This window comes from Salvelinus alpinus, chromosome 10, assembly GCF_045679555.1.
Source record: "Salvelinus alpinus chromosome 10, SLU_Salpinus.1, whole genome shotgun sequence".
NCBI lineage: Eukaryota > Metazoa > Chordata > Actinopteri > Salmoniformes > Salmonidae > Salvelinus > Salvelinus alpinus.
This window is the reverse complement of record NC_092095.1, coordinates 37,153,443-37,217,795: the sequence shown is the minus strand read 5'-3', so window position 1 is coordinate 37,217,795 and position 64,353 is coordinate 37,153,443. Positions and strand designations below refer to the sequence as shown.

Sequence of the window (64,353 nt, the reverse complement as noted above, 5' to 3'; positions counted from 1 at the left end):
ATAGAGTGTGTGCATGAATGGCACCCTCTGGTGGGTAGATAGTGAACAAATAACTAAAGTAGGAAAATGATGCTGTTGCTTTTCTGGTTGCTTGAACCAACAAGGTGTATGGTTTTCGCCCTTTTCTTTAACGAAGGTTATGGCATACACCCACATACACCCGCAATTAGATCCTATACAGCCTATGGCAGCCTTAGCCTATAGGCTATTAAAGTTTGGTAATCTTGTATAAGACATGTTCTTATAACCAATAAAGGGATTGTGTTTCTTACCTCAAGATGAGTTATGCTGCTGTTATAAAATGCTAGTCATTTTAACCAAGTGACAAAGTAGTTATTTAAAGATAGACTAAGCGTTCTAACGTTGGCACAAGGAGCACCTCTTTCCCGCCTAAAATGCTTTTGTTCGTAGCGCAGCATTGCTCCTTGTCAGTCTAGCCTGGTCTCATAGACTAGACGTAGCATAATATGATTACTCAAATTAGAAGGATTTTATTGCTTTTAGTATGGTTACATAAGACAGATGGTTACTTAGGTTACTTATAACATGAACTTCTAGCAACCCAAGGGTGGTGAGTTTGAGTCTCATTGCGGACAACTTTAGTATTTTAGCAACTTTTCAACTACTTACTACTTTTTAGCTACTTTGCAAATACTTAGCATGTTAGCTAACCCATAACATATAAGTTTAGCGAATTCGTAACATATTGTACGTTTAGCAAATTTGTAACATATAGTACATTTTGCAAATTCATAACATATAATATGAATTGTAATTTGTAACATACACTATATATACAAAGGTATGTGAACACCCCTTCAAATTAGTGGATTCACCTATTTCAGCCACACCTGTTGCTAACAGCTGTATAAAATCAGGCACACAACCATGCAATCGCCATAGACAAACATTGGCAGTAGAATCGCCTTACTGAAGAGCTCAGTAACTTTCAACATGGCACCATCATGGGATACCACCTTTCCAACAAGTAAGTTTGTCAAATTTCTGCCCTGCTAGAGCTGCCCCGGTCAACTGTAAATTCTGTTATTGTGAAGTGGAAACGTCTAGGAGCAACAATGGCTCAGCCACGAAGTGGTAGACCACACAAGCTCACCGAACGGGACCACCGAGTACTGAAGCACATAGTGCATAAAAAGTGTCTGTCTTCGGTTGTAACACTCACTACTGAGTTCCAAACTGCCTCTGGAAGCAACATCAGCACAATAATGGTTTGTCGGGAGCTTCATGAGCCTAAGATCACCATGTGCAATGCCAAGCGTTGGCTGGAGTGGTGTAAAGCTTGCCGCCATGGGATTCTGGAGCAGTGGAAACGCGATCTCTGGAGTGATGAATCACGCTTCACCATCTGGCAGTCCGACAGACGAATCTGGGTTTGGCGGATGCCAGGAGAATGCTACTTGCCCCCAGTTTGGTGGAGGAGGAATAATGGCTGGGGCTGTTTTTCATGGTTCGAGCTAGGCCCCTTAGTTCCAATGAAGGGAAATCTTAACGCTACAGCATACAATGACATTCTAGACGATTCTGTGCTTCCAACTTTGTGGCAACAGTTTCCTGTTTCAGCATGACAATGCCCAGTGCACAAAGCGAGGTCCATACAGAAATGGTTTGTTGAGATAAGTGTGGAAGAACTTGACTGACTTGCATTCTATTTTTCTGGTTGCTTGCTTCAGGGCTCAGGTATTTTCTGTATACTAGGGAGCTAATCTCTTGTGAAAAATGTTTTTAGTTTTTAGAGGTGTGACTGCATCTAGGGTATTAAGCAAGGTTACATTTAGATCCTTGGTTAGGTGGATAACTGATTTTTTACTCTGACATCCTTGGGTAGAAGGAGGGAGTCTGGAAGGGAATTTATAGTGCAGCATTTGATAATCCTTGGTTGGGGTCTGAGCAGATAGGTTACTTTTCTTATTGGTATGTATTAGTTTGTGGATGTCCATCACCCATTTCATATGATACACGACATGACCAAAAATATGTGGACACCTGCCGTCAAACATCTTATTCCAAAATCATGGGTATTAATATGGAGTTGTTCCCCCCTTTTGCTGCTATAACAGCCTCCACTCTTCTGGGATGGCTTTCCACTAGATGTTGGAACTTCTGCGGGGACTTGCTTCCATTCAGCCACAGGAGTATAAGTGAGGTCGGGCACTGATGTTGGGCAATTAGGCCTGGCTCGCAGTCGATGTTCCAATTCAACCCAAAGGTATTCGATGGGGTTGAGGTCAGGGTTTTATGCAAATGGCGCTCCACCAAACTGGAAGTGTTAGCTTGGAAAGACAGTACCGTGCAATATCGATGAGCCCTCACTGCTGCTCGATCAACCTTCTTTTCTAACCTAATTGAGGAGAATAAAAACAATCCAAAATGTGTTTTTGATACATTCACAAAAATAACTAAAAAGCAGCATTCCTCTTCACTTCAGCAGTGATGAATTCACAAACTTCTTAAATGAAAAGATCATGACCATTAGAAAGCAAATTACGGACTCCTCTTTGAATCTGCATATTTCTCCAAAACTCAGTTGTCCTGAGTTGGCACAGAACTGCCAGGACCTAGTCCCCTATTCGAAGGAAACAACTGAAAGAGCTATTTCCTGTGCTTGGCCCTCTTATGTTGAACATAATAAATGGCTCCCTGTCCTCCGGATATGTACCAAACTCACTAAAAGGGGCAATCATAAAGCCTCTCCTGAAAAAGCCAAACCTTGCCCCGGAAAATTCTAAAAACACTGTTGGCCTATATCGAATCTCCCATTCCTGAAAGAAAACATTAAAAAGCTGTTGTGCAGCAACTCACTGCCTTCCTGAAGACAAATAATGTATACAAAATGCTCCAGTCTGGTTTTAGACCCCATCATAGTACTGAGGCTGCATTCGTGAAGGTGGTAAGGGACCTTTTAATGGCATCAGACCAGACTGTCCTCGTGCTCCCAAACCTTCGTGCCGCTTTGACACCATCGATCACCACATTCTTTTGGAGAGATTGGAAAGCCTAATTGGTCTACACGGACAGGTTCTTGCCTGGTTTAGATCTTATCTGTCAGAAAGATATCAGTTTGTCTCTGTGGATGGTTTGTCCACTGACACATCAATTGTACGTTTTGGTGTTTAGTTTTAGGACCACTGTTGTTGTCACTATATATTTTACCTCTTGGCGATGTCATTTGGAAACACAATCTAAACTTTCACTGGTATGCGGACGACACACAGCTGTAGATTTTGATGAAACATGGTGAAGCCCTAAAATTGCCTAACCTGGAAGCCTGTGTTTAAGACATAAGGAAGTTGATTTTTTTAAATTTTAAACTCAGACAAAACAGAGATAATAGTTCTAGGTCCCAAGAAACAAAGACATCTGCTGTTTGATCTGACAACTAATCTTGATGGCTGTACAGCCATCTCAAATAAAACAGTGAAGGACGTCTGCGTTACTTTTTTTCTAACAAACATATCAAGAATATTTCAAGGGGAGCTTTTTTACATCTTCATAACATTGCAAAAATTTGAAATGTTTTGTCCAAAAATTATGCAGCAAAGCTAATCCATGCTTTTGTCTGAACCACTAAATAAACTTCAGTTAGTGCTAAACACACTCTCATGGCACTCATGAGGATCACCACAGGAAAGGAAGACCCAGAGATACCTCTGCTGCAGAGGAAAAGTTCATTAGAGTTTATTTATCATTTTTTTATTAATATTTAAAACATACAATATGCTTGCAGTGAAGCCGCTCAACAACTACATCCCATTAGTCATCTAACAGATTCCCATCCAGAGCGACACACAGAAGCAACCAGGGTCAACACTCTGCTCAGGGGCACGTCAACAGATCTCCCATAAGGTCAAAAACTGGGACCTGAACCAGCGATCCATCAGCCACCGGCCCAAGCTCCCAACCGCCAGGCCATCATCAGCCCTCCAAGATCCCCACACAGTTCCCCAAGAGCTGCCCCTCAACCATCCGAGACCCCCCCCCCCCCCCACCGAGAAAATAAGATAATAAAAGAATATTCCATTCCCCACCATAACCAAGAAAATTAACAAAAGAGAAAAAAGAGAAAGACAAAGGAAAACAGAAAACAACAATGCAAAAAATAAAACACATCAAGGACAACAAAAATCACAACAGCAAGGCATGTAGTGCATGTATGGCACTATTTACATGTGTGTCTCCGTGTATGTGCATCTGTGTACATTTGAATGAGTGTGTGTGTATATGCATGTGTACAAACACCTGCACGGCATCAGCCTCAGGCAAACCGGCATTAGCTGTAAAAACACTGCCCCTCAGTGTCATTCAAACATACTTTTTTTGTGTGTTTTATTTTGACATTATTTTTCATTAGAGTTACCAGCCTCAGAAATTGCAGCCCAGATAAATGCTTCACAGAGTTCATGTATCAGACACATCTCTTCATCAACTGTTTAGAGGAGACTGCGTGAATCAGGCCTTCTTGGTTGAATTGCTGCCAAGAAACCATTACTAAAGGACACCATTGGGCCAAGAAACACGAGCAATGGACATTAGACTGGTGGAAATCTGTCCTTTGGTTTGATGAGTCCAAATTTGAGATTTTTGGTTCCAACTGCCGGGTCTTTGTAAGACGCACAGTAGGTGAACGGATGATCTCTGCATGTGTGGATCCCATCGTGAAGCATGGAGGAGGTGGTGTGATGATGTGGGGGTGCTTTGCTGGTGACACTGTTAGAATTCAAGGCACACTTGACCAGCTTTGCTACCACAGCATTCTGCAGCGATAAGCCATCCCATCTGGTTTGCGCTTAGTGGGACTATAATTTGTTTTTCAACAGGACAATGACCCAACACACCTCCAGGCTGTGTAAGGGCTATTTGACTAAGAAGGAGAGTGATGAAGTGCTGCATCAGGTGACCTGGCCTCCACAATCACCCAACCTCAACCCAATTGAAATGGTTTGGAAGGAGTTGGACCGCAGCGTGAAGGACAAGCAGCCAACAAGTGCTCAGCATATGTGGGAAATCCTTCGATACTGTTGGAAAAGCATTCCAGGTGAAGCTGGTTGAGAGAATGCCAAGAGTGTGCAAATCTGTCATCAAGGCAAAGGGTGGCTACTTTGAAGAATCTAAAATATATTTTGATTTGTTAAAATAAATTGGTTACTACATGATACCATATGTGTTATTTCATAGTTTTGATGTCTTCACTATTAATCTACAATGTAGAAAATAGTAAAATAAAGAAAAACCCTTGAATGAGTAGGTGTCCAAACTTTTGACTGGTACTGTATGTACGTTTGAACATCTTGAATAACGATCTGGCCTTAATGTCCATGCACATTTATAATCTCCACCCGGCACAGCCAGAAGAGGACTGGCCACCCCTCAGAGCCTGGTTCTTCTCTAGGTTTCTTCCTAGGTTCCTACCTTTCTAAGGAGTTTTTCCTAGCCATCGTGCTTCTACATCTGCATTGCTTGCTGTTTAAGGCTATGTTTCTGTATAAGCACTTTGTGACATCTGCTGATGTAAAAAGGTCTTTATAAATACATTTGATTTCAGTGTTGAGAATAGGTTGGTCAGCAAAGCACTGAAGAGCTACTACATGTGCGCTCTGTAGCGCACATCCATTCCACCGAGGCAGCTGGGGCACGTTTTGGGGCTATGAACCCAATGTGAACCGGCAGGAACTGGCTCATTGGTTGATGCAATCCAACGCCTGAGAAGAGGAACATGAGCATGGAGATGAGTGCAATGCAAGATTTGAATTCCAGACCAACTAGGTAAAATGCCTGTGCAGTTGGCCCTCCCTGGCATGCTGTCAGCCTCACCTGGGACAACTTTAGAGATCTCTGTTTTTCTACAATCAAAAGACTCCATTACAGCAGTTGTTTAGCAGTCAACCTATTTCCTGTAGTCTCAAAATTATTAAAGTTAAAGATTTCTACTTCAAATGGAGCACACTTTGTTAATAATATGTATTAAATTAAATTAAATAAGGTTATTAAAATAAGTTGAATCACCTGCATAAGTATACCTGGATGCACAGGTATCAACTTTGAAATATTCTTTGTTTTTGGCTAATGGCTAGGCTAATGTTGCTTCTACCACCTAGCATGGCACTTGGTAGTAGCCTGCAATTCACACCTCCCATGTAGATAGCGTTAATTAGCATAACTGTCAGTGCTCCTCTTTCCCGCCCAAAATTACTTTGTTCATTGAGCAACTTTGCTGCTCAAGCCAGTCGGTGGAAACCAACTTCAGCGCTGCAATTCACTGCCATTTTGCCGACGTAGGCGATGACTCTACTTCCGTTGGTGGCAAAAATGTTCTTGACCGCTGGGACACTTTTTGGGGGGCTATGAACCCAGTCTGAACCGGCAGAGTTCTGTCATGGAAGTTCTAAAGAATCAGGAGAGACTTGGATAATTCTTCAAGCAATCGTACTTTAATATCGATTAATTATTACAATAATGGAGCTGGTCAACGAACCACCCATAGGTGATTAGTTGAGAGCCCCACAATACAGGAAATGCTGAGGTCTTATATAGTGGACCTAAAAATGCTTAGTCATGGCTGGTTCCACGTTTCCCGGCAGATCAGGGAATCATAAGCTACCTTGTTTTCTTCTTGTGGCTATGTATATCGGGTCATAGTGTAACCGATGTGAAATGGCTAGCTAGGTAGCGGTGGTACGCGCTAGCAGCCTTTCAGTCGGTGACGTCACTTGCTCTGAAACCTTGAAGTAGTGGTTCCCCTTGCTCTGCAAGGGCCGCGGCTTTTGTGGAGCGATGGGTAACGATGCTTCGCGTGGGTGACTGTTGTTGATATGTGCAGAGGGTCCCTGGTTCGCACCCGGGTCGGGGCGAGGGGACGGACTAAAGTTATACTGTTACATTGATGCTGTTGACCCGGATCACTGGTTGCTGCGGAAAAGGAGGAGGTCGAAAGGGGGGTAAATGTAACCGATGTGAAATAGCTAGCTAGGTAGCGGTTGTGCGCGCTAGCAGCCTTTCAGTCGGTGACGTCACTTGCTCTGAAACCTTGAAGTAGTGGTTCCCCTTGCTCTGCAAGGGCCGCGGCTTTTGTGGAGCGATAGGTAACGATGCTTCGTGGGTGACTGTTGTTGATATGTGCAGACGGTCCCTGGTTCGCGCGAGGGGACGGACTAAAGTTATACTGTTACAATAGCGCACAAACAAGTGATAACGTTAGTTCCGTTACTCCTCTCTGTTCAAGCCAGCCTCTATTCTCTTCATATCTCCATACAGCTGTGCCCCTTGGAAGACCGAAAAAAAACATGATGGACTGAAAAACTGTGGTCACTCTCAAGAGGCTCTTTGTCTTGACCGTGTGACTAAGTTGAACAAAGGCAGAGTGGAAAAATACCAGCTCCTTCTTACAAGACCATCAAACAGACAGTGGAAATGTACAGGTTTAAGGCTCATACAGTGCATGTGCATAACAAAGTTTAGCATTAAGAACTATTAAAGTAATTCTTCATTACATTGTCTCTGCTGTACAAACTTAAAGAGGTTATACAGGATTTTTCCCTCACAGTTCGGCCATTGGTGGTTTTGCATCACCTCACCTTAGCTGAGACCGACGGTGGATTTCATCAACCAATGGACAAATTCCTGTCGGTTCAAGCTGGTTTCATAGCCGTAAAAAGTATCCCAGCAGTCCGAAAAAAATATGCCGCCGACGGAAGTGGAGTCACTTCCTACGTCAGCGAAATGGCAGCAGCGCGGTATATTATTATTTAATTTTTTTAGGGGTTAGATCAGCTTTAATATTGCAGATAGATTGTGGCTAACGTGTTGGGCCAGTAAAATTATATATATATTTTTTATATTTTCCTTCTTTATTATTTTCCCCTAACTCTACCACCCCTCCCCTAATTGGAGTAAACTAACAGACAACAATACTTAGTCTTACACTTCCAGCTTATGCATGCTACATAAATTTGACGGGCAGTATATTTTACATTAGTTCACTTTTGTTTGTTTTTAGACCAAGTCTTCAGTTACCGTTAACCCCTCCCATCTATCCCTGAAGACCATCCAGTTTTGATTTCTAGATGCCATACATTTTCCCACTGTGCTGTGATGTTTCACAAAAGTTATGAACCTTTCCCATTGTTTCTACAGATTGTAAATGAAAGATAAACACATTTGCTAAGAGTATTATTATAGTATTGATCGATTGACTATGACTTTTCAAATCACCCACAAGTGCTATTTGCAGAGTTAGCTCTATGTAAATGTTGCAATTTTTCAGCCATTCCTGAACCTGTGACCAAAAACAAGCTACATATGGGCAGTACCAAAACAAGTCATCTAATTATTCTGTCTCTTCGCAGCAAAATATGCAGAGCTGGGATGGGATGCATTCGGAAGGTATTCCTACCTTCACGTTTCCACATTTTGTTAAGTTACAGCCTTGTTCTAAAATGTATTAATCCAAAATGTGGAAAAAGTGAAGGGGTCGGAATACTTTCTGAATGCACTGTATATATAACATTCTATTGGTTGTAAGAATTTTGATAAAGTATTTTAATTGAAAAACTTTACGTTTTGAATTCGGTATCATTTTGTGTATCAGTTTGTAAACCATGTGGCATGGAATAAGTACATTGAAAATCGCCTCCCAACTATTTTGCAACCTGTATGGTGCAGCTAGCCAATTTTGGTCTTAGTTGCTCTACACTGCCTGGGCCATGCAGCAATGCTGCCCGGTTAACAAACAAATGTTAGGCAGGAAAAAACGGCAGAGCACTGAGTGTTTTGCTTGTTATCGCCATCTACATGATGAGGTGTGAATTGCAGTCAATTACCACATGTCATTTGCTCAGGTAAATGCAATAAGCCATAGCCATTAGCCCAAATAAAGAAAACGATGTTTCAAATTTGATACACCCAGGTATACTTATGTGAGTGAGTCAACTTCTTTGAATTTTATGTAATTTAATACCTTTTATTAACAAAGTGTGCTCCATTTGAAGTAGAAATAAACATAATTAAATTAACACAATTTGTATTAATTTGACACTAAAGGAAATAGGTTGACTGTTATGTTAAATAACTGTAGTCATAGTAGTCTTGTGGCTATTGTAGTTTTTTGACTTTAGAAACACAGCAATCTCTTAAGTTGTCCCAGGTAAGGCATGCATTCAAGGGAGGGGAAATTACTCCTGTGCCTTCCACCATCTGAACAAGACCACAGTCACGACTTCCCAGGTCGAAACACTGAAGTTCCAATAACTCTGACAGCATGTGAACTCCCCCCAGTAGTAACTTAGCCAAAATCTCTGACAACACTGTGCAATTTTAAACTCAGCACTGGACTGAGAGCAAAACATTGAATGAAATATATTAGTCCTATTGTTTTTGTTTACTTTTTTTCAACTCCAAGCAATGAGTAACAATGAGTCACAGGATCTGATGCGGTGTGTATTAATGGATGCCAAGGGAAGCCAGGCGTACCAAAAACGATTTACAAATAAATTAACACAAATTATAAAAAGTGTATCTTTCTTCCCTCTGTGTTTTCATAATTGTCCTTCAATTTGCAATTTGCTGTATCTATCTCACCGGAGAAAGCGCCCCTCTGTCTCAGAATGTGTACCACATGTATCTGATGCTGTCTGGACAAAAATAGTATGACATGTTGCCACCAAAGCGTTTGATTGATTGATGCCAGTGAGCATTTGGCCTCAGTTGATAAACCAATTCTATGCCAATCAGCATTGAGTTGAGCTCAACTCTGGGTGGTCCTGGTGCAGCAAAACACCCCCCAAGGGAGGCCAGTTTGGATGTGGCATCACACCAAAAGCAAAATGTCATTGTCAGAAAGATCTGTTTCTGGTCTGCTTGTTGTCCTAAAGTAGCTAGCTAGCTAAATCGGCCCTTTACTAAGCCATGGAGATGGGAATTTGGACTTGCTGTTTTTACTTAAATCTCCGTACAGGCCAATGACTATAATGGCAATTCTGATCTAACTATAAATTCATACATTGTACTACTGGCCTGAGAATATTTAAGTTCAGTATGTATCCTAGATGTACGTTAACTAGGCTCACGTTAACTAGCTAGCTAGTTTAGCTATGGATATTCAATTTAGCTATGGATATTCAAGTTGATATTTAACATGTCATGAGTCCTTCAGTTTTAATACAATGGAGAAAATGTGTTGAGATGTCCTTTTGCCATTTTGTATTTGTTACAAAGCTTAACAATTCCCAACTCCTCTACGGATTCACATGCAGATCACTTAACAATTCCCAACTCCTCTTCGGATTCACATGCAGATCACCAGCTGGTCTGCTGACTTGCAGAAGGGTCTGGTTTATGTCTGCTTAACCTGCTCAGGGCCATTCAGAGTTGTAAAGGGAGAAGAGCAGTTTATTGGTCTTGTGATTGGTTGAATGGGGGTGCTGTCAATTACAGAACTGTAAATCTTGGCCTGGAGTGTGGTACTCTGTCCACTTGTGGGCTAACATTACAACATTCCCCTCTTGTGGTTTCAGCTTGGAAGGTTTTCCCGAGCTGTGAACCACAATGTAGGACTGTCCACGAGCTGTCATTATGATGCTGAGTTTCCTGACCACGTCGTCCAGTCAGCCGTCTTGGTTGACCTAGGCAGTAACTTAGCTACAATGTTAATGGCACATGACATTCAACCAATACACCATTACATTTCCTTTCCTATTAGTGGATGCTGTGGCACTTCATTTGTGGTTGTATGGAAGACTGTTCATGGCAGTTTAGGCAAAAATAGGTAAATAAACACATTCATTCTGGTTAACACACCGTAACTATCTAAGCCGACATTTTGGAAAGATTTCTCTATTAGAACACCTGTCTAAGATGTCTTACTTAGGGTGTTCCTACTTCAGTGGTGTGTTGCTTAAGGCACTAGTGTACGTGGACTTAGGGGCATCAGCTGTACTGCTTATAGGACTCTCGGGATCACTTGTCAGCCAACCAAAGACTGGTATTGACTCGGACCTGGTACTAGTGATTCTAGTATAGGTCTTTATTACATCCTCCATTGGGAGTGTGCGCCTAAGCATGTAGTAAGAACAGACGCCAAGGGCAATGAAACCAAGGATCATGATAGCGGTCAAAATACTGTCAGGCATTGTCTACGAGTGGGTGACGGACCAGTCTTTGGACTTATCATCAGCAGGGTTGATTACCAGGCCATCATTAAGTAGACTAAGATCAACGACCATCGGTCCCTCATAAAAAATTTGGTCTTGAATGGTACAGTTCAGCCAATTCAAGAGTGCGTTTTGAAAATGAATCAGGAATTGTTATCTCAGTGTCCAGAGATGGTACATAGCTAGGTCGCCTATGTGGACAATTGCTCCCTCTTGCACACTAACAAAGACAGTCTGGTTAGGAATGGTCATTTGAGTGATTGAGTCATGAAAGTCATAAGTCGTGGATGTGAACGGTGTAAACAAGCCACTTGTATTCTACTAACTCCACCTGAGTGGTGGACATATTATCCCTGGTTGTCAGTCTTGCATGGCAGCGCTCATCGCTGGCTAGGGGTTTAAAGATGTTCGGTGTTGTCCCTAACAAATGGTTCGCTAGGGCGAAAGTAATGAACGTCTTTAGTTCTAGTACACTAATAGATATAAGTCTGGCCTTTCCTCCTGGAAAGCTACAACCAGGGATGTGTTGATTTTCACATGTGTGTTGTCTTGCCAGAACCCTATGTTGAGTACGGTTTTTAACCTGTAGATATTCTCTACATCAATGACAGAGTGTGAGCAGCAATCCCACATTCTTACCAGCTGTACATGGGCATAATCATGATTCATGACCTCTACCAATTTTCCTACTGAATGGATAGTTATATTAATGAGAGTAACATGCATGTTACCCAGAATAGTGCCTTGGAGTGTCTTTCCTACATGTTGTAACCTAAGTGACTGGGCTTTCATCTGCTGTTGGATCAGGGGCATCTCATCTGTTAGTTCTCTAACATTTTTGACAGTGGCCAGACTGACGGCATTGACGGTAGTGGTACCTAAAGAGAGTAGTGACCCTACAGCTCTTGCTACTGAGAGTAAGGCTCCAATGAATCGCTTCTGCCGTCTGGGCTCTGGGCTCTGGTAATTCTTGGAGAATTTTGGGAGTTGGGCCAACATGTGAGCAGTGTCTAGCTGGGCGTGCTTAACTGCCTGGCCGATCCAATCAGACCCGGAACCAACTCAGGTGTGCACTGGGGGGAATGTGTTTACGGTATACGTTCTCAGAGTCCAGGCAGACGTACACTCTCTAGAGATTAGTGGACAAGTGTGTACTCTACAGTTGGTCATTAATAGTCCTGGATCGTTGCGCAGGATGATAACCGATGGGGGTCTGCTCGTTAGTACATCTGGTTGGTTTGATTCGACAATGGCACAGAGTGCCAGGATCAACCAGAGCAATCCCATCCTAATCTGGATTGACCTCCCGGGATAAGATACACCATTGCGTTGTAAGGGTTCTTTGTGAAGGTTTGGAAGGTTGGAACTGGCAACAGATTAAGCATCCCTGTATGTGCTGTGTCACATCCTGTTCCATGTGTGGCCAGTGGCCCACTTGTTGCAAGACTTCAGATGTAGCCTTGACCCCATATGGCCTCCACAAGGCTCATCGTGGGCATTGGCTATCATCACCCCCCTTTGTGTCTTTGGGACCACACATCTGTGAGTGGTGTTGGTGGACCGGGACACAAGCCAATAGGTTATGCCCAACTTTGGGGTGGAACGAGTGTGTGAGCAGGGCCCCATGTTCATGGGAATCGTAGTTTTATTGAGGCTGACACCGCCCACCATCTAGGAGCGGTACTCGTCAACTGGCAATAGGTCCAGAGCACACAAGAAAGCCTCCTTTTTGTTCAGGTGCTGGGTGGAGGGCCATGATTTCTCATCTGCAATAAAGGATGCTGGAGTGACTGAGTGGCCAAGAGGGAAGTCCTTTGTGTATGGCTCGGTGTCATTGGGTGGTTGAGTAGCTGAAGTCGGCTCTCCACTGTGGAGTACAGTGTTGCACCAAGTGTCTTGGGAAGGTGGTAAGGCCAGGGGGGCAGCTGTGGTCACTTGTCCACACTTGGTTCATGCTCCAGTCTATCAACAGGACCAAGCAATCTATGAAGTCTGACCCAATTAGCAGTGGCTCGGTTTCAAGGCTGGGAACGTAATCAGGGTGAACAAGGGCTACGTTTTGGAAGGTTAGTTTTAGGAGAATTGTGAGAGGTGAAGTTGTTTGTGTGAACCCTCAAAGTTTAGTGTCACATCGTTCCAATTTTAACTCACGTTTAGCCGGGTTGACGATCCTTTTAAGGTCATCCAGTAATGTCAGAGACATTAGGGAAATGGTAGAACCAGAATTGATCAGAGCTTCACAGGGCAGACAGTCCTCAGGGACTGTCGTAAAGGTAAGGCCTCTTAGAGTTGTTTTTACTTGTCATCTCCCCAACAAAGTGGAGAGGGGGTGTTTCATAGGGTTACGGCTCGTCATTAGTATTTGTTTTGATGGTTAAAACAGATGTGCTTATTTCGGGGTCTGGAAGTCACATGGTTGGATTTTGAGTGGAAGTGGGAGCGGACACATTAATGTTATACTGATGTTTCACGCCTAGTCATAACGATTTGTTTTCCCTGTTTAGTTGTTGACGTCTTTTCCCTGTTTAGCCGTCTTTTCCCTGTTTAGCTGTTGAGCAATTCTTCCGCAGAGGCCGTGCTCAGCATTGCATTCCCATTCCATGTTTTGTTACCTTTTTGGTCTGACCCTTTGTCTGACTGGTTAGCAACATGTGTTTTATTAGGTTTGCTGTCATACGACCTATTTTGCGCGTACCGGTCGTTATTTTTACGCTTACCATGATAGGTGGGGGAGTTGGAATTGTTGCGTTGTGGTTGGTAGTCAGGTTGATAATTTTGAGGGGTGGCTGCATTCCCTGTCTGTCGTGTGGGTGGCTATGGCAGTGGATACAGAGGAGGAGAAGGTAGGTCCTCCGGAAGTTTAGTTTTCCTCCATTTTTGCTCAGCTGCCCGCTTCCCTGTTTTGTAAGCTTGCAATGAGTCACTCGTCCACGGAGCAGGAGTAGAGGGCCGAGCCGGCGGGAGGAAAGGGGACAGTGCGAGTCATAGGATGCGGAAATGGAGGAGAGTAGGGCCGAAGAGGCAGAATCAGGGGACAGGAGGGAAAATGATTTAGCAGAAGGGAGAGATTATAGGAGAGTAGTAGGAGAGAGAGTGAACATTGCGACGGCGCATGGCCATCTGGGTAGGGCTGAGTGGCTGGGGTTGGAGGAAACGGAGACAGAAAAGGAAACAAAGTAGTGATCAGAGTGTATGAATACATTCAATAAAATGTGCAGGTATAATTTTTTTTAATGTCAATTGACGAGTGTGAATATTCTGCTGTGAATCAAAAATACACTTGCAGATTGTCACGACTTCCGCCGAAGTCGGCTCCCCTCCTTGTTCGGGCGGCGTTCGGCGGTCGACGACACCGGCCTTCTAGCCATCGCCGTTCCATTTGTTTTGTCTTGTTCCCCGCACACCTGGTTTACATTCCCTAATCAACTGCATATATATATATTCCTCTGTTCCCCCCCATGTCTTTGTGTGGGATTGTTTTGTTACGTGTTTTGTATTGACGCGCCTAGCTGGTTTTTCCCCGGGTACTATGTTTCAACCCGGAGTATGTTTAATCGTTAAACATTTTTGCTTATTTGTGACTTTGTCGCGCTTTGCACTTTTACCTTTGGCTGGAGGTTTGTTGGACACTGTTGCGTCCGGCTGTTGTTTGCTTCTGCCGAATAAAGTGTGCGCCTGATCACAACTCTCTGCTCTCCTGCACCTGACTTCAACACCAGTAGCGCATACGCTGACACAGATTTAGAATCTACACATGCTCAGAGTTCTGTCACGTTACCAAGAGATTTGTTTGCTTGGAAAAAAGTTTTGTACATTTGTAGAAAGAGATTTGCAAGTAACATTTTTATTTGCGCTCTGGGGCAGGACCTTTTACTCCTGACCAATCAGTTCCCTCTGCCAAAACCACAGCCGCCTAACCATTGGCTGGATTGTTTCATAAATCAAATCTCAGGATCTAGCTACCCACATGTTCAAGAGAGGATGAGGTAAATAAAAACAAAACAAGCATTGTGTCAAGCTTCAGTGCGGCTTGGCGGGGTCGAGTTTCGGAGGACGCACGGCTCTCGACCTTCGCCTCTCCCAAGTCTGTATGGGAGTTGCAGCGATGGGACAAGATCGTAACTACCAATTGGGTATCACGAAATTGGGGAGAGAAAGTGTATATATATATTTCATACTCGTAAATGGAATAGTTCTGAAATTATACCTGCAGATGTTACTGAATTTATTCAAATGTCAAGTGACAAGTTTGAGACTGTTGTTAAAACTTCTTCAGGATTGGTGTGTCCCCTGCGGGACGGTTGAGATAACGTAGGCTAATGCGATTAGCATGAGGTTGTAAGTAACAAGAACATTTCCCAGGACATAGACATATCTGATATTGGTGGAAAGCTTAAATTCTTGTTAATCTAACTGCACTGTCCAATTTACAGTAGCTATTACAGTGAAAGAATACCATGCCATTGTTTGAGGAGAGTGCACAGTTTTTAACATGAAAAGTTATTAATAAACAAATTAGGCACATTTGGGCAGTCTTGATACAACATTTTGAACAGAAATACAATGGTTCATTGGATCACACTAAAACTTTGCACATACACTGTTGCCATCTAGTGGCCAATATCTAAATTGTACCAGGGCTGGAATAATACATTATTTTACTTACTTACTTACTGACTTTATTGTCCCCATGAGAAAATTTTGTTGCAGTGTCATGTACACGTTTAAAGTGGCGTTTAAATGCAAAACAAAATTGACAATACAACTTTCATAACAGTTACATACCAATAAAAAAAAAAAAAATTTAAAGACTAGCCTGCTGGCCTTACTGAGTCGATAGGAACATTAGCCCGAGCCATTTAGGAGGGATATCACACCTGGCACAAATGATTGTCTAGTTCTGTTTTTACTCCTGAGGGGTGCCCTATACCTGCGCCCATAGGGGAGTAGTTCAAAGTCCGGGTACAGGGGGTGGCTTGGGTCTAAAATGATTTTGTGAGCCTTGCAGAGGACCCTGACCTTAAAGATCTTATCCAGGCCTGTCTGTTTGACTCCAAGTACATTGCTTGCTGTGGTGATAATCCTTCTCAGCATATTTCTCTGGCTGACAGTGGCATTGCCAAACCAATAAACAATACAAAAAGTTAAAATATTCTCAATGAAAGATTTGTAAAACAGAGTCAGTATAGTACATTAAAAGATCCCAGCTTTTTGAGAAAGTACAGTCTCTGTTGGCTCTTTTTGTAGATCAGGTCTGTACATTTACTCCACTGAAGCTTATTGTCCAAGAGGACACCCAGGTATTTGTATTCCTCTACAATCTCTATATTCTGACCTCTGATAGATGTTGCAGAGGTAAGTGTTGCACACTTCCTGAAGTCTATGCACATCTCTTTGGTCTTGTTGGTATTGAGGACCAAGTGTGATTCCTCACACCACTCTACAAAGTCATCTAGGACCGGGCCATGATGTTCCTCGTCATCATGCAACAGGCTGATCAAGGCAGTGTCATCAGCGAACTTAACGAGGTGTCTGTCAGGATGGGAACTAGTACAACTATTAGTGTACAAGATGTACAGGAGTGGGGACAAAACACATCCCTGAGGAGAGCCTGTGTTGGTATTGAGTATGTCTGACACGTGGGGACCTATTTTGACTCACTGTGAGCGTTGGCTCAGGAAGTCCAACAGCCACAAAACCAACCCCGCATCTAAGGAGAAGTCCCGAATGAGTCTCTGTGCCAGAATGTAGGGCTGGATTGTGTTGAAGGCAGAAGAAAAGTCAACAAACAGAACCCTAACATGGGATTTGGCACCCTCTGGATGTCTATAGACCATGTTAAGGAGGGTAAGAATGGCATCATCAACTCGTCTGCTAGGCTGATAGGCAAACGGAAATGGGTCGAGAAGCTTCTGGGTGACGCTGAGAATATGACTTTTCACACGTTTCTCAAGGCATTTCATTACTAAGGATGTCAAGGCGACAGGGCGGTAGTGATTCAGCACAGAGGGATTAGATGCTTTAGGAATTGGTATAATTATTGAGTTTTTCCACAATACTGGCATGTGTTGCTGGTTGAGTGAGGATTGGAAAATGTCTGTAAAAACACCAGCCAATTGTTCAGCACAGTGCTTTAACACATGTCCACTTATTTTGTCTGGGCTTTTGTATGTGTTACATCCCCTGATCAACTTTAAAACAGACTGTTTAACAACAACTCTCTCAAACATTTGTAATGATGCTACCATTTGTTCTTACCTCCGACACAAAGTTGTCTGACTCAAATCTTGAGAAGAAAACATTCAGTTGATTAGCCATGTTCTGGCCCTCATATCTCCCAAGGCCAGCACTGGTTTTTCCCCTGCCTATGTGGGGGGCACTAGCCATGGATTTAATCCCTTGCCAGGTCACCCTTGCGTTTCCTGAGGAGAGGGTCCTCTCCACCCTTTGCTTGTATGGCTCCTTGTCCACCAGTATCTGTCTTTTGATCTCACATTGTACATCTCTTAAAGCCTGTCTATCACCCTCAGCATAAACTGCCTTCTTCCTATTAAGCAGTGATTTTAGATGTTTTGATACCCAAGGCTTATTGTTAGGGAAGATTTGACAGGTTTTAGTAGGCACAACTGACTCAACACAGAAGTTTACATAGTCTGAAACAACATCTGTGAATTTCATCGAGATCAGAGCTGCTGTCCTCAAATACCTCCCACATAGTACAGTCAAAACACCCCTGGAGACAAGTGATACTGTTGTCATTCCAGATCTGGACAGTTTTAACTGTGGGTTTCTCCCTCTCCAGGAGCCGACAGTAGGTTGGCCTGAGGTAGACCACATTGTGGTCTGATGTCCCCAGGGGAGGTCTGGTGGTGGCAGAAAACGCATTTGGTATTGTCAAGAGTCCTATTTTTCCTAGTGTGACATTTCACATACTGGTGGTATGTGCGCAGGACTTTGTGCAAGTTACAGTTGTTAAAATCCCCTAAAATAAATTTGGGTGCGTCGGCGGAGATGGATTCCAGTTTCTGTGACAGATTATAAATAATCTCTGATGCCTTTGTTATATTAGCTTTAGGTTGAATGTACACAACGGTAACAAACAATTGGGGCAACTCACGGGGCAGATAGTAGGGTCGCAGTGACACAGAAAGCAGTTCAATGTCGGTGGTACAGAGTCTCTCTCTTACCAGGATCGATTTACACCACTGGTCCCTGACAAGCAGGCAGACGCCCCCGCCATGAAGTTTCCCTGTGACTGTCAGATCACGGTCCGCTCTGACCAGAGTGAAGCCGGCCGGCTCGACTTCTCTGTCCGGGACTCTGTCATCCAGCCAAGTCTCAGTAAATGCCAGCACTTTAATCCTGGTTGATGTGTGAAAAATAATCTGCAATTTATGTGTAGTCAGCCGTTCACACACCAAGTAGGCAACTGGGAAGACAGGCAGCACTTAATGTAGATGGCCCTAGCTAGCAAAAAGACAGTGCTAGACATCAACAGATAAAGACAAAAATTGTACTTGTCACTCCTGGAGATATCAGGAGTCCTCTAGCTATAGAATGAAGCATACCATCACTGAACATAGTCATATATAACATGTAATAGCATAACACAACAGATTAGATCAACTGGATTGACAGTCTCGCTCACGGTTTCACAAAAAAAAGCTGTGAACAAACCACGTCCCCAAATTTTCCTCTGGTTAAATAAAGGTTAAATACATTTATTTTTCTAAATATTGCGCTGACGCCACTACATTTTGAATTATCACAAAAAGTTGAAAGAACCCTTTCTTGAATCGCAAAGAACCATTGACGGGCTCAAAGGGTTCTTTGGGTCAGTATGGTTCCACATAGAACCATCACCTTTCACAAAGAACCCTTGAGGAACCGTAATTTTTTCACCACATCAGGAATTTATGCTTGAAAGATACTTGAATGTTTTATGTTTATCTGATTTTAAAGGTTCACAAAATAGACAGGGTTTAGTCAGATGCACGTGTTAGAGAATGTTACCATGCAATTTTTGGAAAGAGCAAGATATCAAGATCCTAAATGAAGATGTACTGTATGAATGAATACAGGACCTTCTCATGTTAACCTATCATAGTTACATGTACCTGCGATCAGTAGATGGCGCCGTTATACAGCTTTAAGAAGGTGATACACTGTGCTATTAGAATTCAGTAAAAGTCTATGTATACTTATAGTCTTATAATCAAGTGATCAACTTATTCACCAAGATAGCAAGGGGGTACAAGTTCCCAACAAAGAGACTGAATGGTGTGAAAATACAAATTCATAAACGGTGTGTCACTATGATCAAGCATATTCCATACAAACAACGAATTGCCCTGTCAATACATACATTCCTTTACATAACTCAAGATAATGTGAAATCCCTCCCATTGTTACACTTGAGTGTAATTAGATATGTATTTTAGTTTTGACTCTTTCTTTCTTTGATTTTATGAGATTTGTACATTTCAAGGTTAGATGTAAATCGGGTATAACCCCATTTAAAGTATATGCTTATCCAGTGATTTGGGAACGGTGTCTGCCCATTAAAATCAACCGGGCATATCTGATGAGTGGCTAGCATTAATGACTTTGGAGAATACGAGTGTTATTTCATGTGCCAACACTGAGGAGCTACTCAAAGTACACGAGACTGTTTAATTGGCAATCGAAATGACACAATTTCTCACTAAATGTATGAACATACACAGATCTTGGCACGGCTGCCGGTACCTTTTCTGTGAAGTCATTTGAAATTCTGGGCACTTGTGTAACAGGGTTGGTTAGGTTTCGACTTTCCACTGCAGATATGTATTCAATGTTTATGTATTCCGATTGGTTGGTTCGGAATACATAAACATTGAATACATATCTGCAGTGGAAAGTCGAGGCTACCCTTGCAGATAGGGGGAGATCGCGAACGTCAATTCTCCCCAGGATGATGAGTCTATGCAAGTGTGAGGTCACTTTCTAAATTACTGTATTCTATTTTCATTTGAATGTTTACGAGTTCACTATGTACATTTCCTGATGTGTGTGTGTATATATATATATGTGTGTGTGTGTGTGTGTACACAGTGCCTGTTAGATATTGGGGGCTTCCTGTGCTTTTGTATGTATGATTGCTGCATGTATGATAGTTAGCTAGCATGCTCGAGATGTAACGATCACATTAGCCCCTGCTAATACACATAGTCCAGCGGGTAGGATAAATAATTGTTCCATTTTATGATACAAATATCAAACATTGTTCACTAATACTAAATGCCTTAAGCAACATTTTAAAGATTGGAGGCAATCTGGGAAGAGTGTCGGTCAACCAGGTTAAACATCCAGATTTTCTGTTAGAAGAAAATAGGGTAAAATCATTCCAAACAATATAAAAATGACTTTAATTTAATCTACCCATCAAATAAACTCCACAGATAATATAGACAATCATTCGGATCATAAAGTACTCTCAAGACTTTAATAGGGGTCATATTGAGGTAATTTTGACCATAGTCCAGTGCATAAAAAATGGTGGACTTTCAAGTATTTTTGTAAATAGTGCCATCACAGATTTTGTCCATTACCTCCATGGTGGCCATTTCCAATATGGCCAGCAACCAGCTGCATTGGGACAAATTGGACTAGATTCATTTGTCAATATGTCCATAAATAATTTGTACATATAACCCAATGATGGCTTAAAATAATTGAGGGTGTCTGGAAAACACTATTTTTTAAAAACTTTTTTACAAACTTTGTGTTAAGGCTAAAATGTCTTATTATAAAAGTATTTGTTAAAATGGGTTATCTGTCTCTCTGCTGGACATAATACGTTCCTATGTGATTTTACCTAAAGTTATGTGTACAGGCCAGGTTTCCTGTCATTTTTCATAAAATATACACAAAACAGAATATCATAATACATATCATTGCAGTTAGTAGACTTCAGGGAACACACATTTTACTTTTTAGAGTGTGTACTGTACATACATTCCAAACTATTGGAACTAATCGTTTTCACCACTCTTCTACTAAAAGTTTAAATGATACGTATATATGGCATTATTGCGTTCTCCAGACCCCAAATATTTTAAGCCATCGTTGGTGTGTATGCAACAATTATTTATGGAGATATGGCCATGTGAATCAAGTCCAATATGGCCCTGTGCAGCTGGGCCATCGCATGGTCATCATATTTCTAATGTTGATCATTGAAAGAATGTAGCCAGCTACATTTCCTAATGTTTTCCTTTAAGTTAATCTGGCATTTTACTGGAAAAAAGTAGGCTGGCTACAACGAGAAAAGTACAGGAGAAAAGTAGCTACACATCAGTCAGAGCGCTGTCACTTCCCGTTAGTGCATCCAAGTGGAGAAGTGCAACTGAAGCACAACATTTGTCTGATGCCGAGCAGAAATTCCAATAAGAAGTTTACAAAACTCACCAAGATATTTCTATTTGTTTTATCTTTTTTTTTCCTGCGTGAAAAATGCAGAATTCTGTGTTAACGCGACCCCTAAATTTAACTTGCTAGTAATCTAAGTAGCTGAATTAATTTGGTGATGGGGAATCACATTGTGTTAGCTTTTTGCCATGTTTGAGAAGTCAAAGCCCTTTGGATGAGTTATTTGTACAGCTGCCACTCTTGATTTACATTAATTGTTTCTTGGCCGGTCTTCTCCTCCCCCCTCTTGTCCTGAGCAGAGCAGACAGCCCTGTTGCCCTAGCGACTCCAGACTCCACACAGACACAGCATGTACACATTCTGCTCCAGAGCCAGTACTGTTCTTCCTTCAGACAGGCATGCATCAAAATGTTGTTCATTTTCACAAAATTTTGTTAATTTACATAATACCTCTTGTTCACATTCGCTTGTAAATGTCCAAACTCACCAAAAATGACATTCGGTAGCTCCTACCTATATATGTATAACTTTATGAGCTGGATTACCTGTCTGCAATTTGTTTATTTTGTCTGCATTCATTGGCATATTTAGCTAGCAGCCTCCATGGAAATTCCACATTACTTGTGCTAATTTTGTTAGCTTTCTGTTAATAGATGCCCAATTGTATTTTTTTGCGTTTTTTGGAGCCCCCTTGTGTACTATGCCTGTACTAGAGTATATCCCAGGAAGAGATAAGGACGGTATGACGATATGAAAATCTGGATACCGCCCAACCCTAAACGTTACAAAGTCATTTTGATATTGTTTGGAAGGATTTTATCCTATTTTCATCTAACAGGAATTCTGAATGGCAGCCATTTTATAAAAAAGGCCACCCTGGTTGTCTGACACACTTCCCAGACTGCCTCCATCTTTACAATGTTCCTTAAGGTACACTACATGACCAAAAGTATGTGGAAACCTGCTCGTTGAGCATCTCATTCCAAAATCATGGGCATTAATATGGAGTTGGTCCCCCCTTTGCTGCTATAATAGCCTCCACTCTTCTGGGAAGGCTTTCCACTAGATGTTGGAACATTGCTGCAGGGACTTGCTTCCATTCAGCCACAAGAGCATTACTAAGGTCGGGCACTGATGTTGGGTGATTAGGCCTGGCTCGCAGTTGGCGTTCCAATTCATCCCAAAGGTTTTCAATGGGGTTGAGGTCAGGGCTCTGTGTAGGCCAGTCAAGTCCTTCCACACCGATCTCAAAAAACTATTTCTGTATTGACCTCGCTTTGTGCTGAAACAGGAAAGGGCCTTCCCCAAACTGTTTCCACAAAGTTGGAAGCACAGAATAGTCTAGAATGTCATTGTATGCTGTAGCCTGAAGATTTCCTTTCACTGAAACTAAGGGACCTAGCCAGAATCATGAAAAACCGCCCCAGACCATTATTCCTCCTCCACCAAACTTTACAGTTGCACTATGCATTGGGGCAGGTAGCAATCTCCTGGCTTCCGCCAAACCCAGATTCGTCCGTCGGACTGAAAGTTGGTGAAGTGTGATTCATCACTCCAGAAAATGTGTTTCCACTGCATTTCACAAAGCTCCTGAAGAACAGTTATTATGCTGAAGTTGCTTCCAGAGGCAGTTTGAAACTCAGTAGTGAGTGTTGCACCCGAGGACAGACGATTTTCGCGGATGACCCATTGTTGCTCCTAGACATTCCCCCTTCACACAACAGCATGTACAGTTGACCGGGGCAGCTCTAGCTGACAAATGGAGTTTTTGGAAAGGTGGCATCCTATGATGGTGCCACGTTGAAAGTCACTGAGCTCTTCAGTAAGGCCATTATATTGCCAATGTTTGTCTATGGAGATTGCATGGCTGCATGCTCGATTTTATACACCTATCAGCAACAGGTGTCACTTATTTGAAGGGGTGTCTGCATACTTTTTTGTGTATATATTGTATCTATTTAGTATTAGTGTACCAAGTTTGACACTTGTATCACAAAGTGGAACGAGCTCTGGTATATTTGGTTCTTAGCCACTGGACTAAAAGTTGTTTCCATGCTACAGATGACTCTACAGCCATCGACAGACTTCTTTCTGTCCTGCACACTTGTTACTCTTGCTCCGAAGATCGCGTTAAAGATTCCCTGAGATAGAGTGAGAGTAAAAGATTCCCTGAGATACAGTGAGAGTAAAGAGAGAATGAACTGGGAGAGGGAGGGAGAATGGAGCAAGAAATGTCATTTCCAAAATTAGAAAGTTCAATTAGCGTCTCAAACATGATCCTTCCAGTGAACTTTTTGTATTTTCTAAGACTGAGAGTAAAAATAAAACCTTCAGACCAAATCAAATGAAATCAGTTCAAGGCGACTGTATTTCACTTGCCGTATTTCATCAACATTTACAAATAGAGCAATTATCAGCGAGAGTAAGGGGACCTGGTCTGTTTCTACGGTTATGCCTGTTATGTGTGGCACAGGAGAAAGCACAAATATAATCATTAGAATTGGCAGCACACTCGACAGACACAGCAGCACAGGGACTACAGTAAGTCTTGTCCCAGCTGCCGTGGTAACGTTAATTAAAGAAAGAGTGTTGTTCAGACGACCCAAAAGGAGGCGCGTCCACAAGAAGGGGGCGGGAGGCAGAGGAAAGGGGGAAAATGTGGGGTGAGCAAGATAAGAGGGACCGATTGAAAGGGAGACGGGGAAAGAAATAAGGGATAGAGGGGTAGAGATCGGACGGGAGAGGGAAACTGCATGGGAGTCTCTCCAATTTGATAGGAAGAGTGTAGAATAGAAGAGCGGACTGGCGGTGCACGCACTAAGCATAACCTCTCGACCAGAGCACTTGACTGCGCTCATTCAAGAAAAACACACGCATACAAAAACAGACACACACACAGAGGAAGGGGCTGGGAGCCGGGAAGGCAACCCAGGACGAGAAAAACCGAATGGGGCAAAACGCGTGAGTTTGAGAACCAACAGAAGTCGCAAGGGGGAGCGGGGGTATTCCAGAGGGGGGGGCTCCAGACAAGCGCCAGCCAGCCAGCCATGGGAAGCAGAGAGGCGGGAGAGAGAGAGAGGGTAAACCAGAGGAGCGTGTACCCAGCAGGACACAGACCCTCACCAGCAGCCCTGCAGCTTCCCAACACCAGACGGCCACTTATCCCAGAGATGCGAGACAAGCGGGATGAGAGGGGGTCGGCTAGCTAGCTCTCGCTCCTGAGCAGTTTTACCAGGGGTGGGAGGGGGGTTGCAGTCCACAGATGTGGTCGTTGCGGAGGACCATGGGGCCGGGTCCATCACGGGGTGGCTGTTTGCTCAGGTGGCTGGGGTTGAAAATATGCCGCAGGAGCACGCTGGTGTTCGCCTTGCTCTGGTTCGGCACTTGGGTGTTCCTCAATGGCTTGGTGTTTGTGCATCGGACCATCCTCTCCGACTACTGCACGGATGACAAGAGCAAGAGGATACTGCAGAGAGTGGTGAGTAGCCTACGGGGGATGGAGGGCTCACGCTTCTATTTTGATGTTGACACTGAACTTGAGGTTAGTGTGTGTTTGTGTGTGTGTGTGACAAACATGCCACAAACCACATACTAAGCAAAATAATGTAACAGGTTAAGATAATGTAGACTTGGTCTTGGACAAATACCTTTTTAATTCCACCGACCAACACTCACGCAATTAAGCTGAATTGACTTAACTGAATCACAACTCAATTGAAGAGCATTCCTAAGCAGTATTAGACAATAAACCTCCCTTATTCTTAACCTCCTCTGGGCTACTGCACAGCAAATTAGCCAGTGTTCTAAACATTTTATTTAACACGGTGTGTTATATCAACGCTGAAAGTGTCAAGACTGAGGACCTATATAGACACCATAACAGTGTTAAATTAACCCACTGCTCTGTGTAAAGCCTTATTCAAATAGCTTTTTCTAAACTGAGTTCCTTGCCTTCTGAGTAAATTGTAGATTTACCACCCATGACTGTATTTGTTAGTGAGAGAGACATGGTGGTTGTATTTGGATTTCAGCAAGTGATATCCTAAGTGAACATTTCATCATAATGTAATTTTTTTATGAACACAATTTAACACTGGTGTATATATATACATATATATATATATATATATATATATATATATATATACATATATATATATATATATATATATATATATATATATATATATATATATATATATATATATACTGTATTACTGTATATAGACAAAACACTTTGTGTTGATTTAACATGCTGTGTTATTTAAATAAAAAACACTGGAAAATTTGCTGTGTGTATGAAGCCTATCATATTTATGCCTTTTAATACAATTGCTCTATGCGCCCAGAGTCCACAAACAATCCCAATGTTTACTTAGGAGACATAATTATCTCTGCACTGCCATGCTCTCTACCAATTACACCGACTAATGTTTCAACCCCAGCATCTTTATGTAGCCCTAGAGGCGTTTCACGGACTATGCATTTCGTGGACTGCAATTCTGTCTGGGATTACTTCTTGGTTCTAAAGTTTTCACATAAATCTCCCTTTGAACCAGTGGATTACACACAGTATTGTGTGTGCGATGAAATGGTGGAAAGGTGCCAAGTTTGCAGCATTTTTCCTGAAGGGAATTCCACTTACAGGGTAGAATTAAAAGATTAAACAAAAGTGACAAACAAACGTGACGAGCAAATATGAGACATGGCTGTAGAAACAGGTGCCTTATAGTAAATCGACACGGTTCTATGACCACAGTTGCTTTTATACAGTTCAGTTGGTAAAAATCCAATAGGATAAATATTTGATTGTCTATGCCTATTTGTGTACAATCTGCCCAATCAGGTATACAGTGCCTTCAGAAAGTATTCACACTGCTTGACTTTTTCCACATTTGTTATGTTACAGCCTAAATTTAAAATGGATTCAATTGAGATTGTGGGTCACTGGCCTACACACAATACCTCATAATGTCAAAGTGAAATTATGTTTTTCGAAATGTTTACAAATGAATTCAAAATGAAAAGCTGAAATGTCTTGAGTCAATAAGTATTCAAGCCCTTTGTTATGAAAAACCAAAATAAGTTCAGGAGTATAAAAATGTGCTTAACATGTCACATAATAAGTTGCATGGACTCACTCTGTGTGCAATAATAGCGTTTAACATGATTTTGTAATGACTACCTCAACTCTGTCCCACACATGCAATTATCTGTAAGGTCCCTCAGTCGAGCAGTGAATTTCAAACACAGATTCAACCACAAAGACCAGGGAGGTTTTTCCAATGCCTCGCAAAGAAGGGCACCTATTGATAGATGAAAAAGACAGTGGATATCCCTTATCCCCTATCAATACACCCAGTAACTAGAAAGATACAGGTGTCCTTCCTAACTCAGTTGCTGGAGAGGAAGGAAACTACTCAGGGATTTCACCATGAGGCCAATGGTGTCTTAAAATAGTTACAGAGTTTAATGGCTGTGATAGGAGAAAACTGAGGATGGATCAACAACATTGTAGTTACTCTACAATACTAACCTAAATGAAAAGAAGGAAGCCTGTATAGAATAAAAAATATTCCAAAACATGCATCCTGTTTGCAATAAGGCACTAAAGTAAAACTGCAAAAACTGTGGAAGAAATTAACTTTATGTCCTGAATCAACACAATCTCACACTAAATTCGTACAAATATGTACAAAAAGTATTTCAGCAGATTTTGTGTGTTTTTGTGTGGCTTAATTCGTGTGAAAATAAATGTTTTTAGAGCAATGCATGATGGGCAATGGTGTTCTACACTGCCTTTTTTCGTGTCCCACATTTATTTATATATAAACAAACGTGTTAACAACCCACTATTGTTAATCAACCAGGTTGTCACCGAAATCATTATAATATAATAGTAGCCTTTCATTTTTTATTAATGCCAATACGGTTTTCTATGCTTGGGATACTGGTGCACTTGTAGTCAGAAAGGCTGTTTTTTCGTGTAGGCAACAGTGGCCTACATGATTTTGTTCATAACACATTTAATATTTTGTGGAGCCTGCATTACACTAATTTCTTCATAATGCCTTTAATACAAGGCTCCATATTTTCGTGTTCATTACACAAAGGCTTTTTTGGGGGGGGGGTATCGATGAAGGTATTTGATTGGGGAATAGGGATACATTTTTATGATGGGAAATTATAATACACACTATTATACACGCACACAAACACTTAAACACATATACACACACTCACTTTGTTTGTACTCATGTTATAGCCAACTCTTGATTTTTGTCTGAATTATTTGTAATAAAATATTTTTATCTAGTTGTCATGTATTCATTATCTTTAACTGGTTAAATGTTTGTAGTTTGCATCTTTCAGTAATGATTAACATGGATAAATAGTCATACATCTCTGCTTGATTTAGCGTTTGATATATTTGGCATTTGTAAACATATTCTGTATTTCCACTGAAGAAAGCAATAAATAATCAACACACGACTGGAAATAAAAGGACACCTGTTATAAAACGAAAATTGCTCTCCGTAAATAAATGGTGAGAAATGCTCAGTCTGAAGCCATTCGGCTATGGGTTTCACAACCTTATAATAATGATACAAGTTATATCAGCTTTAAAAGGGTTTATTTACAAAGTCTGGGGTATAACATGTTGGGCAAAGTGATATAGGAGAGTCTGACATACAACCCCTAACTTGAGTTCAGTCTTCGCCAATGAGAACCAAGAGCGGCCTAGCTTCGTCCTTCATGACTGGGAAAGGCCTAAATTCTAGGCTGTAGAAAATCCTACAGCCATCTCTTTAGATGTGTAACCTTTATTTAACTAGGCAAGTCAGTTAAGAACAAATTCTTATTTACGATGACGGCCTACCAGGGAACATTGAGTTAACTGCCTCGTTCAGGGGCAGAACGACAGATTTTTACCTTGTCAGCTCGGGGATTTGATGCAGCAACCTTTCGGTTACTGGCCCAACGCTCTAACCACAAGGCTACCTGCCGCCCCAGATCAGAACAAGAGGGTTCAACAGTGATTGATATTACTGGTTTCCATCCTTAAAAAGGATAGTTGTGTTTTGCCGCGTAACACACATTATTTGTCTACCCATATGATGTGGATCACTGTCAGGTTATTAGATGTATTAGATGTATAATCTTCAGTAACAAAAGAACATCATGGTTGTAATAACACTTTAAACAGGCTGTTTGTAAATGTGTAGAATGTGTTTGTTTTGGGTTTGTTTTGGGTCCACACTGGTAAGTTTACTTATGTAAATGAGACAGTCACAGAGGATTTTCTTCTGAATAACTGGTCAGGGTATAGCACTTTCCATTCAGCTTCAGGCAACTTTGGTGTGAGGCTGGATCACACCTGTAGTGACTACTTCTATCCGTCACACCCATTGTTGCTTCTCCATTGTTCACTAGATACATCAATGTAATTACACCCAACGCAATGTTGAAAAACAGAATGTTTTTATACCACATAACTAGACCTGAGCTGGACGGGATCCCAACGCTGCCACCAGTGTAGCGGAAGAAAGTGAAAGCTGCAACAGGGACTCTAACCAAGGCTCATACGTGGCAAAGTGAGCTCTAACGGCCGTTGACATGAAAGCCGAGTAGGCGTCTGAGCAGAGGCAGTAGGCCTACAATGCTGGCATATGCCTTGCTACAATAGCCTAAGTATATAACATGATCAACACGACCGCAATAATCATCATGAAACGGCCTTGGAAGTGCCATAAGTGTAAGCCAACATAATTCATTATTTTACATGAATCTGTTTAACTGCATTGATATGGCTTAATTGATCATAGTCCAGACTCGTTATAGTTGCAAAAACCATGCAGTAGCACCAAGGGAATTGGAACCAAACAGATTTTTTTTGCAGGTCTACTGTGTCCCCATATTAATTGGTAAATTAATTTCCCATCATGAAAATGAATCCCAAATCCCCAATAAATGCAATCCTCATAAAATACGACATCGCATTAGTTTCCCAAAGTATTGTAGAAAACAGCATTGGTATTAATAAAACATTCAAAAAACATAAGGCTACTATTTTCTTATAAGTATTTTGTTGATTAACAATACTGAGTTGTTAACATTTTTATATATATAAATAAATGTGGGACACAAAGAAATGCAGTGTAGAACACCATTTCCCAAAATGCACTGCTCCAATAACTTTCAAAAGTCCCCCCCCCCCCAAAAAAAATGATATTCATATGAATGAAGTCGCACAAAAATTGGTTTTTCCCTACAAAAAGGCATGAAATCTGCTGAAATACTTTTTGTATATATTTGCACGAATTGAGTGTGAGATTGTGTTGCCCGAATACAAAGCCTTATATTTGGGGCATATCAAATCAAATCAAATCAAATTTTATTAGTCACATACACATGGTTAGCAGATGTTAATGCGAGTGTAGCGAAATGCTTGTGCTTCTAGTTCCGACAATGCAGTAATAACCAACAAGTAATCTAACCTAACAATTCCACAACTACTACATTATACACACACAAGTGTAAAGGGATAAAGAATATGTACATAAAGATATATGAATGAGTGGTGGTACAGAACGGCATAGGCAAGATGCAGTAGATGGTATAGAGTACGGTATATACATATGAGATGAGTACTGTAGGGTATGTAAACATAAAGTGGCATAGTTTAAAGTGGCTAGTGGTACATGTATTACATAAAGATGGCAAGATGCAGTAGATGATATAGAGTACAGTATATACATATGAGATGGGTAATGTAGGGTATGTAAACATAATATTAAGTGGCATTGTTTAAAGTGGCTAGTGGTACATTTTTACATAATTTCCATCAATTCCCATTTTTAAAGTGGCTGGAGTTGAGTCAGTATGTTGGCAGCGGCCGCTAAATGTTAGTGGTGGCTGTTTAACAGTCTGATGGCCTTGAGATAGAAGCTGTTTTTCAGTCTCTCGGTCCCTGCTTTGATGCACCTGTACTGACCTCGCCTTCTGGATGATAGCGGGGTGAACAGGCAGTGGCTTGGGTGGTTGTTGTCCTTGATGATCTTTATGGCCTTCCTGTGACATCGGGTGGTGTAGGTGTCCTGGAGGGCAGGTAGTTTGCCCCCGGTGATGCGTTCTGCAGACCTCACTACCCTCTGGAGAGCCTTACGGTTGTGGGCGGAGCAGTTGCCGTACCAGGCGGTGATACAGCCCGACAGGATGCTCTCGATTGTGCATCTGTAGAAGTTTGTGAGTGCTTTTGGTGACAAGCCAAATTTCTTCAGCCTCCTGAGGTTGAAGAGGCGCTGCTGCGCCTTCTTCACGACGCTGTCTGTGTGGGTGGACCAATTCAGTTTGTCCGTGATGTGTACGCCGAGGAACTTAAAACTTTCCACCTTCTCCACTACTGACCCGTCGATGTGGATAGGGGGGTGCTCCCTCTGCTGTTTCCTGAAGTCCACAATCATCTCCTTTGTTTTGTTGACGTTGAGTGTGAGGTTATTTTCCTGACACCACACTCCGAGGGCCCTCACCTCCTCCCTGTAGGCCGTCTCGTCGTTGTTGGTAATCAAGCCTACCACTGTAGTGTCATCCGCAAACTTGATGATTGAGTTGGAGGCGTGCATGGCCACGCAGTCGTGGGTGAACAGGGAGTACAGGAGAGGGCTCAGAACGCACCCTTGTGGGGCCCCAGTGTTGAGGATCAGCGGGGTGGAGATGTTGTTACCTACCCTCACCACCTGGGGGCGGCCCGTCAGGAAGTCCAGGACCCAGTTGCACAGGGCGGGGTCGAGACCCAGGGTCTCGAGCTTGATGACGAGTTTGGAGGGTACTATGGTGTTAAATGCTGAGCTGTAATCGATGAACAGCATTCTCACATGGGTATTCCTCTTGTCCAGATGGGTTAGGGCAGTGTGCAGTGTGGTTGCGATTGCGTCGTCTGTGGACCTATTGGGTCGGTAAGCAAATTGGAGTGGGTCTAGGGTGTCCGGTAGGGTGGAGGTGATATGGTCCTTGACTAGTCTCTCAAAGCACTTCATGATGACGGAAGTGAGTGCTACGGGGCGGTAGTCGTTTAGCTCAGTTACCTTAGCTTTCTTGGGAACAGGAACAATGGTGGCCCTCTTGAAGCATGTGGGAACAGCAGACTGGGATAAGGATTGATTGAATATGTCCGTAAACACACCAGCCAGCTGGTCTGCGCATGCTCTGAGGACGCGGCTGGGAATGCCGTCTGGGCCTGCAGCCTTGCGAGGGTTAACACGTTTAAATGTTTTACTCACCTCGGCTGCAGTGAAGGAGAGCCCGCAGGTTTTGGTAGGGGGTCGTGTCAGTGGCACTCTATTGTCCTCAAAGCGGGCAAAAAAGTTGTTTAGCCTGTCTGGGAGCAAGACATCCTGGTCCGCGACGGGGCTGGTTTTCTTTTTGTAATCCGTGATTGACTGTAGACCCTGCCACATACCTCTTGTGTCTGAGCTGTTGAATTGCGACTCGATTTTGTCTCTGTACTGGGACTTAGCCTGTTTGATTGCCTTGCGGAGAGAATAGCTACACTGTTTGTATTCGGTCATGCTTCCGGTCACCTTGCCCTGGTTAAAAGCAGTGGTTCGCGCTTTCAGTTTCACGCGAATGCTGCCGTCAATCCACGGTTTCTGGTTTGGGAATGTTTTAATCGTTGCTGTGGGTACGACATCGTCAATGCACTTCCTAATGAACTCGCTCACCGAATCAGCATATTCGTCAATATTGTTGTTGGACGCAATGCGGAACATATTCCAATCCGCTTGATCGAAGCAGTCTTGAAGCGTGGAATCAGATTGGTCGGACCAGCGTTGAACAGACCTGAGCGCGGGAGCTTGTTGTTTTAGTTTCTGTTTGTAGGCTGGAATCAACAAAATGGAGTCGTGGTCAGCTTTTCCGAAAGGGGGGCGGGGGAGGGCCTTATATGCGTCGCGGAAATTAGTATAACAATGATCTAGGGTTTTTCCAGCCCTGGTAGCACAATCGATATGCTGATAGAATTTAGGGAGTTTTGTTTTTAGATTAGCCTTGTTAAAATCCCCAGCTAAGATGAATGCAGCCTCAGGGTGTGTGGTTTCCAGTTTACAAAGAGTCAGATAAAGTTCGTTCAGGGCCATCGATGTGTCTGCTTGGGGGGGAATATATACGGCTGTGATTATGATTGAATAGAATTCCCTTGGTAGATAATGCGGTCGACATTTTATTGTGAGGAGTTCTAGATCAGGTGAACAGAATGACTTGAGTTCCTGTGTGTTGTTATGATGATCACACCACGTCTCGTTAATCATAAGGCATACCCCCCCGCCCCTCTTCTTACCAGAAAGATGTTTGTTTCTGTCGGCGCGATGCATGAAGAAACCAGCTGGCTGCACCGACTCCGTTAGCGTCTCTTGAGTTAGCCATGTTTCCGTGAAGCAGAGCACGTTGCAATCCCTGATGTCTCTCTGGAATGCTACCCGTGCTCGGATTTCATCAACCTTATTGTCAAGAGACTGGACATTGGCGAGTAGTATGCTAGGGAGTGGAGCGCGATGTGCCCGTCTCCGAAGCCTGGCCAGGAGACCGCCTCGTTTGCCCCTTTTACGGCGTCGCACAGGGTCGCCGGCTGGGATGAGATCCATTGTATTGGGTGGAAGGCAAAACACTGGATCCGTTTCGGGAAAGTCATATTCCTGGTAGGAACGATGATGAGTTGACGTTAATCGTATATTCAGTAGTTCCTCCCGACTGTATGTAATGAAACCTAAGATTACCTGGGGTACCGATGTAAGAAATAACACATAAAAAAAACAAAATACTGCATATTTTCCAAGGAACGCGAAGCGAGGCGGCCATCTCGTTTCGGCGCCGGATGTTGTATCCAAAACATAACTGATTACCATTCTTCATATTTTCAAGCATGGTGGTGGCTGCATCATGTTATGTGTATTCTTGTCATCGGCAAGGACTGGGGAGTTTTTTAGGATAAAAAGAAACGTAATGAGCAAAATCCTAGAGGATAACTTGGTTCAGTCTGCTTTCTAACAGACACTGGGAGAAGAATTCACCTTTCAGCAGGACAATAACCTAAAACACCAGGCCAAATATACACTGGAGTTGCTTACCAAGATGACATTGAATGTTCCTGAGTGGCCTAGTTATAGTTTTGACTTAAATCGGCTTGAAATTCTATGGCAAGACTTGATAATGGCTGTCTAGCAATGATCAGAAAACATATTGACAGAGGTTAAAGAATTGAAAAAAGAATAATGTGCAAATATTTTACAACCAGGTTTGAAAATCTCTTAAAGACTTACCCAGAATGACTCTCAGCTCTAATCGCTGCCATAGTTGATTCTAACATTTATTGACTCAGGGGTGTGAATACTTATGTAAATGAGATATTTCTGTTCTCATTTTAAATACATTTGCTTCAATGACAAAAAAAGACAAAATGTGGTAAGGGCAAACACTTAAGTACCAATTGCTTATTGCATTGCTACATCATTAAATCCCAATGAATCATTTTGGTAGGGAAGCCTGAACAAACAAAATACAGAAGGTAATAATAGCTAGATTTTGTATTATGATTAAATGCAGGCAATCCATTGTCTCCCTTCAACATGTACTCTGCCAGCTTCATAAATAACACCAAACACGCTTTGAAATAATGCAGCCAGTCTAATTTATCATGTGGCGAGACAAGAAATGAGCACAAAATAGGCAAATAGTGGTTGTTTTTGCTACAGGCCATCAGTCATTCGTTTCTGGTTTTGGCTTTGCTGCAGGGCCTTATGTTGGCCAACCTCAAAAAGTATCCCACTCTTTAGGGTCAAACTGACCAATGATTTACTGGTCAGCAATGGTAGGACGCAAGTAAAAACGCCCCAACTCTGTATTTGCTGTCTGAGTCTATATTCCTATTCAGACAAAGTTCCTGTTCTGTCTGATTACATTCATCATTATTTGTTTGCATTAGTTGCAACACAATCATAGTATTCATATTATGTACACACATACAGTACTCAGTATTTACTCTGAGTACATTCTGGTAAAATGTACAGATAAAAACATGTTAAGGCTAGGCGTGTGTAGATTTTCACATTTTTAAGGGATATTTCATCATGGCCTATAGATTATTTAGCTTTTAATCTACATTTCATTGCAAAGGAGGCTATATATATATATATATTATGTGGCTTGAGGCGACCACTGAGGATTGTAGCTAAATTGTATATAATGTAACAGTGAAGTGTATTTTTAACTAAGCTACTAGATGAAAACTATCACACTGATACCTTGTGAACCTATTACTACAACCACACACAGTGAAGGCAGTAGGTAACTGTGTGAGCGGACCTTGATGGAAATGCCCAATATCCTGATGATACAGTTGAAGTCGGAAGTTTACATACACTTAGGTTGGAGTCATTAAAACTTGTTTTTCAACCACTCCACAAATGTCTTGTTAACAAACTATAGTTTTGGCAAGTCACTTAGGACATCTACTTTGTGCGTGACACAAGTAATTTTTCCAACAATTGTTTACAGACAGATTATTTCACTTATAATTCACTGTATCACAATTCCAAATGGGTCAGAAGTTTGCATACACTAAGTTGACTGTGCCTTTAAACAGCTTGGAAAATTCCAGAAAATTATGTAATGGCTTTAGAAGTTTCTGATAGGTTAATTGATATCATTTGAGTCAATTGGAGGTGCACCTGTGGATGTATTTCAAGGCCTGCTTTCAAAATCACTGCCTCTTTGCTTGACATCATGGGAAAATCAAAATAAATCAGCCAAGACCTCAGAAAAAAAGTTGTAGACCCCCACAAGTCGGGTTCATCCTTGGGAGCAATTTCCAAACACCTGAAGGTACCACGTTCATCTGTATAAACATTAGTACACAAGTATAAACACCATGGGATCACACAGCCGTCATACCGCTCAGGAAGGAGACGCGTTCTGTCTCCTAGAGATTAACGTACTTTGGTGCGAAAAGTGCAAATCAATCCCAGAACAACAGCAAATGACCTTGTGAAGATGTGGGAGGAAACAGGTACGAAAGTGTCTATATCCACAGTAAAACGAGTCCTATATCGACATAACCTGAAAGGACACTCAGCAAGGAAGAAGCCACTGCTCAAAACCGCATAAAAAAGCCTGACTACGGTTTGCAACTGCACATGGAGACGAAGATCGTACTTTTTGGAGAAATGTCCTCTGGTCTGATGAAACAAAAATAGAACTGTTTGGCCATAATGACCATCGTTATGTTTGGAGGAAAAAGGGAGAGGCTTGCATCATCCCAACTGTGACGCACAGGGGTGGCAGCATCATGTTGTGGGGGTGCTTTGCTGCAGGAGGGACTGGTGCACTTCACAAAATAGACGGCATCATGAGGAGGAAAATTATGTGGATATATTGAAGCAACATCTCAAGACATCAGTCAGGAAGTTAAAGCTTGGTCGAAAATGGGTCATCCAAATGGACAATGACCCCAAGCATACTTCCAAAGTTGTGGAAAAATGGCTTAAGGACAACCAAGTCAAGGTATTAGAGTGGCCGTCACAAAGCCCTGACCTCAATCCTATTGAAAATTTGTGGTCAGAACTGAAAAAGCATGTGCGTGCAAGGATGCCTTACTAACCTGTCTCAGTTACACTAGCTCTGTCAGGAGGAATGGGCCAAAATTGACCCAACTTATTGTGGGAATCTTGCAGAAGGTTTGACCCAAGTTAAAGGCAATGCTACCAAATACTAATTGAGTGTATGAAAACTTCTGACCCACTGGGAATGTGATGAAAGAAATAACATCTGAAATAAATCATTCTTTCTACTATTATTCTGACATTTCACATCATTAAAATAAAGTGGTGATCCTAACTGACATAAGACAGGCAATTTTTAGTAGGATTAAATGTCAGGAATTGTGAAAAACTGAGTTTAAATGTATTTGGCTAAGGTGCATGTCAACTTCCAACTTCAACTGTATATACAGGGACTAACATTGACCCAATATTGCTATGGTTTCTTGATGTGCAGTTAAGCATATCTACAGCTTGGAACAACTTCTCACATTGGTAAGTGGGCATATACACTCATTTCATCACTTCTCAGCTGGCAATAGGGACTTTGTGGTTTAGATAGCATTACGTAGCTGTGCTTCAAAGCCCGGAGCAGACATGAAAGTGTCTGGATGTGTTCAGGACTATTGTCTATCTGTGAGAAGTTCAGTCAGAATAATCAAAGAACGGTATCATCCTCTGAGGATTTCCTCAGGTACAGTCACATTTGTTTGTCGAGTTGCAATATCCATGAAATCTCTTTTCTCGTCCATAATGATAACAGACAAAAGCAAACGAAGGGAAACAAAACAACAACAACAACAAATGTAGACAGAACTGAACTTCAATTTGAATATAACCTAAAAAAAACTCATTGGAATGCGTGTTTACTTCCTTATCTAACCACATAAAGACCCACAACACCACCCCACACCTAGTTGTGCTACTGTATGTAATAGATAGTACTAGAAATATGAAAGTTTACAGGTTCCGATGTTGGATCTTAATTTGATCACCAGGTTTCAAGACAACTTTCCCTGCAATGCAGGACATTTTGAACTTTTAGTGTATTTGAGGTTTAAAAAGGCATCTGCGCTTTGTAATTCCCACCTTGACTTGATTTTCCCTTAAGAAAAACGTATCAACCCTACAAAAATGTCCATTCATTATAATCCACCTAATAATTCAAATTTCCCGTTGCTACAGGATTATTTTACTGCTCTAGCAAACTGGCACAAATTAAGATCCTACATCTATCTGAATGCTAAATTAACAAACTAAATCATAAAGGATCCCATTCAAAAGGCTATGTTGTGAGTCCTCTTTTTAAACAGTGGAGCCATCTTTTCGGAGGTCTTTTGGCAGCCTTTGCCAGTTGAACAAACCCCTTAAGATTTTTACTGCACACCTTAATAGCTTTCTGCTCCAGGGCTTACACTACAGCTTGGCTATTTTATTATTTATTTATGCATTTAACCAGGCACAGATGGCAATGCCTGGAGAGAGGGAGTGGTGCCAAGGCCACTTCAATGTGAATTCTAATGATGGTTGTGTTTCATAGGATAATTACAGTACGCTACTGTTTTAAAAAGTATACATTATATATTGTGCCATCTGTAAAGTAACTGTAAATATGACATTGTGTTCCTTTTATACCATGCCATTGTGAATAATATGATTGGTTAATAATATTGTGATAATTCCACATTTTGTTGTGTTACAGCCTGAATTTAAAATTGATTATCTTTTGATTTTTCTGTCACTGGCCTACACACAATACCCCATAATGTCAAAGTGGAATCATGTTTTTTGAAAATGTTACTAATTAAAACCTGAAATGACTTAAGTCAATAAGTATTCAACCTCTTTGTTATAGGAAGCCTAAATAAGTTCAGGATTAAAAATGTGCTGAACAAGTCACATAATAAGTTGCATGGACTCACTCTGTGTGCAATAACAGTGTTTAACATGATTTGTTAATGACTACTTCATCACTGTACCGCACACATACAATTATCTGTAAGGTCCCTTAGTCGAGCAGTGAATTTCAAACACAGATTCAACCACAAAGACCAGGGAGGTTTTCCAATGCCTCGCAAAGAAGGGTACTTATTGGTAGATGGGTAAAAAAAGAAAAGCAGACATTGAACATCCCTTTGAGCATGGTGAAGTTATTCATTACACTTTGGATGGTGTATCAATATACACAGTCACTACAAAGATACAGGCGTTCTTCCTAACTCAGTTGCCGGAGAGGAAGGAAACTGGTGACAGTTACAGAGTGTTATGGCTATTATAGGACAAAACTGAGGATGGATCAACAGCATTGCAGTTACTCCACAGTACTAACCTAATTGACAGAGTGAAAAGAAAAAAGCATGTACAGATATAAAATATTCTAAAACATGCATCCTGTTTGCAATAAGGCACTAAAGTAATATTGCAAAAAGTGTGTCAAAAAAATGTGTCATTAACTTTTTGTCCTGAATACAAAGTGTCATGTTTGGGGCAAATCCAATACAACACATTACTGAGTACCACTCTCCATATTTTCAAGTATAGTGGTGGCTGCATCATGTCATGGGTATACTTGTAATCGTTAAGGACTGGGGAGTTTTTTAGGAGAAAAAAAAACGTAATTGAGCTAAGCACAGGCAAAATCCTAGAGGAAAACCTGGTTCAGTCTGCTTTACACCAGGCACTGTGTCACGCCTGTTCCTGTTCCTCCCCTCCGGCGTACGACGTCGCCAGAGTACTAACCACCGGTCCTGGGATTCATCATTACACACACATGGCTCTCATCATTATGTGCACCTGTGAATCATTATGGTTCACACCTGGACTCCATTACCTTCATCATTTCCTCCCCTTTATATGTCACTCTCCTAGGTTCACTCACCAGTTGGTATTGTTCTTGTGTATCGGCGTACTGCCTTATGTTAGTGTCGTGTTCTTGGTTTTGTTGTTTTATTAAAACGTTTCACCTGCTTCCGACTCACCGCCCCATCATTACACACTGGGTGTTGAATTCAATTCTCAGCAAGACAACCTAAAACATAAGACCAAATCTACACTGGAGTTGCTTACCAAGAAGACAGTGAATGTTCCTGAGTGGCTGAGTTACAGTTTCTTAAAAGAATAATGGGCAAATGATGCACAATCCAGGTGTGTAAAGCTCGTAGAGACTTACCCAGAAAGACTCACAGCTAATCGCTGCCAAAGATGCTTCTACTCAGTATTGACTCAGGGGTGTGAATACTTATGTAAGTGAGATATTTCTATATTTAATTTTCAATAAATTTGCTAAAATTTCAAAAAACATGTCACTTTGTCATTATGGGGTATTTTGTATAGATGGGTGAGCGAAGAAAAATATTTAATCCATTATGAATTCAAGCTGTAACACAACAAAATGTGGAATAAGTCAAGGGCTATTAATGCTTTCTCATATGGAGAAGGAACAGGTCAGAAAAATATAATATTAATATAATGTATGTGGTAACTTTTGTGTTTTTTATTATGTGCTAGTAAACCGGCTGTTTGAGATTAAAAACAATATGACGAGGGCTTGAATCCCGCAGCTAAGCGATCAGATCATGCAACACTAGGCTACTGAATAAAGGGGTTTAGTTTCCAGATAAGCAGCAATGAAGTTGTATATAGTGCATACATACGTAATTATGGGATACTAGTACTTCCAGTGAACTGGACTTCTCGATAAAACAGGCCACCCTCTCAGTGCCCTCAAAATGAATGTATTTATTGTTCTTCTTCGTTTAAAATGAATAAACACAATAAAGTCCACCCCACATTCACACTCCACACAATAAGAGCAATTATGGCATGATGATTTACAGTACTGGCTTACATTGGCCGTGAGTGAGTCCAAATAATTATCACATTGTTCCCGCTTAGCAAATCGAGCCAAATGTATATAATCTAGGCTACAATGTATATATTTCAACGATTGTCTGTCGAATAATGGGGAACAAAAGATCTTCTCTGGACGTATTTGAGCATATCTTTGTTTTCAGACACATTTTTCCAGTGAGAGAAATCTTAGTAGAGCTAAGGCCACTGTTGTAGGACATTCCAGACATGCCGACTCTGACCAGTGCTTGGGCCAGACTGCGCTCCGCTCCACGGACCACAGCACACTGGTCCACTGCACTTTTCTTGTGTGAAACTTGTGAACTGTCATGTGAACTGAAGCCACTACAGTTCAGCCATTTACAATGATTGTACAAAATAAGTACGCTTTTAATAACAGGAAACGAACCGTATTTATGACACATGCATTGAACTAATGTAATTCTGAGGGATTAGTTTGTTATTACATAAATGCCAAGGGACATTGCGTTATTTAGCTCCCTTACCCATTAGCTAATAAGATTACAGAATGGTGAGTACTGTAAAACCTATACTGCCACTTCCAGGTAGATTCTCTTCATATGTAGATGGCTTCAGTTTTCAGAATAAGAAGTGTGTGTAAACAGGCAGCAGTTTGTGAACTTTGTCTGTTTGATTGAATCCCAGTCATAGAATAGGAATAAAACATAAATGGTGCAATTAAAAGGCAAATATTTGATAATAGAAAAGTGGACGAATCTTTGCAGTGGTGCAGACGTTTTGGTAAACCTTGCTATTGGGCTAAATTAAAAATGAATGTGATTAGCTTTTGTTGGGCCTTTTAAGGTCTATGTATTTGGACTTTAGTATATGGAATGTGCCCCAGAGATGGAGTTTGGGCTTTGCCCAGCCAGCAGCGATTTCCCTGATTCTGATTGATGGCCAATACAATTTAATGCTTTGTTCATTGCCTTTTTGGGGATTTCTTGACATAAAATGTAAAAGGAGGAAAAGTACAGAAAGCAAACACCTGCTGATTATTTGTTGTTGCTGTTTCGACCCTGTAATCATGATGATGTGACTTGGCTGGTTAACGAAGGTTCATTAATGACTTGGGCTACTTCAAAGTCTGGAGTGTGTTGTTTCCCTGAGCCCACTTATTCACGTCATTAGCTAGAGTTTGAAATGCCAAACAAACATGCTGTGGGCGTCAGCAGGGCTATTTATTGACTTTCACTCTTGTGTTGTATTTTGGCTTCTCTGTACATATCCACATCTGACAATACGACATGTGTAACTATAGCTGAAGCCATTGTTTCTCCACAAAGCAATTATATGTACATTGTAAACTCCAATGCTTACACAAATGCAAGCAAAACCTCATGACAGAGTCCAAACACCACAGTGGGAAAGTTTACATACAAACAGAAGCTAAAAACAGCTGCAGTCTGAAATTACGCAAGTCCCAGGAAATCCAGGGAATTAAAATGGATGTGTGGAACTTGGATGCCTTGCTGAGAAGGAAAAAAGAAAAGAAAATAGACGAACCAGCCTGGGCTAGATGCCTAGGCTGGGATATTATGGCCACGGCACCGGTTAGCCTACACGAGGCCGAGAGATAGCAGGGGTGCATTAGGGGCCTCAAAATAATTGCAGGGTTCTCTGAGTTCAGCCCTCTGGAGATAAGGGGAGGACACTTAGGCCTTTCAGATGGCTGCAATGACCGTCAAACTATGTGATACAGCTCAAGACAGGCCACTTTCATTTGTGTTGTCACCCAGCCTAACAGATAGCAAAGTTGGAGAGTAGGAAAGTCTGCCAATACAACCATAGTATGAGACTCAATATCAGGCACAAGCCAAGCAGAGATGGATGAGAATACTGTTCACTCTTTTTCATTTATTTTGTGAAATATACACTACTGGTCAAAAGTTTTAGAACACCTACTCATTCAAGGGTTTTTCTTTATTTTTTACAATTTCCTCATTGTAATAGTGAAGACATTTAAACTATGAAATAACACATATGGAATCATGTAGTAACCAAAAAAGTGTTAAACAAATCAAAATATATTTTACATTTTAGATTCTTCAAATAGCCACCCTTTGCCTTGATGACAGCTTTGCACATGCTTGGCATTCTCTCAACCAGCTTCACCTGGAATGCTTTTCCAACAGTCTTGAAAGAGATCCCACATGCTGAGCAATTGTTGGCTGCTTTTCCTTCACTCTGTGGTCCGACTCATCCCAAACCATTTCAATCTGGTTGAGGTCGGGGGATTGTGGAGGCCAGGTCATCTGATGCAGCACTCCATCACTCTCCTTCTTGGTAAAATAGCCCTTACACAGCCTGGAGGTGTGTTGGGTCATTGTCCTTTTGAAAAACAAATGATAGTCCCACTAAGCGCAAACAGATGGGATGGCGTATCGCTGCAGAATCCTGTGGTAGCCATGCTGGTTAAGTGTGCCTTGAATTCTAAATTCTAAATTCTAAAGTCAGACAGTGTCACTAGCAAAGCACCCCCGCACCATAATACCTCCTCCATGCTTTATGGTGGAAAATACACATGCAGAGATCATCTGTTCACCCACACCGCGTCTCACAAAGACACGGCGGTTGGAACTAAAATTCTCCAATTTGGCCTACCAAAGGACAGATTTCTTGGCCCAAGCAAGTCTCTTCTTATTATTGGTGTCCTTTTGTATTGAATTCTTTGCAGCAAAATCGACCATGAAGGCCTGATTCACGCAGTCACCTCAGAACAGTTGATGTTGAGATGTGTCTGTTACTTGAACTCTGTGAAGCATTTGTTTGGGCTGCAATTTCTGAGGCTGGTAACTCTAATGAACTTATCCTCTGCAGCAGAGGTAACTCTGGGTCTTCCATTCCTGTGGCGGTCCTCATGAGAGCCAGTTTCATCATAGCCCTTGATGGTTTTTGCGACTGCACTTGAAGAAACGTTCAAAGTTCTTGAAATGTTCCGTATTGAATGGCCTTCATGTCTTAAAGTAATGATAGACTGTCGTTTCTATTTGCTTATTTGAGCTGTTGTTGCCATAATATGGACTTGGTATTTTAACCAGGTGACTTCCTCATGAAGCTGGTTGAGAGAATGCCAAGAGTGTGCAAAGCTGTCATCAAGGCAAAGGGTTGCTATGTGAAGAATCTCAAACATTAAATATATTTAGATTTGTTTAACACTTTTTTGGTTACTACATGATTCCATATGTGTTATTGCATAGTCTTTCTTCTTCTACAATGTAGAAAATAGTAAAAATAAAGAAAAACCCTTGAATGAGTAGGTGTTCTAAAACATTTGACCGGTAATGTACATATGATTATGACACATGGACCAGACTTAACTACAAGTTGTTGTTATGTTAATTATTTTGTAACACATCTGCAATGAACATAAAACAATCACTAAATTGTAATGAAAATAAATAGTCCACAACCACAGTCAATTATTATCAGTGAAGTTACTGTTGAATTACATGTAACTACATGTTATTTGACCAATTAATTCACTTCAATGTGTCACTACATTGTGTGCATGTGAAGTATGACCTATGCTTGTAGGCTTGCAATTTCAATGCAAGCCTGCAAGCCTAGAGAGGAAAGGGCGTGGAAGGACCAATAAACATTTGTGAGGGATGGTGATAAGAGAAACAAAACTATGGCTAACGTGTTAATGCCATGCCACCCAGTCAAGGCTATTAGGCATCTCGCTGAAATCTTGAGAGAATCAAGATGACAGCTGTTTACTTTGGAATGTAGGCAGAGAGGGAGTTTCTATGTAATCCCCCTAGGAACACTAATCATTTCCAACCTCTGGATGTACATCTATGCACTGAGACGTACAACAATCACATAAGCTCGCGAATCGGAGACATAAAAAGCAGGTTAAATAGAGGGCGAAGCTGTAGTGTAGTGGGATGTAATTTAATTCACCATCAACTGAAACATTTTCAGACAAATGTACTCCCTTGTGCAGGATTGTCCATTTTCATTTCAGTAGCTCAACAATACAGTGCCATTCCCTTATTAGGATGAGACGTGGACTACAAATCACATTTTTCAAATCTGCTGTTCACAAATAAACGTTGTTTCCTGCAAAATTGTTGGTGCCTCATCATTTTAGAAAAAAAAGATTTGCAAAAAAACAACAATGTTTTGTGACTCTGCCATGACAACCTTACTATCTACACCAAAAATAATTAGATTTTGTCTGTCTGTGTCTCTGTCTGTCCCAGTGTGAGGAGTACCGCGAGGGCGCCCTGACTGGTGACCTGTGCGAGGACCTGTGCGTGAGCGGCCAGGTGGAGTACAAGCGCTGCCTCTACTACGAGAATGGCAAGAAGGTGATCGAGGCTCGGTGGCGTGGCACTCCCGTGGTGCTCAAGTCCAAGCTGGAGAACTTCTCCTCCTACGAAAGCCTGGGCCTCCTGGAGTACCAGGACCCGGCCGAGGAGCTCTCTCCCCTGGACGTGGTCTTCTACGCCACCCTGGAGATCAGGAACTCCCTGGGGCTGGACATGGGTGGCAACGCCTCGCTGCCACCGCTGTGGGGCCAGAGGATGAGGGAGCGTGGGCGGCCCTACTCGCGGGCAGAGCTGGCATCGCTTTGGTCCCTGCTCCAGCAGGAGGAGTACGTCTTCCTGAGGGTGCTGCAGGACCTCAGCCGCCACGTGGCCAAGGTGCTGGGTTCCTGCGGGCACTTCTACGCTGTTGAGTACTTGTCGGCGGGCCACGCCTGGGACCAGAACATATTCTCTCTGGAGGAGGTATCGGCGGGCCCATGGACGGCGAGGGACATGGTGCACCGCATCGCCCTCAGCTTCCTAGACATGGCGTGGCGCTTCGACAATGACTTCTCGCACCGCCTCCACCTGTGCGACATCAAACCAGAGAACTTTGCCATCCGGAAGGACCTTACGGTGAGCTGACCACTTTTGCACACATACACACACATACGAACACACTCACACACAGAGTACACTCATAGACACACACGCACATGCTTCAAAGCAATAAGTTGCTGACTCTTTCACACAGGAACGCTAAAACAGCATGGAAGGCTCGTTTGGAGAGAAACCTGTCATTAAAACCGTCCCAGAGCGGCTGCTGGGTACCCCTCACAGATCTGAGATCTGCTTCTCTTTAGTGGGGGGAGTTCAGATTCTTTCTGTGTAAACAAGAAAAGGTCAGATTTAGCTCCCTTTTTCATAGTAAAACAGTAATGATCCACACAATACTGCAGCACATTCATCCGCAGAGTGCAAACCGTTTGATGAGAACAACGCGCCATCTGAAGAATGATGAGGCTCCAAGTCGTTTCATTGTTTCCCACAAGGTTAAAAAACAGCCGGTTGTGCCATTTTTCACAATTATATTACGTTGCTTTTTAACATGGAGGAAGCCCATGATCCAGGCAACGCACCGAGGAATAGGATTAGAGATGTATTTAAATATGCTCGTTGGGGACTCCCCCTATGCATTCAACGATATAAGTTTGTCTGAGTTTCACCTGAGTTTCTCTGTTTGAAACCTATGCTGACTCTGACCTATGAAGGACTGAGAGCAAGGTGCATATACACCTCACGTTGCATTTTTGTACCCCAATTGTGCCATCAGTGTGTCAATAATCAGTACAAAACGTGTTTTATTTCTGCTGATGGGTGATTCAAAGCATAGACAGATATCCAAATGAACTCTTTCTGAGTAGCCTAGATGAGACAAGGGGAATAAAAAGCGAACATCATTAACACAAAAGCATAGTGTTACAATAGAGGGTATTACAATTTATTAACAGTCCTCTCTGGTAGGCACCATTTTCATTTGATTTCCATAAAAATTGTAAAAACTTGCCAGGGCCATGAAGAATAAGCTGTTTGAGCAATCAATGAAAAACACATGTATTATCTTTAGAGTGAGTAGATTTATTTCTATTTTCATTCAACTTGGCTTAAGTTGCTGTACACCAATTGCTCATGTTGGCGGCAGCATCCGAAACCGGAGAACATTAGTTTGACGAGGCCCTCGATGAGATAACCATTGTTATAAGGACATCATTTAGTTTGCATAACAGTTAGCATGCCAAAACCCAAATTACCTTTTGAAGTAAAAAAAGGAAACATGCAAGAAAAAAAGAAAGATGGAAGCTTTAATTTGGCTTGTGAATGTTCTGATGTTTTTGTTCTCTGTGTAATTGCGGGTAAGTTTACACTTTATCGACAGCATAGACACTAAAAAGATGACGCTGTTTGAAATTAAATACAATATTCTCGTCCCTATTATGGTTTACATAAACCGTGAGCTCATTTGATAGTGTGGACAAAGACCAGGAGAAAGGAGAGGAGTCCTAAGGAGACTTGTTATTGTCTTTCGGCTGCTGCGTCGTCAAAAAAAAGTATCCTTTCAATCCCTCCTTTCTTTTTATTTCAAAAGTACATGTACAGTGGGGAGAACAAGTATTTGATACACTGCCGATTTTGCAGGTTTTCCTACTTACAAAGCATGTAGAGGTCTGTAATTTTTATCATAGGTACACTTCAACTGTGAGAGACGGAATCTAAAACAAAAATCCAGAAAATCACATTGTATGATGTTTAAGTAATTAATTTGCATTTTATTGCATGACATAAGTATTTGATCACCTACCAACCAGTAAGAATTCCGGCTCTCACAGACCTGTTAGTTTTTCTTTAAGAAGCCCTCCTGTTCTCCACTCATTACCTGTATTAACTGCACCTGTTTGAACTCGTTACCTGTATAAAAGACACCTGTCCACACGCTCAATCAAACAGACTCCAACCTCTCCACAATGGCCAAGACCAGAGAGCTGTGTAAGGACATCAGGGATAAAATTGTAGACCTGCACAAGGCTGGGATGGGCTACAGGACAATAGGCAAGCAGCTTGGTGAGAAGGAAACAACTGTTGGCGCAATTATTAGAAAATGGAAGAAGTTCAAGATGACGGTCAATCTCCCTCGGTCTGGGGCTCCATGCAAGATATCACCTCGTGGGGCATCAATGATCATGAGGAAGGTGAGGGATCAGCCCAGAACTACACGGCAGGACCTGGTCAATGACCTGAAGAGAGCTGGGACCACAGTCTCAAAGAAAACCATTAGTAACACACTACGCCGTCATGGATTAAAATCCTGCAGCGCACGCAAGGTCCCCCTGCTTAAGCCAGTGCATGTCCAGGCCTGTCTGAAGTTTGCCAATGACCATCTGGATGATCCAGAGGAGGAATGGGAGAAGGTCATGTGGTCTGATGAGACAAAAATAGAGCTTTTTGGTCTAACTCCACTCGCCGTGTTTGGAGGAAGAAGAAGTATGAGTACAACCCCAAGAACACCATCTCAACCGTGAAGCATGGAGGTGGAAACATCATTCTTTGGGGATGCTTTTCTGCAAAGGGGACAGGACGACTGCACCGTATTGAGGGGAGGATGGATGGGGCCATGTATCGCGAGATCTTGGCCAACAACCTCCTTCCCTCAGTAAGAGCATTGAAGATGGGTCGTGGCTGGGTCTTCCAGCATGACAACGACACGAAGCACACAGCCATGGCAACTAAGGAGTGGCTCCGTAAGAAGCATCTCAAGGTCCTGGAGTGGCCTAGCCAGTCTCCAGACCTGAACCCAATAGAAAATCTTTGGAGGGAGCTGAAAGTCCGTATTGCCCAGCGACAGCCCCGAAACCTGAAGGATCTGGAGAAGATCTGTAGGGAGGAGTGGGCCAAAATCCCTGCTGCAGTGTGTGCAAACCTAGTCAAGAACTACAGGAAACGTATGATCTCTGTAATTGCAAACAAAGGTTTCTGTACCAAATATTAAGTTCTGCTTTTCTGATGTATCAAATACTTATGTCATGCAATAAAATGCAAATTAATTACTTAAAAATCATACAATGTGATTTTCTGGATTTTTGTTTTAGATTCCGTCTCTCATAGTTGAAGTGTACCTATGATAAAAATTACAGACCTCTACATGCTTTGTAAGTAGGAAAACCTGCAAAATCGGCAGTGTATCAAATACTTGTTCTCCCCACTGTATATAGCTCCAGGTGATACTTTGTTTTTTACCGTGCAGCTGATCCCTTATTTAGTTTTCTCATGTGATAATAAACAGAGAAAAGGAATTCTCTGTTTTATACTGGGGGGTATATTGAAAGGGTGTATTGTGTAGAGTATATTAAATGTTGGGGGGGGGGGGGTATACAGTATAGGGGCTATATTGTATATTAAAAGTATATTGGGAGTATATATTTGGTTGGCTTGCATCGTTGCGTTAGCAGTGGTAAGTGATACATAGAAAGGATACCAATTACTATCATATCTGTCAGATCTACAGCTCCTTAAAGCGCTATGCTGATTTGGCTGGACATGATGAGTTGAAGAGCAATGTCGAGAATACCATCTCTTATTTTCACCGATCACCAAGGGCTCTATTCAGTCTGTGTCGCTGAAGCATTAGAGATTGCGCTCTAGAAATGTGAAGGTCATTTCCCGATTGAGCCGACATACCGTGAATGCAGTCTCCTTGACCACGAGAACATTGCCTTTAATTGTCAATCACGCTATGAAGCGCGACTTCCCGCGATACGGATTGAATGGAGCCCTTAGGATTCTTTCTACCTTTCAGGATTCGACAGTGACGTGTTTTTTTTGTTGGTGTTCTGAGTGTTTGCTACAAATCAGCTGTAGCTGACATGAAGTGCTGCGGTGGAGTCATTCCTCACGGGCCGTCACTTAAGCAAAGAGGACGATTATAACAAGCCGTACAGATGAAACGGAATCCCAACGCCTTTAAACAACAGCATGTGTGAAAATGTTATTATTTTTTTTTTTTACTGTATAATTCCATGTCAATGAGATTCAAAATATCTCCCACAGGAATAGTTGCAATGTGGCTTTTCTTGATTTATTCCTTTTACCTAAAAAAAAAGAACAAGTGGTGAAGGTATAGGGAGATAGGCGAAAGTAGTGAACGTAAGTGAAGATACTGAAAATAAATGAGGCGAAATAAAATACATTTGGTTGATTGATACGGATATTAAACCCGTGCCCTCTGGGGTCAATGTGGGCTCCGAAGTTGGCAGCAATGCAACTCGATCAGACTCCGGGCACTCACTCACCTCTCTCCGTGCTGTTGTGCAGGTGGTGGCTATAGATGTGGACATGGCTTTCTTCGAGCCCAAAATGCGAGACATCCTCGAGCAGAACTGCACTAACGACGACGACTGCAACTTCTTCGATTGCGTCTCGAAATGCGACGTGAAGACGAACAAGTGCAGCTCAAAGCGGAGGAATAGCAACCTGCAGGTAAGTGTGATTGCATCGAAATATGAACGTGATTGCATGTTATTTTCAACTCACTCTACATCTCACCATTAAGTCAGTTATTCAATTATTGGGTTGGTTGCTCCTCTGAAGAGCTAAACTGGAGCACTCAACTTTTAATTATTTTTAATTACGAATGTGTAGTTGAGCGCTTCAAGGAATGCTAATTGCTTATGATAACACTATGGAATTTCAGTGCATGATTATAATACAAGAACCAACCCAAGATAGATAAGACCTCAAGAGACTATTTCCCACTTTCGCTGTAAACACAGAAGAAATCCCTTTCGCTGTAAACACAGCAGATGTCAGCTTAAGCAGAAATCACCTTTACGGCCCGGGATTCAATACGATCGTGTTTTTTGTCAGCATTTTAAATGCTATGTTTCCGCGTTTGCGGAGACTACATTCACAGTTGACCTTTCAATGTTGACCTTTCAATGTTGACCTTTCAATGGCACATTGTTCAAATCCCGGCCTAATCCGGCCTAAGACACAATGCAGTACAAAAGCGCAACATGACTGCAAAAGAGACAGGTTGGAATGTCTGAGAAATAGTGGACAAATTAAACTTTTTGGTAAATTAGTGGTGTTTGAATTTGTTGATAAAATGCGGGACATGATTGTTTGGTTGCGGGACGCTGGACAAAAGGCCAAAATGCGGCACGGTCCCACACAATCCGGGACATGTTGTCACCCTTGTCAATACCTAGTCTTTGACATAAAATGCGTCCAATTGATAAGTTGAAATACTGTCGTCACTCATACTGCCGGATGCCCTGGAGAAGCGGAGAGCTCCCAGACAATGTCGCATACGTGATGACACCAGGTCCACCTCAAGGCCACAGGTGGCTGCTGCGAATGATACCTTTCCTCCGCTCCTGATCACTTATCGCAACCCTCGCTGACCCCTACCTCTCCATTGTACTGCCTGCCATCCAGGAGACAATGGTGGCTTTGTCTTTAAACGATTGCGGGGGTCAAGGAGACGATTTGTGTCTCGGGGGCTCTCGTCCCCTTCAAACAGGCGTGTAATAAGAATATGACTGATGATGGCCCCGGTGATAATGAAATAAGAACTAAGGAACAGTAGGTTACTCTCACAATGACCAACCCCCCTCCCCTTTTCTCTTGTCCACCCCTCTTTCTTCTCCTCTCTGACTGTCCACTTCTGTCATCCCCCCTTCCCCACTTTCCTTGTGTTTCTGACTGTCCCCTCCTCTTCTCTCTCCTCTCTGTTACCCCCCTTCCTCCTTTCCTCTTGGGTCTCTGACTCACCCCCTCTTCTCTCCTCCTTTCTTCGCTCCTCTCTGGACTGTCATCCCCTCTTCTCTCCCCCTCTCTTCTGCTCTGGACAGGTGATCTGTCAGAAGATCTTCAGGCCCTGGTTCTCTCCCACGCTGCTGGGCGCCAAGGCGGGCCTCCCCCTCCAGGTGGACCTCCAGCGGGCGGTGCAGGAGTGCGCCGAGACGCCCTGGGGAGAGGACGAGGAGCGTCCACAGGCCGTCCAGAAGCGCTTGCTGCACCTCCTTACGCGCCTTCTCCACCAAGGGACCTCCTCTGAGCGTGGGGGCGCAGATGGAGAGGGCGTTCACTCCCACACAGCTCTTAACTTCTGAGACATTGCACTGTTCACCCTCACAAGAACTATACACTGAAGAAAACAATCATATTGGCTTCATGAGAGTTATTTAAAGTGTCTAGATGTTTTGTGGTGTGGTTCCTGCGGACTGATACTGGTTGTTGATGTAACAAAAGATGCACTGATGGTGGTAGTACTGACTATGTGTCTTTAGTACCTACAGTAAGCAGACAATGGCAGTTTCTGAGGTAGAACTGCAGAATCTGCCAATAATTGGTGGTCTATCAAGCAAGTGGTTGTTATTTGAGTCATCATTACATTAAATAAATGCAGATACTTTCTTTGAACCCTTTTGTACAGTCGATCTATTACTGTGATCTCATGTTGATCACTAAGGATCTGCCCCTTTTCTTCAATTTCCACCAAAAATGACATACCCAAATCTAACTGCCTGTAGCTTACAACCTCACGCATTAGCCTACGTTAGCTCAACCGTCCCGTGGAATGGACACCGATCCCGAAGAAGTTAATAAAAAGTGACTTCAGTAACAGTCATGCAGTATGACACACATAGCTTTTTAAAAATGTTTCCCAATATCTGTTTGATACCCGCTTGCGATCAACTAGCCAAAATCACAGCTGCCTGTTGTCAGATACGCCTTTTGTTTCAAGTAACATGTCAACACCTTCCAGGCTAATGGACGGGGAGAAGTATAGATCAGAAACAGCGCTTGGTTCCCACCGTCCGGCCCGGTCGCCTGTTCCAATGGGAAATGGCGATGCTGTCGTGCAAGTACTCCCCTTCTCTCTACAGTGGACTTTAGCTTCCAAGAAGATCAGGTTCCCTACGCTCGCCAGCTGGTTCACCACAGGATAGGGGGAGGAAAGAAGACGAAACCCAGGCTTTGGACGGGAAGGGCGGGTGGGATGAGGGGCAAAACCCATCACATCCGCAGGGGGCATCGAGAGTGTGACACGGACCTGGTAATCTGGTAACATCTTACCTGCAAGTGAACTCCGGCCCTATGGGGACCTACAGGGAGAGCCACTGATTTATGTTCAAGTGTCTCAGCTTTCTCTCAAAACACAGACCTCTGCAGCTCCCAGGGTCTCCAAGGTGATACTGAGGGTCTGGTTTGGATCTACTCCTAGGGACTAAGCCAGGGGATGGTGGAGATACTGTAGTGTGAAGGAGAGTGAGAGATGAGTGTACTCTAGGTTCTATGAAGGTCTTCAGCCGGATCACTGTCACATTCGGAGATAAACAGATTCGTTTAGATAGAGTTTTACTGTAAAAGGGAGAGATGGAAAAAGAGAATGAGAGCACAAGAGACTCTTTCCAGTCCCTACTGTCAACATTCCACTACCTCATCTTCATGGGAAAGAAAAAGCCTAGGGCTTTTATTCCTGGGTTCAAGTGTGCAGCAGAAATCTACTGGCCTCTGTTTTTGTGTGTGCAGACACAGACGTCGTAAAACATTGAGTTTTATAAGATTGGATCATAAAACCGGCGTCATCAGCGGTTGCATCCTGTTCATACTCTAACTCTTCATACAAACATAAGGTAAAGTGTCACTTGATATCCCTGACCAATCATGTTCTGAAGTTTTGTGTTTTCTCTCACTGAAATCATGTTTAATATCAACCGATCAGTAATTTGATGATCACAATGTCCCAATAACTGTCTGTTTTATATTGGACAAGGCAGATTTCATGAGTTGACGAGATACTATAGCTTGGAATAATTATCTACATTTAATGATCAGAAACACTTGGGACTTGGGAGAAAATGCTCCCCAAGTGAAATTTCAATTTTAAAAAGCAAGGTTTGGTAGGATTTAGATATGTGCATAATGTCTATCCTTAGGTAAACACATTTTGAAGGGGAATAAGTGGGCAGATTTTTGTTGTTATTCAATAGAAACAAAAACTTTAGATAGGGGTGTTTTGCCCCAATATCTGGGCAAAATGTCCCCTGAAGATTAGTGTGTTAAAATCCATTTTATTTTGTATTTTTTTGTAATTGACTCCTAAAAGCTAAAGTCTAGGTATCTTATTTTAATTAAATAAATCAAATATCAGAACAAAATGACATTGCACATCTCACTATTAATATCCTCACTATATTGAGGTTTTGATGTAAGTCAATGGTACATTTTTTATTACATTTACATTTGTTCCCTTCCTGTCCAAATCATCCTAAAGTTTCTCAAAATTGATTGTGTAACTCAAAGAAGTTACTTATAGATGATTTGAAAAATGATAATATACGGTGCATAAAAACCGGAAATATCACATTTACATAAGTATTCAGACACTTTACTCATTACTTTGTTCAAGCACATTAGGCAGCGATTACAGCCTCGAGTCTTCTTGAGTATGACGCTACAAGCTGGGCACATGTATCTGGGTTTCTCTCATTCTTCTCTGCAGATCCTTTCAAGCTCTGTCAGGTTGAATGGGGAGCGTCGCTGCACAGCTATTCTCAGGTCTCTCCAGAGATGTTCGATCGGTTCAAGTCCGGGCTCTGGCTGGGCCACTCAAGGACATTCAGAGATTTGTCCCGAAGCCACTCCTGTGTTGTCTTGGCTGTGTACTTAGGGTCATTGTCCTGTTGGAAGGTGAACCTTCGCCCCATTCTGAGGTCCTGAGTGCTCTGGAGCAGGTTTTTTTCTCTGTATTTTGCTCCGTTCATCTTCCCTCGATCCTGACTAGTCTCCCAGTCCCTGCCGCTGAAAAACATCCCCACAGTGTGATGCTGCCACCACCATGCTTCACCGTAGGGATGGTGCTAGGTTTCCTCCAGATGTGACGCTTGGTTTTCAGGCCAAAGAGTTCAATCTTTGAGAGAATCTTGTTTCTCATGGTCTGAGAGTCCTTTAGGTGTCTTTTGGCAAACTCCAAGCAGGCTGTCATGTGCCTTTTACTGAGTCGTGGCTTCCATCTGGCCACTTCACCATAAAGGCCTGATTGGTGGAGTGCTGCAGAGATGGTTGTCCTTCCGGAAGGTTCTCCCATCTCCACAGAGGTACTCTAGAGCTCTGTCAGAGTGACCATCGGGTTCATGGTCACCTCCCTGACCAAGGCCCTTCTCCCCCGATTGCTCAGTTTGGCCAGGCTGCCAGCTCTTGGAAGAGTCTTGGTGGTTCCAAACTTCTTCCATTTAAGGATGATTGAGGCCACTGTGTTCTTGGGGATCTTCAATGCTGCAGAAATGTTTTTGTACCCTTCCCCAGATCTGTGCCTCGACACAATCCTGTCTCGGAGCTCTACGGACAATTCCTTCGACTTCATGGCTTAGTTTTTGCACTGACGTGCACTGTCAACTTGCACTGACGTGCACTGTCAACCTTATATAGGCAGGTGTGTGCCTTTCCAAATCATGTCCAATCAATTGATTTTACCACAAGTGGACTCCAATCAAGTTATAGAAACATCTCAGGGATGATCAATGGAAACACAATGCACCTGAGCTCAATTTCGAGTCTCATAGCAAAACTATTTCCGTTTTTTATGTTTAATACATTTGTACAAATTTCTACAAATCTGTTTTCACTTTGTCATTGTGAGTTATTGTGTGTAGATTGATAATGGAAAAAAATATTTAATACATTTTAGAATAAGGCTGTAACGTAACGCAATGTGGAGAAAGTCAAGCGGTCTGAATACTTTCCGAATGCACTGTAAATGCCGTATAATTGATGGTCCGAACACATTCTTCACATTCCATCCATCTGGAAGTCATAGAGGAAATTTGTAGCAAGGACTTAATCAACTGCTATCATATGGGCCACCGACTCGATATACAGCTGGTAGGCCCAACTAAACAGTTTCACATGACTCCGGCAGAGATTCTCCGTTGCGCATCAGTCGTCTGGACAATTTTAGCAATGGGGCTATGGAAGGAAATATGTGGGTTAGGCAAAATTCTCTCACTGACTTTATATCTAGTGATGGATTAATGTGTTGACAATCATCAGTGTCCTTTGGGAACCAGCGCACCGCTGTGGATTGACTGATATGGACTCATGACCAAAAGTCAAGAGTTCAAATGTTGGTTAGGAAAATGTTACGCTCTAAAAAAAAGGCTGGGTTAAAAACAACCCAATCTGGGTAAATATTGGACAGAACACATGTTGGATTATTTTGACCTAGCCAGTTGGCTCACAAACAACCCATTGCTTTCTTTAAATTGGGTTGCTGAGGCTGGGTTATTGAGCTATGAGCCACTGGGTCAGATCAGAAAACTGGATGCATGGCTTAGTAGGGGCGTGGCTTTCATGTAGTTATTTTTGGCCACCCGTGAGAGTAAATGTCAATATGTTCTGTTTTATGGTCAACACATTCAATTCTAATTAAAAGTGATATGTTATATATTACTGTAAAAAATGATCACATTCCTTGTGTATGATCATATATTTTGATACATTGAATGTTAATGTTGTGAAACTATGTTATACATTTTGGACCTCCTGTTTCAGGAAGTGATGTCACTGAGTACTGCCCCAATATATAGGACCTTCTACCCCACCTGGGATATGGATGCCTGATGAAGACCTAACGGTCGAAACGTTGTTATAAATAAATATCACCTGGGAGCATGAGCAGCAATGTGCTGTGTTTTCCTTTCTGTTTTCCCTGAAATAAAAGACCCCAGAAATGTTTAATAATGCTCAAAAAGCTAATTTCTTTCACATTTTGTGCACAAATTTGTTTACATCCCTGTTAGTGAGCATTTCTTCTTTGCCAAGACAATCCCTCCATCCACCTGACAGGTGTGGCATATCAAGAAGCTGATTAAACAGCATGATCATTACAGATGTGTCCTTTGTGCTGGGAACAATAAAAGGCCACTCTAAAATGGGCACTTTTGTCACACAACACAATGCCACCGATGTCTCAAGTTTGAAGGGAGCTTACAATTGGCATGCTGACTGCAGGAACGTTCACCACAGCTGTTGGCAGAGAATGGAATGTTAATTTCTCTACCATAAGCTGCCTCCAATGTTGTTTTAAAGAATTTGGCAGTACATCCAAACAACCGCAGACCACGTGTAACCATGCCAGCCCCGACCTCCCCATCCGGCTTCTTCACCTGCAGGATCGTCTGAGACCAGCCACCTGGAAAGCTGATGAAACTGAGGAGTATTTATGTCTGTAATAAAGCCATTTTGCGGGAAAAACTCATTCTGATTGGCTGGGCCTGGCTCCCCAGTGGGTGGGCCTATGCCCTCCCAGGCCCACCCATGGCTGCAATAATTTTTAAAAAATCATTCAATAGGTGCTAATCTTTGGATTTCACATGATTGGGCAGGGGTGCAACCATGGCTGCACCCCTGCCCAGTCATGTGAAATCCATAGATTAGCGCCTATTGAATTTATTTTAATTGACTGATTTTCTCATATGAACTGTAACTCAGTAAAATCGTTGAAATTGTTGCATGTTGAGTTTAAATATTTTTTTCTGTATAAATATTTTGTAATTTGTATCAAACTGGGCTGAACTACACTCCAATGTATTTTGTAAGAGAAGCTTTCAAGAGCTGTAATTTTTATTTTCTAAATACAAAATACTTTTCTATACCATTTACTATAGCGGTTCATAATTTTGTGCCCCCCTTTCACCCTGCATTGGTATCAGAAGTCTGATGGCAATATGGTGTGATAAGAGTGTCTGCTAAATAACTAAATATCAATGTGTATGTAAAAATGTGTAAAAATTAACAATTGCAAAGCATGCTGAGTATTATTCTTATGAGCTCCTCCCCAAAACAAGGCCAATAATAATAACACTCAGTGTGCTTTGCAACTCATTTTGGTATGTTCATTTTCACATATACATTTTGGTAATTTAGCAGAAACTCTTATCCAGAGTGACTTACAGTCAGTGTGTTCAACTAAGGAAGATTAACAACAACATATCACAGTCATAGCAAATAAAACGTTTCCGTAACTGTTACTGAGAATGTTGTTGCAGTTTGTGCCAGCTACTTTTAAAATACTAAATACAGTTGAAGTTGGAAGTTTACATACGCCTTAGCCAAATACAATTAAACTCAGTCTCTCACAATTCCTGACATTTAATCCTAGTAAAGATTCCCTGTCTTAGGTCAGTTAGGATCACCACTTTATTTTAAGAATGAGAAATGTAATTCAGCTTTTATTTCTTTCATCACAATCCCAGTGGGTCAGAAGTTTACATACACTCAATTAGTATTTGGTAGCATTGCCTTTAAATTGTTTAACTTGGGTCAGATGTTTCAGGTAGCCTTCCACAAGCTTCCCACATTAATCCCACAATAATTTGGGTGAATTTTGGCCCATTCCTCCTGACAGAGCTGGTGTAACTGAGTCAGGTTTGTAGGCCTCCTTGCTCGCACATGCTTTTTCAGTTCTGCCAACAAATTTTCTATAGGATGGAGGTCAGGGCTTTGTAATGGCCACTCCAATACCTTAACTTTGTTGTCCTTAAGACATTTTGCCACAACTTTGGAAGTATGCTTGGGGTCATTGTCCATTTGGAAGACCCATTTGCGACCAAGCTTTAACTTCCTGACTGATGTCTTGAGATGTTACTTCAATATATCCACATAATTTTCCTCCTCATGATGCCATCTATTTTGTGAAGTGCACCAGTCCCTCCTGCAGCAAAACACCCCCACAACATGATGCTGCCACCTCTGTGCTTCACGGTTGGGATGGTGTTCTTCGGCTTGCAAGCATCCCCCTTTTTCCTCCAAACATAACGATGGTCATTATGGCCAAACAGTTCTATTTTTATTTCATCAGACCAGAGGACATTTCTCCAAAACGTATGAACTTTGTCCCCATGTGCAGTTGCAAACCACAGTCAGGCTTTTTTATGGTGGTTTTGGAGCAGTGGCTTCTTCCTTGTTGAGCGGCCTTTCAGGTTATGTCGATATAGGACTCGTTTTACTGTGGATATAGATACTTTTGTACCTGTTTCCTGCAGCATCTTCACAAGATCCTTTGCTGTTGTTCTGGGATTGATTTACACTTTTCACACCAAAGTACGTTTATCTCTAGGAGACAGAACGCGTCTCCTTCCTGAGCGGTATGGCGGCTGCGTGGTCCCATGGTGTTTATACTTGCGTACTGATGAACGTGGTACCTTCAGGCGTTTGGAAATTGCGTTTGGAAAGGATGAACCAGACTGGCGGTCGACAATTTTTTCTGAGGTCTTGGCTGATTTCTTTTGATTTTCCCATGATGTCAAGCAAAGAGGCACTGAGTTTGAAGGTAGACTTCGAAAAATACATCCACAGGTACACCAATTGACTCAAATTATGTCAATTAGCATATCAGAAGCTTCTAAAGCCATGACATCATTTTCTGGAATTTTCCAAGCTGTTTAAGGGCACAGTCAACTTAGTGTATGTAAACTTCTGACCCACTGGAATTGTGATACAGTGAATTATAAGTAAAATAATCTGTCTGTAAACAATTGTTGGAGAAATTACTTGTGTCATGCACAAAGTAGATGTCCTAACCGACTTGCCAAAACTATAGTTTGTTAACAAGACATTTGTGGAGTGGTTGAAAAACAAGTTTTAATGACTCCAACCTAAGTGTCTGTAAGCTTCCGACTTCAACTGTATTTATTTTAATTCAAGACATCTCTAAATACAAATATTTTGTAGTTTATTTTGATAAATTGATCCTTATGGTATTTTGTAATTGTATTTTGTAATTATTTGTACATTTTTGCCCGTCCCTGCCTACAGTAATGTATCCCTTTCCTTGTGGTATATAGCTGGGAAACATTTGCTATGTCCAATCAACAAAATTCAGGAAAGGAAAAGGGTTCCTCATCAAGTAACCGAGACAAAATTAATCAAGAGGATGGGGAGAAGAAATCCTTTTGATGCACAAAACAAGCTGTTGGTTTGATCTTATTCATAATCTGGCCCTGCGAATGAAATGAAATGCTTAGTGAGATGAAGTCTCCAGTCACTTCATTAATCCTCATGGTTCTTAATTCCTTTTCTGAGCAGCCGAGTTCAAGTAAATGTGTTGACCATAAATCATATCGTATCTTCGCAAATCCTTGTGAACAACATAGCTGTACACTGTTAGACGTTTTTGTAATTTTATCAGTAACTTACTGTACTAATCAACAGTATGATACTGTATAAACTGAATACAGTAGATTACTGTAGAATGCACAGTAAAATACTGTTCATTTGTACTACAGCACACTAACACCTATCTGTAATTTCAACAGTAAAACACTGTAGAATGCATAGTAAAATACGTAAATGTGTTTAACAGTGTTGATTATGGCACATTGTGAGAAAGTGTTGTGGGTGGGGAAATAGTCTCTGGCTCATTAATATATTTTAAGGCATGCCTTGTAAGAGGATATATTTGTTGCACCCATGAGTGAGAATCCTGTACCCCCACAGAATACAGTAATATACTGTATTTTTGTAATGTGGGAGTCGGGAAGCAAGTTCAGGGAGTGGATAATTTAATCAACAAAACAAGAAACACGAACAACACACAGACAAGAAACAATAACACCTGAGGAAAGAACCAAGCGGAGTGACAGATATAGGGAAGATAATCAAGGAGGTGATGGAGTCCAGGTGAGTGTCATGAGGCGCAGGTGCGCGAGACGATGGTGACAGGTGTGCGGGATAATCAGCAGCCTGATGACCTAGAGGCCAGAGAGGGCGCATACGTGACATTTTTATGGATTCTCCAAACTCAACAGTAAATTACTGGCCAATTGCTGCCAGTAATGTACTGTAATTCAGAATACATTACCATTCCGCCTTATTGTAGCTACAAAAATCATTCTCACTCGTTAACATATTTTGATGCGTCTTGTAAGAGGCTATATTTGTTGCACCCATTATGTGGTAGTGGTTCCCTAACAGTTAAATACTGTATATGGGACAGAGTCGAGTGACAGCAAGTCTCAAACCGTTAATGGTTCGCCATGTCCATTTTATCTGGTTTGCTATGTAGTCACTATCAGTTTAGAGGACTTTGTTAAGGCCAGAAGTGCAAGTGATATTAAACACCAAATGTCAGCTGGTATGCTGTAATATATAATACAATATTCACTATTAACAATTGCTGATTTTATGTTCACTACAATTCAACAACAAAGTTCTGTTTTGCTGTATATTTTTTGCAGCATACTGTAAATGATGGTGCATTGTGGAGAATTATTGCAGAAGGAGAATCTCTGGCTCATTAACATATTTTAAGTTGTGCCTTGTACAGTAAGTGGCTATATGTTTTGACCCGTTAGTGAGAGTCCTGTACCAATTTAAGTGATATGTGGTAGTAGTTCCCTAATAATTGAACAGATCAGAGTGGAAATGGGTATTAAACCTTTTAATAGTTGAATATTTACTCATATCCAATTAATCTGTTTTGCCCTGTAATCAAGGACATTTTAGAAGCCTTTATTCATGAGGCTAGAAGTGCAAGCCATATAAAACACCCAGTATTCATAAATATGCTGTAATATTCAAAGACAACCTGCTTGCGCTAATCCCTTGTAATTACAGTAAAATACTGTAGAAATAATTTTCTTACAGTTAATAGTCACTGTTACTGTATTGTACTGTGATTCATTGCTCTGGCATCAAGTTACTGTGAATATCTCAGCATTGTATTGGGGCTCCTGAGTGGCGCAGCGGTCTAAGGCACTGCATCTCAGTGCTAGATGCATCTCTACAGACCCTGGTTCGATTCCAAGCTGTATCACAACCGGCCATGATTGGGAGTCCCATAGGGCGGCGCACAATTGGCCCAGCGTCATCTGGGTTAGGGTTTGGCTGGGGTAGGCCGTCATTGTAAAGAAGAATTTGTTCATAACTGACTTGCCTAGTTAAATAAAGGTTACAAAAATAAAAAAACTATCCAACAAGATATCTTGTTGTAATTACAATCACAATGTAATCCTTAACTACAACAACATTTTCAGTAATGGTTATGGATACTTTTTACTTGCTATGACTGTGATGTGTTTTTTTAAATCATCCTGTAAATTACCAAGGACAAGAGTGCCTGCTAAAAAATCTAAATGTAAATATAAAATGTAAAATGTAAACTCACTAACATATGTCGCTACATGGGTAATTCCAATAATATACCGTAAATTAGATTTCACTAACATTTTCGGTACCGTAAAATGGATTACCGTGAAATGGATTACAGTAGCTGTGATGTAACATAATTTACAGTAACTTACTGAACAATTGCTGCCAGTAAGTTCCTGTAAATTTTACAGGAAATATTTTACAGTGTAGTCATGGAAGAATATGGAATATGGTTGAAGTTAACTCACAGGCACAAAAGTATCAATAGCAATGATAATCAAATTGCATAAATACACTAAATATTTGATGCACGCAGTCTGTCATTTATTCAGGCCTAATACATATGAAGTTTTCAACAATGAAAACAGCAATGAGGTTTAAAAGAATCAAAGCAGTGCTCCTTTCAATAGTTTGTAGGACCATGCATCCCACATGAGCAATGAAAGTGGAAAGTGCGTAATAATACCTGATTGGAGGGATATCGGCAGTCACATAGTGCTCATGTATGGCATTCTTGGCCAAAAGCCTTGCATTCCTTAGTGAGATTAATTGGCTAAAGTAACTGCATCTACAATTCGGAAAACTTCTCAGTCAATACCGTGTTAATTTCACTACGTGTAACCTTGCCAGAGTAAAAGGATCGGTAGGAATGCATTCTTTGAGGGGAAATGCATATAATTTAAAGCACTTATGTTTTTTTTTAAAGGTGCTGAGTGAATGATGGTGACGAATCAGGGCTAGACTCTGGTCATGTTCCCAAGTAAGGCTATATATTTCCAATGTGTCATGGGAAAAAAGAGATTGTGCTCACATCAAAGGTTCAAAGCGCTTCATTCGGCATCTCGGTAAACAATATTGTGATTGCACAACAGTGGTACAATTACAAAAAGTGTCCAGAGCTGAAATGTATTTACAGTTGAAGTCAGAAGTTTACATACAGCTTAGCCAAATACATTTAAACTCAGTTTTTCACAATTCCTGACATTTAATCCTACTAAAAATTCCGTCTTAGGTCAGTTAAGATCACCACTTTATGTTAAGAATGTGAAATGTCAGAATAATGGTAGAGAATGATTTATTTCAGCTTTTATTTCTTTCATCACAATCCCAGTGTGTCAGAAGTTTACATACACTCAATTAATATCTGGTAGAATTGCCTTTAAATTGTTTAACTTGGGTCAAACGTTTCGGGTAGCCTTCCACAAGCTTCCCACAATAAATTGGGTGACTTTTAGCCCATTCCTCCTGACATAGCTGGTGTAACAGTCAGGTTTGTAGGCCTCCTTGCTCGCACACGCTTTTTCAGTTCTGCCCACACATTTTCTGTAGGATTGAGGTTAGGGCTTTGTGATGGCCCATTTGCGACCAAGCTTTAACTTTCTGACTGATGTCTTGAGATGTTGCTTCAATATATCCACATAATTTTCCTCCCTCATGATGCCATCTATTTTGTGCCATCTATTTTGTGAAGTGCAACAGTCCCTCCTGCAGCAAAGCACCCCCACAACATGAAGCCACCCCTGTGCTTCACGGTTGGGATGGTGTTCTTCGGCTTGCAAGCTTCTCCCTTTTTCCTCCAAACATAACGATGGTCATTATGACCAAACAGTTCTATTTTTGTTTCATCAGACCAGAGGACATTTCTCCAAAAAGTACGATCTTTGTCACCATGTGCAGTTGCAAATCGTAGGCAGGCTTTTTTTTATGGCGGCTTTGGAGCAGTGGCTTCTTCCTTGCTGAGCGGCTTTTCAGGTTATGTCAATATAGGACTAATTTTTATTGTGGATATAGATACCTTTGTACCTGTTTCCTCCAGCATCTTCACAAGGTCCTTTGCTGTTGTTCTGGGATTGATTTACACTTTTCACACCAAACTACGTTCATCTCTAGGAGACAGAACGCGTCTCCTTCCTGAGCGGTATGACGGCTGCGTGGTCCCATGGTGTTTATACTTGCGTACTATTGTTTGTACAGATGAACGTGGTACCTTCAGGTGTTTGGAAATTACTCCCAAGGATGAAACAGACTTGTGGAGGTCTATTTTTTCTGAGGTCTTAGCTGATTTCTTTTGATTTTCCCAGGATGTCAAGCAAAGAGGCACTGAGTTTGAAGGTAGGCCTTGAAATACATTCACAGGTGCACCTCCAATCGACTCAAATGATGTCAATTAGCCTATCAGAAGCTTTTAAAGCCATGACATCATTTTCTGTAATTTTCCAAGCTGTTTAAAGGCACAGTCAACTCAGTGTATGTAAACTTCTGACCCACTGGAATTGTGATTACAGTGAATTATAAGTGAAATAATCTGTCTGTAAACAATTGTTGGAGAAATGACTTGTGTCATGCACAAAGTAGATGTCCTAACCGACTTGCCAAAACTATAGTTTGTTAACAAGAAATTTGTTGAGTGGTTGAAAAATGAGTTTTAATGACTCCAACCTAAGTGTATGTAAGCTTCCGACTTCAACTGTATATGAAGTGTTCCTGGAAAGTGTGACAATATCGAGGCTTTAAAAAACAAGGAATTGCAGTACAAAGCCATACTACAATAACCAATGACCTGCATCACTGACCACCAAACCCTCTCAATGGGGGCAATTGCCACATGCATACTGGTAAGTGAAAGCATGTTGCAATTTCAATGGAAAACAGGAGGACCCACTGAACTAATTACTTTCGTTGGAACTGTCAGAGTGTGTTGCCACCGGCTTCCATTTATTTTCCCAGTGTGGTTAGGTTTGGAAACTTCACTGGCCTTCTGCCATGATGCGAATCACCTGGCCAACAGTGGAGAGTGATGGCAATTGTGATGAGCATTTCATAAAGATTGAGGTTACATGAATCTCCAGTTGACATCTGTGATAAGTTCTAGAAGTATATCCAAGGATTCCAAACAGTGGCCGTTACAGTAGGTTTCCCAGATGCAATAGCAACTTCATAACATTCTCATAGAAAAATACCTTTCACTGTCGATACCTCTTATCAAGTGCATTATACGTACTGTAATGTAGATGCTACGGTGAACCACACTAATGTAATGAGTAGACCTGAAGACGCACGTTACGTCCCCGAGCTAATGCCTAGGCAGGTCCTCGAGCGGATGCCTAGGCTTTAGCTCAGCGGGATAACACAGCCCTGTGGTGTGCTGCAGACCCAGCTTTGTACCCAGTCAATCACACTACTGTACATACCACAAGTAGAGTCTGCACAGTATTGCCCTAAAATATTGGACTGTTTTTGTTTGTCTGTTTGTGATAAAGGAAACTTCTTAAACCTCCTGTGGTGCAGTGCAGAAGATGAGCAGTACACAAATTATATTATTATTATATTATCAACTCATTGACGTAGTGTGGA

The 64,353-nt window shown here is 41.8% G+C and overlaps 1 protein-coding gene across 1 annotated transcript; it reads left to right on the top strand.

Moving 5' to 3' along the window:
- Positions 1-24,271: 24,271 nt before the first annotated feature.
- dipk1c (divergent protein kinase domain 1C) lies at positions 24,272-51,267 on the top strand. The gene is made up of 4 exons (XM_071329138.1): positions 24,272-25,050; positions 44,242-44,925; positions 49,156-49,320; positions 50,697-51,267. Exons 1-4 carry the CDS (start codon positions 24,835-24,837, stop codon positions 50,955-50,957), a joined length of 1,326 nt encoding a protein of 441 aa, XP_071185239.1. The 5' UTR covers positions 24,272-24,834; the 3' UTR covers positions 50,958-51,267.
- The last annotated feature ends 13,086 nt before the right edge of the window (positions 51,268-64,353 follow it).

Excerpts from the sequence above, each read along its gene's own strand:
- dipk1c (XM_071329138.1), top strand. The coding sequence starts at position 24,835 with ATGTGGTCGTTGCGGAGGACCATGGGGCCGGGTCCATCACGGGGTGGC. Across the intron at positions 25,051-44,241 it reads AGAGGATACTGCAGAGAGTG|TGTGAGGAGTACCGCGAGGG; the intron begins GTGAGTAGCCTA and ends TGTCTGTCCCAG. Across the intron at positions 49,321-50,696 it reads GGAGGAATAGCAACCTGCAG|GTGATCTGTCAGAAGATCTT; the intron begins GTAAGTGTGATT and ends TGCTCTGGACAG.